Source organism: Pithys albifrons, chromosome 3 (genome assembly GCF_047495875.1).
Source record: "Pithys albifrons albifrons isolate INPA30051 chromosome 3, PitAlb_v1, whole genome shotgun sequence".
Classification (NCBI taxonomy): domain Eukaryota; kingdom Metazoa; phylum Chordata; class Aves; order Passeriformes; family Thamnophilidae; genus Pithys; species Pithys albifrons.
In genome coordinates, this window is record NC_092460.1 from 4,511,001 (window position 1) to 4,581,908 (window position 70,908).

Here is a 70,908-nt window from a genome sequence, read left to right on the forward strand (position 1 = left end):
CAATGCTCTGCTCTTGTCATCAGACCTTCTGTGCATTACAAAGGTGAGAGAGAATAATTAATCATTCTTTGGCTAAAGTACCGAGGTGTGGGGCAGTTAATGGCTTGTACCAAGTGAAAATGGATTTGGAGATGCTCAGCATCAGCAGCTCTAGGGAAAGTCAGAGTGCCACAGATGTCAAGTTGGAAAATCAACTCCTTGTCACCGGTTCTACAACTGACAGATGAGTAAGGATTTACCCCACACAAGGTCCTTCTTGAGTGACATGGCATCAGGGATCACCAGCATAAAGGGAGGTTTGGGGCAAGATATCCATTAGAACAGCCCTAGCACAGCATAACTCTGCATCAGCTTTTAGGAGACCATCTTCATTGATGGTCTTTCTCTGATGGTTCCTTGTCTTCAACACATCATATACTTTATAATATTCTGAAGCATAAGAACACCACAGCATAGGAGATGCTTCCTAGTTCCTGTCATAACAGTTAATTGTAGCCTGTGCAGTGTTTTGAGCAACTACAAAAGAAGCTGTGCTAAAAAATGAGGACTTGAAAGAACCTCTATTAGAAAAGAGCCCCCCTGCCATGTTTCTAATAATTTTTTGATTTGCAGCATAACTATCTAATAAGGTTTCTGGGGTATTCTGATACTGCACAGAATGATCCAATCTGCAGCCTAAGTTAATGAAGTGATATTTAATATCATATTCTGACAATATGTGTCTGTTATTCACTTTGGAGTCACTTCCCTTGGGGTGCTTTGGCAATTCTGAGCAAATGCAGGTGCCTCCAAGGAGCAAGGTGACTGCTTAACTGTGTGGGGTAAGTGGCAGAACCCAACTCTGTGCAAGCTTTTCTGGGAAAAGAGGGAAAATGCCAGCATTGTTCTCCTCTGAGCTCTACACAATGTGTCCCAGGGCATTCCCGCAGCATATGGCAGAGAAGCCTTATGGAGATGAAGTTGTATCAAATCCAGGTAGAGCCCCAGGAAAGAATTGTTGCTATCAGACTAAGCCAAATTCCTGCCCTTTTCCTCAAGGCTACTGGATTCACACCATTCTGGGAGGCAGCTTTGCTGTCTCCTCTGCTGCAGACCTGGTACTGGGAAAAAAAATGGTGACAGCTTATGGGCTATGTATCCCCTGCTCATCTTCCACCTCTAGCATGACTACTGATTGAGACCTTTACCCATCAAGATAATTTGGCTGAGGCCACACATTTCAGTTCCTTTCCTAGTAAACTCTTCCCAAATCTAACAGCAGAGCTAGAAGCACCCCAGAGTACTCCAGGCACTGTGTCATAAATCAGAGATCATTATAGCCAATAGTTGGGATTTCAGACCAGTGCCATTTTTCAAGCTGGCCTGACATTAAAGTTTATATGGAAAAACTTCCACTGACTTCAAGTTTTTGAATTGAAATGTTTGTAAGGAATGTGTTAAATACCTGGTGAGAGATGATGCCAGCAGCAATCACAATTTTTCCGGAGCAGCTCTCAGCACAACTGCAATTCCTCACCACAGACATGCAGAAGCAGCATGCTGTGACCTCTGAGCCAGACTGTGAGGAGTCTCTGGGGGAGAAGATGTTGGTATTTCCTGTGATACTCAGCACTCGTGGTGCCCAGAATATGGAAAACTATCATGCATCTGCCTGGAGGGGTATAGAGAAGACTCAGTCTACGTTCTGGTCAAGCACAGGTCACCAGTGGAAGAGCTGGGAGAGACCCACCAAGCCCACCAAGTACTTTGTGTTTTAGTCTGTGGGGATTGGGAGAAGGGTTCAGACCAACTGAGTTTTTGCAAGTGAGCCCAGGACTTGCACAAACTGCAATAGCTTCTTACATAGACATGAGAGGTAATTCTTAACACCCAGCTCTCACTGAGTCTGGGCCATTGGAACTTCTGAGTGAGACAAACAGCACTCTGGGTTTTGGGATAAGGAGGTTTACAGCCACACCTCACAGGTCCCAAAAGCAGCAGCAGCAATGGTTCCCTGTGCTAAACCCATTGTCCACAACATTATTTCTCTATTTTTTAATCCACAGCAGGTTTTCCTCCCCTCCAACACCCCTTCTTTGATCTTGGTCAAAGCATTTAATCTCTGTGACCCACTTTCCCCATATGCAGTCTAAAGGCTGCTCTGAGGGCATTTTAGTGGTGTGCTTTGGAAATGCTTCTTTCCCCCGCTGCAACTTTCTTGTATTTCCTCAGATTTCAGAAGGAATACTTATTCTCTAGTGTCTGTCCAGCCCTTTCTGGGTTTTCCCACTTTCTTGGTGCACTCTCAGCCAGCAAAGTGGTGTTTGTTGGTGTACTAGCACCCAGCAGTTGAATTTTCTGTCATGTGCATGTCTTTGATATTTCGTTTCACATCTTCTGGAATTAAGCCCTACTGTACAACACCCACCTAAACCCTGTATTAAAGCTACTGGAGTTCACTCTCTTTTGTACTACCATGGCCAGGACCATAATCTGACTGACACTACAAGCACCTAAAGTATAAAATTAACTTCAAACATTAACTTCAAACAGCACTGATTTTGCCCTCAGAGTAGATCAGAAGTCCTGAGACAGCCATGGAAGCTGCATGCAAGGAAAGGCAGAGTACACAGATACTCTTTTTAATCTTCTTTGTATTCTTTTGCTATAGCAAAGCTGGATCTGGCTGCCACTGATGAGTGATAGCAAAGCATCCATTATCTTCACCAGGTAAGAACCAGCTCACCCATCTAGTCTGGGCATTGCTGAGCTGGGGGATGCCTCTGCACAGAGACTGGCATTCAATAGAGCAGCAATTTTGTAAGCCAAGTCTAAATAAAACCATCAGGTCACCCAAAGGTGAGTTTTCATCCCCCACATATATGATTGACTCTACAACTTGTGCTTAATTTTTCTAGGAGTGAAAAATCTGGTCCTTGCAGCTTTCAAGGAGGTTTTAAAATAACTATTTTCCCATCTCTATGGTTTAAATAGAATCATAACCATACTACTTATAGCCTGGAAAAGAGAGAGTATGCCAAAATATCACATTTTTAATAGAGTAAGAAAATATTGGCTTGGTTGGCAGCAGGATTAGGAAAAAGATGGCAAGATTTGGGTTACAGATCACAGTTCTAGCCCCCTACACAGGAAGCTTCTTAAGGAAATATGATTCTGCAAAAGTTGAACTGTGTAGAAAAGACCTAACAGTAAACCAGGCATGTAAAGTATATACTTGAAACACAATTCAGAGCAACAGCATCCATGTCTTGCCCCCCAGTCTTTGTAAAACAACTCTACCCCATTACTCTCTAAGTTTCACTAAGGTACAAGCTGATATTCCAGGTTGAAAATATAATTAGAACTGATAACCAGCTGCTGCTGTGATCTGAAGTATGTGATGGCTTTCCTTCTGTACCCAGGTGCATTTTCAAACAGCTTTGGAAATGATCATTTAACTCTCTTTGTTTTCAAGACACCCAATCCATGGTCCTCTTTCTTAGTCCAGCTCTGGCAGGATTGGTACAGTTCCACCTTGCACTGCAAGAAACGTGGCCTCTCTGGTGTTCAAATCTGAGTGGGGGGTGGAAAGCAAGACTTAAAACCAAAACAGAAGCCCCACCTTTCATTCCCTGCCCAAATCTGATGCTACAACTTTTGCCCTCTTCTGATCTTCCACACATGTCCCTTCTGTGCTCACTTCACAGTCAGGACAACTATTTCTGAATTGATGTCTGCCAACTTAGGACTACTCTCTACAAAAATAATCATAGCATAAGCAGATTTATTCATGTAAACTGAGCTTATTCCTGTCATTTTGTGTACGACTTGCTCCAGCATATTTGTTAAATGTTACATGATCCATCAGAAAGGGAAGCAAATCAAGGACAGCTTCCTCTGAGACAGCTAAAAAGTTGTCAGGATCCTGCCAACAGGCTATTGGTTAAAATACTTCCAGAGAAGTTTTTGTAGAACAACAGAGCAGGTTAAAATGTCATGCTTAATTAATGTAAACTTCCCATTAAGAATACAGTTTATAAATGAGTATGGTATTAACCAAGCCACTGTGTTAAAAAACTGCTTTGCCAACAAAAATTATAGTGATCCACAATTACAGTCTTTCCTGTCATTAAGAGAATTTTGGTTTCAGTAGACACAAAGAATTATGCTATTTAAACCTGTTGCCCATCATGAACTTAAGTCTTTTTAAAAATAGCTTTAGTCACTTTTATTGGTATAAACACCTAAATTGAGATCTAACAGCAAATAAGGATTGTGCTTGTCCATAATAACCTCAGCTGTGAAAATCTACTCAGACACAAGACATACAACCTTCCACATACACAAGTTATTTGTCAGCAAAGCAGAATGCTGCCATTCTGAAACAATTACATACAGTAAAGGTTTTCAATATTTTATTAAAGAAAACAGTCAAAATGTACAAGTATTACCCAGGTTTGTAGATAACTTCCTATAAAGGCAGTAAAATATGAATTTCAATCTAGGTTTTAAAAACTGCTATAGTTGATTATTTTTAAAGTTGGTATTTTAAAATCACGTTTCACAAATAGTTCTGAAATATTACCAAATGAATAGTGCAACAAGAAAAATTGAAATTAGTTCTACACTGTTTGCATGTCAAGCAAAAGTTATAACTAACTGCTTCAAATATTCAAACCATTTGAGAATGAATGAACCCAACAGCTCCCACCAAAACTGACTTCTGACCACATTAGGAATGTCCTCTTCTTGTTCTTCACTTAAAATCAAATAATAATAAAACAACACCTCTTGAGGTCATCAAAAATAATTTTAGTATAAAATTGTCTTGGCCCTTATCAAATATTACATGAGTAAAATTGTTAAGCCTTTATCAAAACAGACAGGAATAGGGAAACAAAAAAAATGTCATGGCCTTAATCCATATCTGTTGGAATCATGTTTAGAAACATTAGAAGCAAGACCAGAAACTTGGAGCCCTGTTTTGTTTTTAAAAACCACACAATCACAAAGAAAAACAGCTTCTTACTGCCTAAGGTTTGGGGGTGTTCTGCTCAAGTACCTGTTCCCATAGACAGCAACTTGTTATGTTCTGAAGAGAGCATACGCAAAATATAGAAAAATAAATAAAATAGCTTCTTACAGCCTAAGGTTTGGGTGCTGGGTGGTGGTTTAGTAAGTCCCCCACAGGTCACACTCTCTTGAGATCATATGCAGAAACATGGAAAATTATATCCATCTTTCTTTTTTAGAAAGAGAAAATCCCCCTTACATCCCAAAGCTCTTGAGATCGCAAAGGATGGTGCCCTGGGTGCTCTGGATGCTTTGGCAGCATGGGAAGTGGGCTCGGAGACAGACCCTGAGCTCCTTGTTGAAGATGAAGCAGAGGATCGGGTTGACCCCTGCCTGGGCAAACGTCATCCAGACGGAGGTGGTCAGGTAGACCTGGGGGATGGAGCTGGCCTTAATGAAGACCCGCAGGTAGCAGGCCACAATGTAGGGGGACCAGAGCAGCAGGAACAGCAAGGTGATCATGTAGAACATCTTGCAGAGCCTTTTCTCCATCTTAAACTCCTCCAGCACCAGCAGCCTCTTGATCTGGCTGTGGGTGGCCTGCCTTATGCCCACGAGGGTGGGCGGCGTGGGCCCCCGGCCAAAGCCAGCCGTCCAGTTCGCAGCCGCTTGGCCGGTGGCTCCCGGCCCGTGGAAGGTCCAGTTCTGGCTGATGGCCGGCACCAGCTGGGCCGGCTTCATCTTGCGGTGGCCATGGATGAAGAAGAGCAGCTTGATGTAGACCAGGTGGGTGGCGGCAATGACGGCCGCCAGCATGAGCATGAAGCCCAGCGTGTCGTTGGCCTTGACGTAGCGGTGCTCGAAGATGCACTGTTCCTCCTCCCGGATGAACTTGTAGGTGCCCACGTCAAAGACGGGTGGAAAGGCCATGGCCATGGAGAGGGTCCACACCATGCACACCACAGCCAGGCAGGTCCAGCCCGTCATGCGCTTGGCATAGAAGCGGTGGTGGGCAATGGCCATGTAGCGCGTGACCCCCACGCAGAAGAGCAGGAAGGCGGCGTGGAAGCAGAAGAGCACTGCCAGAAAGGCCAGCACCTTGCAGCTGAGCGGCCCGTGGGGCCAGGCGGCCCCGCTGCGCACCGACAGCATGACGAAGGGGAAGCAGGCGAGCGAGCGGAGCCCGTCAGCCAGGCAGAGGTCCAGCAGCAGGTAGTAGGGCGCGCGGTGCAGGTGCCGGTCTTTGAGGATGAGCCAGGCGAAGAGCACGTTGCCGGCCAGGCTGACGCAGAGGATCAGCCCCAGCGTGGCGAGCTTCAGCCCGGAGGCGCTCAGCAGGCCGCCGGCGCTGGGCAGGTGCGGGCTGCTGCTGCTCCCCAGCTCGCTGCTGTTCGCCATCGGGTCCTCCCTCCTCCTCTCCTCCTCCTCCTCCTCTCCTCCTCCGGCTCCCCCGCGCGGGCAGGGCCGGGGGCTCAGCGCCGGGGGCTCAGCGCCGCGGCAGCCAAGGGGCCGGGGCCGAGGGCCGCGCCGCCCGGCGCCCCCATGCCCGCAGCGCTGCCGCCGCCGCCCCGGCCGGCCCGGCGAGGCGGGGCGCTGCCGCCGCGCTCCCCGCGGGCCATGCGGCTCCCGCACCCGCGCTAGCTCCGCGCCCGCCGCCGCCGCCGCCGCCCCGGGGGCATCGGGGGTGCGCCGGGGGAGCCTCCCCTGCCCGCCCGCAGCCGCCTCGCCGCGCCGGGAGAGGGGCCGGCCGAGCCTGCGCACAGCGGCGGCGGCTCTGCCCAGCTCCTGCCGAGGACAATGGGGTAAACCCCCCTTCCTCCCTCCCTCCTTCTTCGCTTTCCTCCTCCTCCTCCTCCTGCTGCTCCTCAGTCCCCCCGCCCACTCCCACGCCCCCCGCCCAGCCTGGCCCCTGCGGAGCTGAGCCCGGCGCGCAGCGGCGCGGAGCGGTGCGGAGGTCCCGCTGCCGCAGCGGGGATGGGAGCGCAGCGGGGCTGGGCTGGGTTGGGCTGGGCTGGGCTGGAATGCGCTGGGCTGGGATGTGTTGGGATGCGCTGGGCTGGGCTGGGCTGGCTTGCGATGCCCTGCGATGGGATGGGTTGGGATGTGATGCCCTGGGCTGGATTGGGATGGGCTGGGCTGGGATGCGCTGGGATGCGCTGGGATGGGATGCCCTGGACTGGGTTGGGATGGGATGGGATGCCCTGGGCTGGGCGTGGATGGGCTGGGCTGGGCTGGGCTGGGCGGAGCCGCCGCAGCCGGATCCCCGCACCTCGCACTCCTCCAGCCGGGGCAGGTGCCGAGATGCGATCCAGGGGCAGCCGGGGGGTGCGGTGGGGGGTGCGGTGGGATGTGTGGTCACTGCAGCCACCCCGCGGAGCCCCCATGTCCCTTTCTGGAGGTGCGAGGGGGATGATGCTGTTCACAGCTGATGGAGCCGATTTGTCTCCATATGGGCGTGACACAGGTGTGTATGTGCCCCTATAACACATGTTGATACCCAGGGCACTTGTATTGGTCCAGTGTGAACGTGCATTAATGATACACCCGTGTCACGGTCACCAGTGTGTTTTTGCTAATTTGCCCATACTAAATGGCCATTTAACTTTCTGCTCACAGGGAGGCAAGTACAGCAGCACCTGTTGCACCACATCATCCATGTGTGCAGTCCCTTGCAGAGCAGGGTGGTTTGCAAGGAAAAGATGTTCACTGTAAGCTCATGTGGCCAATGTTTCAGTGTGAACATTGAGGAAAAGGTGCTTCTGCAAGTCAGGAGCCTGACATTTGGTTTCCTAATGGAGGCTGGTATTTGGGGTGTGACTGAGAGGGTTGAACAGGATGCTCTTCGAGTTTCTGTGTTGCACAGGGCTTACCAGCTCCCAGGCTCAGTTACACAGGACCCACGGACGGCTGGGCAGGTTTTGTGAGCTGGATAAAACACCTTTGACCTGAGTAGCACAGAGCATCTGCTGATGCACCTGTGCTGTTGGTGCAGGTTTATAACACACAGTTTAATGTAGGCCAGTGAGACACAGATCCTTGTCCTCTCCCTCCCACTTTGCCATCCTTGTGTATGTAGGGCAAGGCCTCTCTGTGTGCCTTGTAAGGCACGCACCACCGCGCGGCCCTGGGCTCGCTGGAGATGCTAATGCAATTACTGTACTATTACTGAGTTTCCTTCATGGCCTCTTGTGAAGGACACGTCTGAAATCCTTTTTGAGCATTCTATTAAAAGTCATCAGTAAATTCAGCTTTATTCCAGAAACGATAGTGATTAAATCATCTGTATCAGACCCAAAAGCAAATGTTGGTGGAGCATCTTCTGAGTGGATTTTTCTGGCTGGTTTCAGAAAGTCTCTCTGTGCGTGGCAGGCACCAGCCACTGCCCCTGACTGTGCCACCAGAGCAGCTCTGCTGAAGTCCTGGCATTTAAACAGTGGTGAACCAGAACAAGAGTTTGGCCCAAAGACATGTCCAGGGTGATGTGTATCACAGACAGGACTTTATCTGCCCATGGATCTGGTTCGTGTCTGTTATTTATTGCGGTGCTAGGAGAGCAAAGAAATCCTGAGGAAAAAAAAAAAAGGTGGTGGATAGTTGAGGCTGCTTTTTCCTTCCAACCAGTGCATCTGAGCTGTTTTCAGTTGTTAGGTTTCTCATTTGCACCGAAGTTTTTGTGTGACAGAGAATTGCCCACGGGTTGTTCAGTACTTTGTGCAATTTTCCAGGCATTTCTCACATCCATGCAGTGACTGGAGCGCTGGGTGCGTGGCGTCCCCTCAGCAGCCCTGGCATCTCTGTCAGGAGTGATGTCTCTTTGGAAGAGCTGGGACACCACATATCTCACTGGCCCCTGGTGCAACTCGGAACTGCGTTAACAGGCTCTCCCATGGCAGGGTGCCAGCAGCCAAAGCGCTTTCCCAGCCATGAGTACGAGGAGGATCAGTTGTCCTTGGGGGCGTGTGGCTTTTTTTGAGGAGCAGAGGAGACCTTATGGCCCGTGTTAGCTCTGTGATCTCTGCCAACAAGTGAACAAAAGGGAATAACACACCTGCTTCCCTCCTCCGCGCCTGCGGGAAGGGTTTCTCCTCTTCCTGAATGCTCGCCAGCGCAGCTGAGCTGGCTCAGGAGCTGCTGTAATTCACTGCTATCTTGCCAGGCCAGCAGCAAATTGCCAGCTCATCTTTCTTCCACCTGTAGCAAGAGGAGAGCCAGTAGGGAGTGGTATTTTATCTATCTTCCCTGGCCTGCTCACCTGATGGGGCTGCTAGAATAGCACTCTGAGACGTGTGAGCCTGGAACTGGGGGCTTGCTGAGAGGTGTGACACTAAAGGGACAGCCAGAAGGAATGGAGAAAATAAGGGGCAGGTGGGGAGTTAATGGTCTTCTTATGAGCAGGATCCTCTCCTCCCAAAGGGGCTGACACGGTGTTAGACCCACCAGGGTAACTCTGCCTGTTAGTTACACCCAGCCCTGGTTCTGGTCTCACTACCCCACCTGAGAGACCCCACACAGGCAAGTGACCTCAGGTTTGCATCAGACCCATCAGATTCGAAGAAGTTCCTTGTCCAGACTCAGTCTCAGTTTGGACATTAGGACAGTACCAGATTTACAGTAGTTGACCAAAAAAATGAGAACTATGATATTTTGTAACTCCTCTGCTGTTACAGAGCTGCTCAAAGAGTTCTTCCAGCCTGTGGAGACTGCAGTGCCTGGGGAGGTGCCTACCATTAAGAGTCAAAAGGAGCAGCAGGGACTGTCCTGATACCCCCACGGCAAAACCTTCATCTTTGGTGCTGCTTGGCTCTGCAGCATGCTGCTGGATGTCCAGCCCCTGGCAGAGTAAGACACAGCACTTAAACACAGGCCCTCCTTCCTCCAGTGCTCCTGCAGGGGCTAGATACACTGAGTGTACATTGATTTGGACACAGCCTGACAAAAGCCAGACCCATCACAGCAGTCGTGAGGAACAGGTAATTCCCAGAGATTGTAATGAATGTGTTAAGCTACTTTCCTTTCTCCTTTCAATCACTTTCACAAAACGAGTTTAATGAAGAGCTATTCTCTGGTTACAAAATGGTGCTGCACAAGCTAGATGGATTCCTCTGACCTTTCAATGTGCTTTACTTGAATTGGCTGCCTCTTCATGTTCTCCTCTCACTGCCTTGAACGGGAAAGACAGCTGAAATAGGGACTCTTACAGCAAATAGTATGGCATATTGCCTTCTTTCTATCAGTCACTGGTGTGCTTCCCAAAGCCTTAGCTATTTATTATTGGGGTTGTTTTTTGTGTTCCTGTGTGTGGGAGCTCTGCATAATGTTTCTGGAAAGAGAGGTGTCCTGTACCCCTTTTACTGCTGTAGTAGAAACCAGATGTCCCTGGCGTAAAGTAAGAGAAGAAGTAGGAAGTGTCTGGACATGCCTGAAGGACAGTTCCGGAGCCCTACCATGACTGAGATGCCACAGGGAAGCAGGACAGGTAAGAGCAGTCAGCCAAAGCAATTTTGCTGTCACGGAAAATTCAGGCAAAGAAAAGTTTTCAGGCTTAGCAATCAAGGAATTGGAAAGGTCAGTCTGGAGCAAAAAGGGATAATGGAGGCTGGAGTTGAACCTAACATAAAAAGACTTAGGTCCTCCTTCCCAGCTTTCTGTAATTCCCAGACAGTTCTCCAGATGACATTCATTATTTGTGTTATCTTTGCACCTAACAGAGTGAGTCAGGGACCAGGGTGCTACATAAGCAAAACAAAAAGCTCTCCCTTTGCCAAGGGAACTTAAAATCCAATGGTGTGATAGGAGAGAGAGCCGATGTGAACCCTGAGGAAGGGGGAGGATGAGCAAACCACGGGGCTGCAGCCTAGGGAATGGCACTGGCATAATGCTGGCTATCAGTCATCCCTAGAGGGGGAGGAGAGAGTGCCAGGAGATAATGAGGCAGCTTTGTGGGTGTTTACAAGGATCATGATAATACTTTGTGGCAATGACAGAACAGAAGATGACACATTAAGGTAATATTTGGGCACTGGCTAAAACAGCGTGAGAAGTTTTCAGTCTGCAAAATTTACAGTATTACCCAAAATAATTGCTCTGCACAGGAGCCATGTTTGCCTTCTGTAATCAGGGCACAGCCATGGTTCATGCCAGTGAAAGGCAGACAGATTTAAACCAATGCTGGAAAATGTCCACCCTGCCTCTTGCTTGCAGAGGGTCCAGATGTCAGGTCAGGGATGGGGCACTGGGCACTGCCATCAGGCTGGAAAGGGCATGGGCCAGCAGAGCCTGGATCTGTGCTCAACGATGCACTCAGGAAGCATTTTGGATGTGGTTTTGTTTACAGAATTATTAGCAGAGTCATGCAAAATGTACAGGTGACACCAAAGTGGATGGGAGTATTAATGCCACTGTTCACTCCCAGTTTCCAGGATGGCAGCGGAGGATTTGCAGATGAACAGTCACAGAGCTGCATCTCTGTGACAGAGAGGTATCTGACAGCTAGCGATCACATTTTTCAAGGGCTTATTCCTGGCTGTTTAATACTTCATATGCTCTCTTGGGGAGGGAGGAGAGAACGGAGGAGTATATTTGGCACAGCAGGGAAGTGGACTCGGGTCTTTTCCATCCCTTATTGCTGTGCTGTTGCAGAGGGAGAGAAAGCCTCCTTCCACAGCGGTACTAATCCTCCTCCACAGCAAGCTGAATGTTTTGAACTTGAACAACTCCTCTCATTTTTCCCCCATGTGATTGTGAGTCAGGCTGAGCTTCTCTATTCTTCTCCATAATTGAGTAGGAGATTATTTTGACTGGAAATAACCAGACACAGGTATCATGGCTATGAATGCCTCCATGCATGCCACTTGCTAGAAGTTCTATAGCCTTCTGCAAAGGGAGCTGGTCTTTCAAGATTTTGCTCAATGGAGAGGGAAGAAAAGCAGAGGGGAAGAATAGCTCCTTCCTGCTCACATCTATCACTGTCTCTGTTAAACTTAACCTGCTGAATTGTTGGTAACACACTGTTCTTCAGAAGCAGCTCCTTTGTGAAAGACCTCCCTTGTGACACGGGGAGTAGCCGCATTGAGACAGGAAATATCCCTGACATGATGGCTTTCTACAGGAGCTTGTGGCTGCTATCCAGTCCATGGCCATGCTGAGAAAGTTACAAAAAAGCCATGCCTCTAAAATCCCCAGGGGAACCTCCCCAGGCAGAGATTTTCCTGTCCTTCTCTTCCTGTCTCTGTAGTTGTCTCTCCTGGGATGCAGGCCAGCTGCTAGGGTTGCATTCCCACCCCTCTGCCCTGGAGGCAATGAGAGATGGAAGAGTGCAGGGCAAGGGAGATGCAGATGCAATGTGAGGCCATGTCAGGGCACGTGGCTTCTTCTGCTGCCATGGCAGGGGATGCTGCCAGATGCTGATTTTGGCTCTTGGTGTGTACCAGGGAGGCGGATGCAGCCGCGTGGCAGAGCTGAGTTTTAGCTACACACACTCCTTCCAGCAAAGCCAAATACTAAGGAGCATTTCACAAGATCAGGCTTTCTCCAGTTTATACATAAGTGGGATTGCTTCAGGCTGTTGAACCAGCCTGCTGCAGACTAGCCAAGCCCAGAAGTTTTATCTGTGCTGTAGCAAACTCAAGCCACTGCAGTTCTGCTTGCGGATCTAATGTCTCAGCTGCTTACCGAGGAACTAATGAGCTTTTGAGGATACATGGGTGCTATAAACTCCTTAGGCCAGAGATAAGCAGCTTATTGCCTTTAGGAGCACTGCCAGCCCTTGGCTCTGCTGCTGTGGTGCTTCTCAGGCCCCAGGTTCTTGGTTAGCAGGAAGAGCCACAAAGTTCTGTGATAAGTTCCTAATTACAAGTGTACACGTGTGTGCTGCAGCCGTCTCTACAGGTTGTGGTAAGACCTGGCAGCAGGACAAGTAGGCAACAACAGGTTTTACACGCTGTGTTGTCGCTGTGTTAGTGACTTCAACCCTCACAAACTGCCCTCCCTGCAGAGTGGCTGCACTGCCTTATCATTACAGGATGAACCCACCACCCTCATCACAGCGAAATGGCCTTTGGCACCCAACAGGAAATTCACCATGGACAGCGTGGGCAGCTTCAGAACAAAAGGTGACTGTGCTGATCATGAAACAACTTTTATTCATTGCTATACTTTCTCTGATTTTGGATAGATCTACTATGAATGTCTGTCTAGAAAATTCACTGGGTTAAAAAAAAGAGGTAATGCACAACTGAAAGTTCTTCAAAGACACTATGAAAGCATGTTTTTATTTTCTTAGTATGAATTCAGCCCTTGCTGTTCTCCACTTGCTGTCTGAAGTGTCTGCCATCAAAAGAAATCTTCCTACAACTGACCAACAAGCTGAGGTTTCTACTCCTACTAAATGCTAGAGAGTCTTCAAATCAAAGTTGCTTGACTAGTCAGTGCATTTCCATCTTTATTGTGTATTTTACTTCCCCCCCCCTTTTGCATTTTACCCAGGTATAAATTAGCCCAACAGATCTCTTTCAAGGTATAACTAGGAATGGAATTTGGTATGCAACTCTCAAATTTTTGTTTAGTTGATCTCCTTAGAGAACAACTTTGAGTTAATCTAATCACCATTGAAAATTATTTGAGGTCTTGGAAGTAGCTTCTGATACCATCTTTTAACTTGAGTAAAAATCTGAAAGCCCATTTCTTTGCTGCTCTATTGTCCTTATATATTTGTTACCTTTCCTGTTGGTTTACACCTGTGCACAGCTTAAATGAAGCCAGAACTACTCCCTTATTTTGGCACTCTGTACAAATGGATATTCCCTCCTTGCCTATGGCCCCTTTCCCTTTCACAGCTGGTGGAAATGAAAGGATGAGCAATGTAAAAACCTTCAGTGTGACTAAAACTGTGAGATTTAACAGTATCAGAGAGTCCATGCACAGTGCTTGAATGCTAAATTCTCAGTTAAACAGGTGTTGACTGTTGAGACAGAGCCCTTGCTGGAATGTTGGAGTAGGATGATAATGCAGCAGTGTGTTCCCATGACCAAGAGCAGCAGTTCAGAGGTCAGCTCAAGGCTGAACCGGTACCGACAGTTCAGTGCCGTGCCTGGAATTCAAATTCAACCATCACCAGATTCATGTTCAGGGGATGAAAGTCAATAACTCCCTTCTGTATTTAAATTACTTCTTCAACAAAGGTGTCCTCTTGTCATTGAACTATAGAAATAGCACATTAAAAAGTTTTGCAGTGTAAAAGTGTTGGTGGGTCTCAACCAACTCTGTGGGCTAAGTAAACTGTGAGAAATATTTTTCTCCCTACTATCCTATCAACTGAGCTTTTAAGGCAGACTGATGAAGAGGAATCTATTCTTTTAATAGTGCTTTTTCACTGGTAAGGGGTCTTGCTAACTTATTGAAGTAGATCTTGGAATAACAGATAAAAACTGTCAGAAATGCTATGATGTAGTTTGGAGCTGAGTGAAAATTGTGACCAAAGCCTGAGTCTGCCCAAATGGTGAGCTAAATGCCAAAATGCCCCAGGATTCCTTGGATCATCATGCAAGTTATTAAGGGTAAGAGCTAATTTGTTTGGGATGTGGTTTGGTTTATTGTTAGTTGCTCTTTTAGTGCAAATGATTTTCTTTGGAAAAATTGGATCATCGAATCTTTTATTTATTTGGCCCTTTGCCTTTGCATTTTATCTAATAAAGTTCATTTCAGTGATGCAGGATTGATAAGGAAAAACCTCCCAGAGCTGTGTGAAACCTGAAGTCTTCATACCTGAGAGGAGCAGGGCCTGAGCTTTTGGGAAGATCCAATGGGATTTCACATGTTTTGTGATCTTGAAAAAATCTGTCATGGTTAAATAAAAACAAGGCTTTGGGGGAAAAAAGTACACTGGTTATATGCATAGTACAAGAGATTTGTAGAAAGCCTCTGGATATCATTGGAATGCCAGTTGATTTACCTTTACAGTTAAGGACATGATGACTGGAAGGATTGTGGAGAGCTGTATGAGTTTGATCCCTACAATAAGTGAGCTCAGCCTGAGAAACAAACCTCATCTGCCAAATTCTGTAAGGCCCTTTCCAGCTTTTTTTCTCAAAGGAAGGACGTGCCTCTGCTACTGAATAAATGAATAAAGTGGGAATTTTGATGATGATTTCAAAGGAAGCTAAATTGAGCTCCACGAAAAGGGAGCACTAGCACGCAATGCTGCTCTTCTTTTTTTCTTATTAATGTGACTAATTAAATGTTTGTATTTTTTAAGCACTAACTGGTTTTTTGATGGTCGTTTAGAGACTTTGAGAAAGTCAATAATTTTGATGAAATAGGACTGTAGACTCCAGAACAAAGTCCACATGGGATCCGTGATGTTGCTAGGATACAGCTATTAGTATTTTCAGTGGCTGGGGTATTTTTTGGTGTGGTTTTTTTTAATAGAGTTGGCCTAACCTGTCTTACAAACAGTAGAATATGTGACTGCCTGATCCCATTTACACAACGCTCCCTTAACTTACAGTAATGAAGCCAAACTTGACCCTTTAATTTCAGCCACTTTTAGTTGTGAAGAAGAAACACAAAGAACAATTTTGACCCAAATCTTGGGTCATTTAATGAATATGCAGGATTTTCTCCCTGTGGGTGTTCCATTGCTGAAGTCAGTCTCCCTCTAGTGGTTTATTTCCAGAGGGGCCCTTGGCTTTGCTGCCTTGGACAGGTCCCAGATTTTATGGTGTGATGCAGAAAGTGGAATAACCACTATGAGCTGAACTGCAGAGCCAGTGAGCTCATAATTTTTAATAGATGTGCATAAACCTTATAAAATATTATTTTCTGTGGAGTTTATATTTTAGATTTTTTTTTTTTACAATAGCAATACAAGTTGAGGGTTTCCATCCCAGGCTCACTTTGAGGTATAGGCTAACATGGTTTTCTCAATGTGTAGGATGTGACTCTTGCACATTGTTTTCTTCAGCTGTATATTGGGATGCCTGTAAAAAAAAGATCAGTGTTTAAGCTCATGTTCCACATCAAAGCCAATGCCAGATGTGATGCCAATAACATTATAACACAGAATAGCATTGAAGATGGTACTATTTTGGGATCCTCATGTTTGGGGAGGCAATATCTAAGTGAAACACTCTGCAGATATTTTACCTAAAAATCAGGAAAAGCAAGCTCTCTGGAGTTTGTTTCCAACATATAACTTAACTTAGAGGTCTGTCAGGTTTCTTGCATTTATACCCCTGACCTCACCTTTGCTGGGCATCTCTTTAGCACCTAAGATAGTCCCAGTGCCTTCAAAAGGTGGGGAACAGGGAGAGATGAAAGCAGAAGCCAAGTATCCAAAGGTAAGTAGGAAGTTCAAGTCTCCTAATACCCAATGCATGGATTAAGTGCTGGGTTAAGCCATTTCAACTCCCCCAGGATGGCTTGGTAAAGGAAAAAGCATAATGAAGTCAAACCATGCCTTTATTTAACTGTAAAGGGCTTTGGATGAGGCTCAGCCTCCCTTCACAAGTGGTGGTAACCAGAGAGAGCTGTGATTCTGGGCTGCATCACGGATCTTGGAAACACTGATGTCTTTCCAACTTGTACACTAACCTGAGGGAGGTAGAGGACTGGTACTGACTTTTTCATGTTCACATCTGGCAGAATTCCATCCTGTGATTTGCTTTTTCACATACCAGGGGAGCAATTTGGCCTTGTATTTTCTTTATAAACTGTAATAGAAATTGGAGAAATTTAGGATAACCAGCTCCAGAAGTTAGCAAGCTCCCATTGCATTTTCCCGGGCCTCTGACCTGGAGGTCCTGAGATGCCATCACCTTCCCATGATGCATTTTACAGAATGTTCAGTTATGTAACAACTTTAAGGGTAAGGTTTTACTTATGTTTGCCTTTTTCTTAATGCTCAGCTTCTATCGGGCAATCAGGAATCTTGATCCACTGGGAGACTGCTTAAATCACCTTCCTTTGGATGCTGCTCCATAAAAGCTGCACAACATTTCCCAGGAGAGTGATTTTGGAGCCAATTTTGTATTTCATTTTTGTTTTCACTCGTCAGGATAAAGTTTTCACACAGCATCCTGGCCAAAGCTGATTTGATTTTGGTTTATAACTTGAACAAGAATGATTTCATTTATTTTGTTTATATTAAGAAAAATATACATTTACTCCTGGGATGCGAAACAAAATTCTTGCACTTTTTAACAGCTCCACAGCTAAAAAAGCAGAGGTACAAATTTAGTATGCACATGTCCTCTCTGAGATTTGTTCTGGCATCAGTCACCACCAGTAAGTTAATAGGGATCCTGTTTTTATAAGGAAATCATAGACACGTATGAGATGCCCACAAACACATGAACTGGCTTTACTTTTATATAATTGTATATATAAATATATTTTTTTTAGACTTTCATAGTGCATATGTATGAACTTTTTCAGTAAGGGAGGAAAGAATCTAGTTGAACTGCCCTTCTTTCTGGACTAGTGAATGGTTATGTCAGTTGTAGAAGCTAAGGGAAGGTTCCTCTGCTTGTTTGACTTGGGCAGGTTCATGCATTTGAAGGAAGACTACTCTGAATAGGAGCTTGGAGGCACCAGCTCTGTGAGGAGCCTCTCCCATGGAGCTGTGCTTGGTACTGTGTGGAAAACCACCTGTCCTAGGCAGGACTGGACACAAGCCTGCGAGAAAATCAGGGGCAGTGAGCCAGTTTGTTTTTAACAAAACAAAGTTATGCAATATCATTTAGTTCTGACATGTTCCCAATATGCAGCAAATGAAGAACTCACTAAATACAGTATATCTCTGGCCATATCATTTGAATATAACTTGTTGCCATGACAACCTCTGCTTAACAGCTTGGCTGATATGAAATCATTCCTAGATGAGGGAGTTTTTGCCAAAAGCATTGGGATTCAACACTTTAATATCGTGTTTTAGGGTTTAAAAACATTTATTTAAGCCTCTGGAAGCAAATATCAACTAAAATCCCTTCATCCTCACCTCTGCTTCGGCTTTTGGTTGATCAGTTTATCTTCCTAGGAACCTCTCAGGAGCAGCTCCTGTGTTACTTAATATGCTTCTGAAGTCCCAGGCAGTGTTTCAAGAGCAAGTGATCATGACACCAGCATTTGGTAGAGAAATTACATTTCATGGCTGTTGGCTCAGGCTGTGAAGCAGCATCCGCAGCAGCAGCAGCTGGGCACAGCAGCCAAGGCTTTTGCTCCAGCCATCCCTCAAGTCCAGGAAGGTTTATGTTCCAAATAACTCATTCTCACAGTGAAAAAGAGGAGCTTTGGCTGGAGAGAAGTCCAGCCCAACCTTTCACACCCTTCATTTTCTATCAGGAGCACTGAACAAACCCAGGTTATCTCAGATGTTTTCCAAGGTGTGGTACCTGTTGCCTTGGACATAGCCATGGAGCACTTCCAGAGTGGAAATGCAATATGACTGCTCATATGGTGCTTGTTCCCTTCCTCCTCCTCCCTTCCTGGTGCTGCATTGCATTGGAATATAGCTAAAATAAGCCTAATGCTTTCCTAATATTTCTCACGTGTGCAGGCATTGCAGTTGCCACAGTGATGGTGCACAACTGCCAGCAGGGGAAAGGAGGGTCCTGATGGTTTTAAAAGGCAGTATGTCCCCTCAAAACACCACTGTATCACAGCAGGGGGATTTCCTGCATTAGCTGGGGCAGAGACTATGGGAAAATCTCCCAGAACAGGCAAATAATGTTTCAAGCACATGTAATGCACCCATTACTGTCAAGATTTTGGGATCAGCAAGGATTATAAGAATAGGGATTTAAATCTCGAGTAAAACCACAGAAAGAGGTATGAAGTATTCATTGTTTCTTCTGGCTGCAATGTACCTTCTTCAGCTCTAATTAGCACAGCATGGATTGACTTAGGCCTTTGTGTAGCAAAAAGGCTCAGGTGCCTGAAACTGGGTCCAGACAAGCAGTGCTGGGAGCACACAGAATGGGGAAGAAAAGTACTCCCCACTCCAGTTTGGTTTTTTTTCCTCCCCAGTTGCTACCTGGGAAAATTTCAGCTGTTATCCATCAGAAATCAGCTGAGCTAATCTACTGGCTGACTCATCCTCTCTGCCCCACAGTCCTGCTTTATAAGGCCTTAGCAGAAAATTGCCTGTTTACCTGGAGAACTCTGTAAGAACAAAGAGGATGGAGCTGGGAGAAGCTGTAAAGGCATGGAGCCACTAGCCCCTTCTATGGTGGTGAGCTTTAAGCAATTCATCTCTGCACCATCTTGTAGCACAGGGCTGAACTCTAACACAGTTTGTTTCTGGTAAAGCTGCTTGAGAAGGTACAAAAGCACGGGAGGTATCCCTAAGGTCTCCTTAAAAAGGAACCTTCCAAAATAGATGGCAAATATCGATAAAATACATTTTTAATTAAAGCCTTACAAATACCTCTCTGAAAGTGGTAATAACTTCCTGGGATTTTTAATCTCTGAACTGATTTCACTCAAGGTGTGCTGGCAGTGCAAAGTAGCTGAGCAGAATCAGGATGCTGCGCTCGTGATCATTTTTTCTTGTGAGACTCATCTCGGGAGACTTGTTCTTGCCTCTGTGTCACGACTTCTTAGAAATCTCTGTAGGCAAAGGATGCACTAATTCGATGCATCCTGTGATTGCCCTTCCTCCACAGCCAAATTAATTTACTGTTAGTTGAGATTCCCACAACGTTCCTTGTGCCACTGTGAAGCCTGGTATTTACTGATGTAAATAAGGAATAAATAGAGGCTTTACATGTCTCATTTGGAATAATGATACAGGCTGTGCTGCCTGGCTCTTGCTCCATGTCTCAGAGGTGTGGGGGTTGTATTTCTATATTGTTCCTTGCAGCTCAGGTTGTTTATAACAGAATGATTTGTTTTCAGCTGGAGTTATAATGTTTTAACTGATGAGCAGCTCTCTTATAATGGAATCTGGAGGTTTTCACTGAAACGTGTGGTTCCTGTCAGAGGCAGGTAATGGATTCAAACTTAGTTTTTGTAATACAGTCTAGTGGGTTTGGCCTTATTTCCATAGTGATGCTGCTGCATATCCAGAATTTAATACTTTGTTGGCAACCTCGGCAGAGGACACCAGGAATGTGTTAGGTGTGGAGACTGTCATTGGCAGTCATGGAGGAAAGATGTGGTGGCCCTTTGAGGTCAGAAGAAATTAGCACTCTACTCTCTGTCTTCTCCAGCTTTTCTGAGAAAATCTGTACCTAGATACAGCCATTTATTGTAGGGTTTTTTTCAGGATTAACATTTTTGGTGGGCTAACCATTGAAATAGAGAGAAAATACTTGGAGTGGGCATAGCAATGAATTTTTAGATTCTAAGCTCTCCCAAATGGTCATTATCTTGCCTTCTATTTAAAGAGGATTAAATTAGATTGCAAGAGATGGTGCAACTGCTTTTCCAGATCTTATTTAATTTGGATTAGCAGTTTGCATTTTCCATCTGCACAACATAATCATTAACTTTTTGTGTTTCTTTTTTGTCACTATACAGACTGCTTTTCATGGGTGATCTCTGCCCTTTCTTACTGTTAGATTTTTAGTTCTTTAGAGGAGTGTGTCTTTATTGATTTTTCCTTTAGGATGAAGTATATATAAAATTATTCATCCTGCTAAATGTGCTTGCAAGGCAATCTGTGATTCATGGTCTTTGATCCTGCTATCACTTATGTGGGTGTTTAACTTTACTACTGTGCACAGTTGCAATGGGGAGAATCTTAATTTAAAAATTACTATTATAAAAATAATGTGAGGTTTTTTGCACATGTCCATGCTGGATTTGGGAGGAACATCTCCCTTTAAAACCAAACATGTAAATTAAATGGGCTGTAGAGGAAATTATTCCCCCAAAGTCTGGAAAGGTTCACCATTGCACGATCTCCATCCGTGGCCAGTTTGCACAGTAGCCACCCCTCCATTATGTGAGCGTGCAGAGGTTTTGTGTCCTAAAACTTGTTTTTTTAGAGAGCTTTAGTGTTTTGGTTAGTATTGCCAAGCCAAACGGAGCATGAAGGTCATTTTGCTCAAAAAGGCAGGCCCAGAGACTCTCTAGGTCTGTGGTGTGACCTGTGGATGTGCACAGAAGGGGCTGCCAGTGGTGTGTCTGAACATGCAAGAGTTTCGTGTCCTAAACCTTGGGGGTTTGGAGAGATTTAGTGTTTTGGTCAGTATTGTGAAGCCAAACTGAGCACGAAGGCTAATTTGCTCAAAAAGGCAGCTCCACATTGGGCCTGTGGTGTGAGCTGTGTATGTGCAGAGAAGGGGCTGCCAGCGGGGTGCAAGGCAGGATGGTGGTACTGGGCACCCTTTCTGCCCCAACACCTCACGGCCATGGGTCATAGAATAATAGAATCGTTTGGGTTGGAAAAGACCTCCAAGATTATCAGGTCCAACCCTTGGTCCAACTCCAGTCCATTTACCAGATCATGGCACTCAGTGCCACGTCCAATCTCAGTTTAAAAACCTCCAGGGATGGGGAATCCACCACCTCTCTGGGCAGGCCATTCCAATGCCTTATTAGTCGTAAAGGTCTAAGGAAGCAGATCAGCGATTCCCCCCAGCCGTGTCCCGCAGGAGAGGCAGGGATGGGGCGAGTGCATGTGCTGAGTCAGGGCCCCTCTGGGGAGCCACCCATGCTCTCCAATGGGCATGTCCATCGCTGTCACCATCGGCGTGGCGCCCCCTTCCCTTTACTCGTCCGTCTATCCTTCCCGTCGCGGTCTTATCTCCGCTTCTCTGTTCCCCCCCTGCCCCTTATCCAAGCCCGAGTCCCGCTCGCCCCCTCCCCGTCCCTTGTCCCCTCCCCGCGCCCCGCCCGCCTGGGTTGATGGCGCTCAGCCCCCCCGAGCGGGAGGCGCCGTGGCTATCGGGGCTGCCCCTCCACTCGCCATGGACCTTCTGGCTGGACAAGTGAGTGGGGCCGGCGGGGGTACGAGCGGCGGGGGAGTGGGGAAATCCCCCAAATCCGTCTGGCGGGAGCATCTCCTCGAGTTAGCGGTTCGCACGTCCAGCGGATCGGACACCGGGAAATTCATCCTGGGAGAAGCGCTGGTGCGAGGGTCTGTCCCGGTGCCTGCCCCGGGGAGCCGTGTAAGGAAACCGGTTTGGAAGCGCTTTCGGTTTTGTAGTCCAGCGGGCACACATCACCAGGAAACGTCCGTGGAGGTTTGGGCTCTAATTTCAGAGGTGACGCTCGACAGCTCCGGGAACAGAGGGATAAAGATTGCGCTTTGCTGCTATGGTTTGTGCATTCCTGGTGCTGCCCCAGACGGACCCGTCCCATCGACAGTGACATTCCCAGTCTTAAAACTAGGCTGGGCTCCTGTAGGTGATCAGGTCTTAAAATCCAAAGCGATATGTTTTGAAGGATTAACTAAAACTTATTAATCGACGTCTGTGTCCGTGTTACATTGCGTGTGCTTCAAGTTTGAGCCTCTAATGCCGTGGAAGCTGCTGCCTGGGGAGTTCACCCCTCGGGGTGCACACAGAGAGGCATAGGGAAGAAGCACCAAAGTCAAAACTGAAACAGAAAGTTTGTAACCAGAATTTGGGGTTGTTTTTTCAAGTGTGTGTTTCCTAGTGTTTGTTTTGTCATCTTCTCTGTCTCTTTTACTCAGTTTTCTGGTGTATTTCTTCTCTCCCACCCCTATTCCAGAAGGAAAGTTCTCTCCTTTAACAGCCCTTCTGCTGCTGAACTGCCTAATGCTATTGGTAAAATTCTTCTCTTTAGTTATTTTTTTGGGTCACTTTTCAACTCATGACAGGGAAATAACAAGAAACTCTTGAAAGCACGCAAATATTCTCAGGTCCTGCAAATCAAATGTAATAAATAAATCCACCAATATTTTCTGATTAAGCATTTTGTATTCATGACATAGTTGTGGTCAGGTTCAGGATCCGAGTTGTATTTTTTGCTTCTTTCTTTGTAAAAAGCATCATTTGAACTGGTGTTTAAGCCACCAAGCAGATCTGTTTGTTTACACAAGCCATGTGGAGATAAGCATGACTATCTTTTATATCAGTATCAGAAGTTAAAATCCATTTCAAGTTCCTGTGTTGTATCATGATTTCTTTTTTCTTAAGTGTTGGTTCCACTATACTTTAGACTCTTGAAATTCAGTTATTCTCCTGATTTTTTTTTGTCTTCTTTTTGATCATATATAAGTGCATTTAATTAGTATTGTTGCTTCTTAACTTGGAAATCCGAGAGTGTATATATAAGGGGGAAAAAAGTGGGACCATATATATACAAAACTGTGTGCTTTGTTTACCAGCAACAGTGATAGAATAATGGCAGGGAACAAGAATGATGACAAATGAAACATGTTTTATACATGTTAAAAAACATTCAAGGTGTTAAAAAGCACACAAGAGATGGAACCATTAAGTTCATTTGCTGCTGTGTGTGGAGGTTCATGTCTCTGCAGAGCCCCAAAGAAGTGGCTGGGATGTTTATTGGTACATCCGTGGAGATTTGATGGAGTAATCCCTTCTTAGACTTGTATCAGATGGACTTTCTGTAGCATATAACTGTGGGTGCTTTTTTTGTCTTAAGAGTAGTACCTAATGTGGAGCAGTGCTGTTTCCTCAGGAGATGGTATTGATTTTTGGCTGCTGCTACATTTTGCCCTGCACTTGGTCTGAAAAGCAGGAAGAAGTGATGTGTAAGGATAAATAGATATTGAGATGAATATGTAGTTATCTTTTTCTATTAAATTAGTGTGAGAGAGATCCATGACATACAATTTTAAGATCTGTAAAATGTATCTTTTCATTAAGTCACGCTGTTAAAATAAATATCCATCAGCTAAGTGGTACTTTGTGTAGCAACTAGTGATGTGCTACCCTTGGGGTTCACGGCCTTGCTTTTATCACAGCATCACCACATCCATCTCCTACTTTAGAAGTAAATGCTTTTGTTTTATCTACATCAGCGCTTGTTTCTCTGAATGCCTTGGCACACACTGAACATCTGAAGGTTGGTATCCTGTGGCCAGGCCCTGGTTCATTGCCATCATCTCACACATGTCACAGGGCATCTGCATTTCCCATAAGTGCTAAGCCTTTCTGGGTCTGTGTGTCTGAAATAGCAACCCCCTGATATCGCTGTCTGATGTCTTACCCTGTCAATGCCTTAGGAAAGTGAACACGATGAAAGCTTTGGGAGAATATTATTCACCAGTCTGACAAATAAAATCCCATCTATGATCTTCAAATGCTTGCAGGTCAGCAGTTTCATAGAAGGCAGCAGAAAAGCTGGCAGATGTTTTCTCTTAAGAGAAAGGTTTCCTTTTTAACTGTTCTAAGGTCATGTAGTAAAAGTTTGGAAACCAGGGGTTTGGATCTGCAGTTTTGTTTGTCCATTCTGCAGGTTTCCAAGTTCATACCACATGTCTCATGAACAGGACTTTTGCATGCAGAGATGTTAGGAAGCATGGGGAATTTCAGCAAGTCTTCCAGAGGCTTTTGGGGCCAGCTTGGGAAGCTGATTCATGCTGGTGGCTCTTTACACTTGTGTTTATCTCAGTGAGGCTCTGGTCCTGCTTACAGTGGCCTCTGGCTCTGAAATCAAAAGTTGCCTTTTTAGTTTTTGCTACACTATGTAGCCTTTCAATTTTATTTTTTTTCCTACTCCAAGGTGTCAATGTGCATCACTGAATGTAACTAATTTAAAATGAGGATTACAAATCTGGTCACTATCTTGGGGAACACGTTCACAATGAGGGATTGCACAACAGGAGAAGTCAAGTGACATGACCATCAAAGGCTGTGATGCCATGGACAACAAGTCATGTTAGGCACTTGAAACCATCTCTTAGTGGGATTTGGGGTTGTGGATCTGGGTGCAATATTTATGTAAATACAAAACTGTGGAGCTGATTTTGCTTTTTTTGATGTACATGTGGACATGTAAATATCCTACTTTGTAAACTCCAACTGTTAGTTAGCCTGACTATCACATGCCACCTTGTCATGGTTCAACCCCAGCCAAAAACCAAGCCCCACGCAGCCACTCTCTCCCTCCCCCACCAGTGGGTTTGGGGCGAGAATTGGAAGGGTAAAAGCGGGAAAACTCGTGGGTTGAGATAAAGACAGTTTAATGGGGAAAGCAAAAGCTGTGCATGCAAGCAAATCAAAACAAGGAATTAATTCCCTGCTTCCCACGAGCAGGCAGGTGTACAGTCATCTCCAGGTGAGCAGGGCCCCACTGCACATAATGGTGACTTGGGAAGACAAATGCCATCATTGCAAACACCCCCCTTCTTCCCCCCACTTCATATAGTGAGCTTGATGTCCTATGGTCTGGCATATCCTGGGTTAATTGGGGTCAGCTGTCCTGGCTGTCTCCTCCAGTTTCCCATGCACCCCCAGCCAGCGCTGGCACACTGGCAAGTGCCTATGTACGTGCCAGCTTGGCAGTATGAAAATCAGAAGAGGCCTTGGCTGTGCGAGCGCTGCTCAGCAATAACAAAAACATGTCTATATTATCAACCCTGTGTTCAGCACAAATGTAAAATGTAGCCTCACACTCGACCAACTGGGGAAAACCAGCTCCACCACAGCCAAAACCAGCACACATCTCATGTTTAATGCTACACTAAGCCTTTCCCTAATGAAATAACAGAGTCCTAGCAGCTGTCTGATTTTTCAGCATCATGACAAAAAGCCAGAGGTTTTGTCAGTGGTGTTTTCAGTCCAGTGTGTGTGTATATGTGCACATGTGATAATGAAGATGTTGCACGTTCTTGCAAAAAACTGTCCTTTGAAGATCTTGCTGTGTCTGAGCTGCCAGTGTTGCTGCCAAACCACTTTCAGTCAACGGCAAAGAAAATGCTACAACCCTTCTACACAAATTGGTGTTATCAGGAATTGGGCACACATCACACAACAGCCTGGGACAGGGGCCTCATTTCTAGATAAACCTCACTCCCATGGAACGCCAAGAGAGCAGCAGGGCAGGGCAGGTCACTTTACAGGATCATGGCCTGCATGCCCTGTCTTCTCACCTGACTTTGAGCAATTATTTCTGTTGCAAGGATAGTTTAACTCATCAGTATCTTTGTGAGGGCAAGTGTATGCTTATAAATGTTATCAAATATGCAGTGTTATTAGTCTGCTCCAGAAAAGACAAAATGTTCTTATATAAACATGTTATCCATGCTATTTTTATTCTCTGTATGTTATAGATGAGTTCTGTATAGAGTTTAGTAGATAAATTTTGATAATTGAACTATTTTAATAATATGTTAATCTTCTTAACTGAACACATGAGATATTTGAAACTAAACTTAATAATTTCCCTTCTTCCCTATAGAAAAATCTTATTTATCAGGATCATCTGTTTCATCTATTACAGCTTATGAGTAGGTGGCTTACAATGAAAAATGATGGTTAATATCGTAAGAATGTTCAACCCAGTAAGTGCATTTTGACAGGCTTTGATGGCTTGAAATCAGTCTTTGTATTTAGAATGGATTACCAGATTTATTTTAGTTGCCACAGCATGTTTTTGAGTTTATGCTTTGTAAGTAAATATTTTGCTTATTTATACCAAAAGCAGTTGTGGTTAAGCACTTACAGGGGTGTTTTCAAAACCGCTTGGCAGCTTATAAAGCTCCTGCTAAAGCCGTGATGAGATTCCCACAGGGAAACAAAGGCCAGTGTGAGCACATATGAAACAACTTCTATACTTAATTCTTTGCAGAAAAACAGAAAAGCTACAGTTCAGCATCAGAAATTAACATAAGCACAACCACCTGGAGGTTTATTCATGGATAAAACAATGGAATTTATCTTTGTATCCTTTGTTCTTTATTCGTGCTGGAATAATGAAGGAGTAGTGAAGCAAGCTGGCATTAGGATTCAGTTTATGTAGATTATTCCTGTTTCCACATTCCCATGTGGTTCACTGTGAGATACTGTACAGTGGGTCTGGCTTGATTAGGCAACTCAGTCCTGATATTGCACTAAAATTTCTCCCAGACTGTTCTGAAGATGCAGAACGGTGGCACCACAGGGCATGGAACAGGCAGACCAGGAGAACCATTGAATATTTTATGTGCAGACTCTCCGCAGGGAACCCAGATGTGCATTTTTAGGTGGAATGGCGACAGACAGACTATTTCCATCCCCAGAAGAGCTGTCGGTGCCAGGCTGGTGCCGTGATCCGTGTTCCTTCCTGTTACTGTGCTCAGGGGGATTGGCACGGCCTGCCGAGTTCCTTGGAAATGAATTGTTCCATGGCAATAATTGACAGGTCAGTATGGCATATCAGATTAATTTTATTGTTGATGGCAGTAAAATTACCCTGTAATGGCTTCATTTCAAGGATTAGTGTTTGCAAAGCTGTGTTTTGTAGGACCATGTCTGTTGAGGTTTTTAGTAATATGCACAACTATGTTCCTGCTCCTGGTTCATAATGGAAGTGTCTGCTGGAAGAGTTAGAGAAGTAGAAATTTCTACAGATTCCTTCAATTGGAAATCTGCCATTTTTGCTAACTTAATGTAAACTTATGCTCTGTACTCAGTTAAAAAAATTAAATCACAACTTTGTGGGTTTCAAGGCACAACACCCCCCCCAGTGATCATCTGTGTGGATCTGCTGAGTTCATGGGTGACTGTCAGAGAAACACTGTGGTTCAGATTTGTCAGCAGTCTGGAATTTTGCAGGAAATTTCTGGCTTTTTCCTTCTTTCTGTCTGTAATTAAAATACTGTCTCTGCCTTATGTGCATCCATCAAACCAAATTTGTGCAGGTGTAATTTCTGCAACAAATGATCCAGAACTTTGAAATTGAAGCATCATCATTTTCTCAATTGCAGTTGTTTCAACAGGGTTTTGGTTTTGTTTGATTGGGGTATTTTATAATAAAAACATTTGGGGGTTCATGCTCATACCTATAAATAACTGACACTTTCCAGAGCTTGGTGAAAGGCTGAAATAACACCGTGTAGTCATGTGGGCATAGAGCATTTACCAGACAGGTTACTAGAAAGAAATGGTCACTCACCATAACTTTTAAAACAGATAATTTGCTGGTTGGTTGGTCCTTTCTGCCAGCTGATCACAGTTTCTTGGGAAAATATTATTTGCAGCTATCAAAATGAACCATTCTGTAACCCCAGAGTGGAATATTCTGTCTCCCTGTCTTAGCAGCTCTTTTAAATAGCTCTGAATTTGCTAAATGGCTACTATGATTATCTAGGTAACCTTTGAAGGCCGTGGTTGGAGAACACATTTTAATCTTTTATTTTAGTAAATGTTACTATTGAAGCCACTCAGTGGCAGTATCAGCATGAGGATGTAGAGTGATGATACTCTGTTGTACAACACATGTAACCCCCACATGCACTGGTGACTGCTGAGTTACTAAGAGTGCCTAAGGGAATTATTTTCTTGGGCAGTGGTGTGAGACAACAAGAGGCAAAGTAATCTCAGTTTTTGCCTTTTTGTGTTCTATTCTACATGGAACAGTGTTGGTAGGAAGGTGCTACTTCTATTAGCAACAAGGCAAAAACGAGGGGGTTTGCTGTGAATCCACTACTCCCTACTGACAAATAGTTAAAGCACCTGATAAGTTTTAAAGTCTGTTTTATTTACTACCTTTTCTTTTGCATTCAAAAGTGATCTGTGTCAGTTTCTGTTAAATACTGTGAATCACTTTTTGCTCTTTAATAATGAGTCTAAAGTGTGCATGAAATCTGCCAAAACACACACACACACAAAAAAAACCAAACCAAAAACCAAAAACAAAACCAAAAACCCCCAAACCTTACTATGATAATTCCTTTTGATTGCATTGATGTGAGTTTTGTTTGTTGCTGGTTTCAAGTTATCAGTTTTTTCATGGAAGTTTACATAGTTCATGAGCAACAGGACTAGAATCTCTGCCATGGCAATGTCTTGGTTTTTTGTTTGTTTGTTTGTTTTTTAATAACCTCTAGTTAAAGTGATTTTTGAGATTTGGACATGTGATACTATTTTCTTTCCAGTTCCACCATTGTAATGTGCTCTTATGTCTGTTAATTAACAGGCAAATAGTAAAGTAGGTGTTAGTTTGCCTGTTCTATACTGAAAAAGCTGGGAGGGATTTTTCTGCTGGTTTTGTATTTTTAAAGTAACTTATGTTGATAAGAGCCTTCAAAAAAACCTTAGAGCTATTATTAGACTTTTGAAGATGTGATGCTGTTTCAGTAGCTTTGCATATTAAATTTTTCCTGTACATGAATATCTAGGGTTTGCCCCAGAGCCGAAATTATAACTGTAACAACTGAGAGCAACTTCAGTGTTTCCCTGGACATATTTCATGCTGATCAGATGTATCAGGGAGGGTTGCTGAGATCTGGTTTGCTTTTATCCTTTCTTCAGCTGGTACCTGAGCAACAGCTGCGTTTTCTTCTGTTTCCTTAAAACCTGCTCTGTTGCTTCTGTTTCCAGATTTAGTCGTTTTACACATTTTTGTTTCCTCTTCTGAGACACAATGGGAGGTTGCTTTGTCTTTGATCTTCATTTTTCTTTAGAAAACCTACTTAAGCTTCTGAAAAGAAAAAAATGTTTCCAGTTCTAACAAACTGAATGTGCCTTAGCAATTTTGACCTCATTCCTCCAAAAATTGTCTGTGGGATTGTGTGCTGGGAATTGTAAGGTGGGTGTTACGCTGTGCTATTCGTGTGGTGACAGGAGCCAAGTGATGTCTGGGGGTGTGGATGCACCGTCCCATGCCTCAAGCATTGAAGAGTCATAATGAAGTTTAAAAATAGAATCATTCAGATTGGAAAAGGCCTTTCAGATGATGGGGTGCAGCTGGTGCTGTATGTACCTAAAGAGAGCAGCTCCAGGTGGGAGGTGGGAATGGGCAGTCTGAGGGTGAGCTGGAGGAGCTGAACCTTTCCTGGTGTACCAGGGTGTCTGGGAGTGAGACCAGCCCATGGATCTCACGGCTTTATGGGCTGTGCTGGTGGTAGATGTGGCTCGAAGACCCAAGTGCCAGTGGTGGCAGAGCTGTCATGCATGTTCCTTGCATGCAGTGGGTTACATGGCACTGGGCGAGAGAGCTGCCCTTTGGGATTTGTGCATCTCCTCAGCTTGAGTGCCTGTCCTGTCCATCGGGGACTGATAAGGGTGTGACTGGCCCTGGAGAGGGCGGTGCGGGGCTGAAGGAATGTCCCGCCATCATCCCACCACCATCCCGCCATCCCACTATTGGACCATCATCCTGCATCCTGCCATCCCACCATCATCCCATATCCCGCCATCAACCCGTATTCCGCCATCCCTCCATCATCCGATATCCCACCACCATCCTGCCATCCCACCACCGGATCATCCCGCATCCCGCCGGCTGTGCGCCTGCGCCACCTAGCGGCCTGCGCTGAGCGAGCAGCGAGAGTGGATGATGCAAACTACAGATTGTCTTCTTTTTTTTAAAGTGTGAAGCTGAAAAAGGGGGTTGAGGTGCATTAAACGCAGTTAAAAATAATTGCAGAATATGACCCTGCAGTCCCCCTCTGGTAGCCCATCACCTGAGAACAGCAGGGCTCTGAGGGCATGTGGTAGCTCTGAGAGCTGCACTGTGCTTCTTGGTTTAAAACTCTTAATTCTCCTGTTTAATCAACATATTTTACAAGTTACATGGTAAATATTAACCTATTCACAAGTATAAAAGCACTTCAATCATCACGAATCATTTAGAGATAGGAGTTGGACTTCCACTTTGACACGTGAATATTTCAGCCTCACACTCATGGAATTCACGTTCCCCCTCCATCTCCCTTCTTCCCCTCCATGATAAAATAAATATTTTAATTAATCTGTTCTTTGTTTTCAAGATCACTTCCTGGTATGACAGCGGCTGAATGTGCATCAAATTTGAAGAGGATTTACACAGTACAAACAGTGCAGGTAAAGTGTCTGGCTCTGCTCAGGGGCTGCCACACATCACTGATGCAACTTCACACCTGGAGTTTCGGTTTTCCTCCTCGCATGAGTCACAGTTGTGGCTTTGCTTACCTGAGGTGTGAAACGTGAGTTTTGTTGGAGTTGTGTGTGTCTTTTACTGAGTCATTGCTTGATTTTCACTTGGCTTTTCAGACCAGGAAAGGAGGAGGCATATTGGATTATTAAATTTTCCTCAGTTTCCACTTGTTATACTTGATTTATTTTAGGTATTTTTCTGCTTTTTTCCCATGTTTTATTTAACAAAGAAAATCATTACACAAAGACTAAAAATTGCGGCTTGTGGGGTGGGTTTTTTTGCCTTTCCTCCTTAAGCATGAATCAAATAAAAAAATTAGCAAACTGATTGAATTAAAGTACTCTTACATCATGGAAAACTCACAGTGAGGAGAAATTCTGCATGTCTGTATCATCTGCCAGTGCCCAGCAATGGGCATCTCTTGCAAGTAAAATTGCATTTCTGTTTTGATACCACAGTTAGCATGAAGTGTAGCAAATTGGTGTTTGTCTCACCTTAATGCTAAGCTGACTCTAGTTCACTAAATCTGAAATTCTAAAGCAGTATCAAACCCTACTCTTTGAGAAGCACAGCTATAGTGTTCTACTGGAGTTTTAAATACGGCTTTCATATAATATGGATTTCCTTGGGAAGGTAAAGCCAAAACTCCATCACTGTCCTTCATGGCCAGTACCTACTCAGTGAGGAATTTCAGCATTCACCACCTGAAGGATGTTTTCAAGCCAAAACCTGCCAAACAAAGTCTGTGGTTCAGGACATAAAGAGCTCTCAAATGTTTCCACAGCCATCTGCCAGCGTAGCTCTGCTGCTTCTTTTGTCAGTAGCTTTAGGGTTTGGGCAAACAACGAGGTAAGAATAAGATGAAAGTTAAAACTGGTGTTTCATACCAAGTTTTTATATTTTTAATATTTTTCCATCTCTTCTTGGAACTGGGAAATGGTAATGGCTGGTAGGCATAATCACCAAGGGCCGTAAGATTTATCACATAATGTTGCAATCTTTGTTTCTAAAGTTGTGCTAATGATTAAGTATTAGATAATACTTAATGTATTAGATAATATTTAAATATTATGTGTAGATAATACTTAATGAGTTGCACTACTGATTAATATTGCATCACCACATGTTGATGCAACTTAAGTCTTTAAAGATCTTATTCCCAGCTGTTGGATAAAGAAGAAAAGGAATTGGGATCTTTTCAGTCATCCCTCCCTGTTGCTCACTACTGCTTTTGAGTGCCTTTTATCCACCCCAAACATGCATGACAGCTTCTGCTTTTACCAGCAGGAACACTGGGAAGTAATCCAGTGGTTCCTGGTAACTTGGGTCTTCTGATTTCACCCCCGTTCCTGTATTAAAATGTGCATCTCACATTCTTTGCATCTGGCTGAAACCTTTCACTTAGACAAAGTAGTTGACTTGCTAGTTAGGCATTTAGTTCACCAGAATTATTGTTTGTGCTGTCTTTGTAACTCAAGATGGCCACAATGAAGTTTAGGCTAGGCTAAAATATTTGATATAAGTTTCTTCTAATGTGCTAAGAAATTATTATGTACTGCTTTGTTCTCACATACTTAGTGTAACTCTGTTTTTGATGATTTCCCCCCCTCTCTATTCAAAAGGCCTTTGACTCTAAAATAATCCGCAATTTGATGCTTCCCTTCTTTCCACCTTCACTTAGGCAGAATTGGCATCTAAAAAAAAGTAGAAATTCACTTGTAACAAGTTCTTTTCAGAGCATTTTATTATAACATAGAAGGTGCCAGTTCTCTAGGAGAAGGATATATAATTGTTTTAGAGAAAATTAGCAAGGCAGTAAATCTGCAGGAAACATACTCTCTTGTGTTAATGCAACTAGTGTTTTTTCTTTTCAAGGATTTCTGGAGTGTCTACAACAACATTCCCCCTGTGACAAATTTGCCTCTGAGATGTAGTTACCATCTAATGCGGGGAGAAAGACGCCCACTTTGGTACGTGTGTTGTCATCAGACATTTCTGGGAATGGGCAGTGGAAGAACCTGAAGTGGAGAAAGGAGACAGGTGTGGGACAGGAATGTCTTGTTTCTGTTGCCTGAAAACACTTGAACTTAAGAGACCTATGAAAGAAATACCCTGAGGTTCTTGTTCAGACTAAAAGTGACTTGTATTAAAAACACAGAGTGTAATTTAATTGTCTACCTCTGGATGTGTCAGAAATTAAATTATGAAATGGAAGCTAAAAAATCAGAATATGACTGAATATCAGTTCAAGAGTACACAGAATAGGTTACTTCTATTTGAATTTTTTTAACTTGCACATTTTTTTCTTTCCACTGAAGCTGGTGCAATAGTGGTGCAAACAACAGATGGTCCTTCACTGTTCTACACCTGTGCCTAGACATGCACATACACCTTGGATTTAAACTAATACAAGGCATTATGAAGTGATTTATTGCAGCAAATTCCTACTTGATTGTAGGATAGCAATAGAATAAAGTATAAACAATTGACTTCCTTTCAGAGCACAATTTTTGCATCCCTTCTTCCTCATGCAGTTCTGTCACATCTCAGTTAGAGAACCTCAGCACTTTCTGAAGAGTTTTGGTATTTTTGGCATTGTTTGCATAGATTGTGATTGGATTAGAGTTCTTTAACTTGATGGTAGTATGTCTAACTGGGTGGTGACTTAGTACAGGAGATTTCTGTCCTAATGTACTGGAGAAGTAAATAATTTTCTAAAGTGAAATGCATCTGAAAGTCTAAATTAATTTTCTGAAAATACTGTGACTGGTCAGAATAGCTAAACTGGGTTTGAAAAAAATGTTGGTGTCTGTATAAATCAACTGGGCCATCATGTGCAGGCCTTTGTATCTGTAAGGATGAATGAGAACATTTTGGAGTTCGGGTTTTTGTGTGTTTTTTTTTTCTGTTTTTAGTTTCGATTTGGTAAGTGACTATTAGAGGTGTAAAAATGCAAAGATCATTTCTGAAAATTAAACATCTCTTTTAAGCCTATCAAAGTAATTTTGTGTTTTAGGAAAGGGATTGCAAGAGATTGATCTCATTATCAGTAACCCACTAACTTTTCAGTAATTACTGCCAAAAGGGTACTGGACATTTTCAGCATGTTGTATGTATATATATACATATATAAATATATGCATATACACTGTTTTTTTTTGGGGGGGGGGAGGTGTTGGTGGGGTTTTTTTGTTTGGTTTGGTTTGGTTTTTTTGAGAGATTGAGAAACAAATTCTGAAGTAAGAATTGAGGACTGCAGCTTTCAAAGATGTCCACCCAGAATTTCCCTCCTCCTTTCCCCAGCATCGGTCAGGACTGGTGGAAGACCACTGGCCCTGGGGAATCTCCATAGGTTTCATACTGGGTTTAGGTATTCCAAAGATGAATTTTAGGTTATTCCTTTTACTTTACTTTTACAGAATTTTAATAGGAAAGTAAAAACCATAATTTAAAATCTTACTAAAAGAATTGTGACAGAATAAACTTGAGACGTTCACAGGTTTGTACGTTTTGCCTCTGTCGTGACAAGGCAGTTTAATGGTTATGTCTGCCCTGACCCTGGGCAACTTCAGGCTGTTTTTAATAAGAGCAATTCATTTCTAGCTGTCACAAAACCAAAATGAAGTGCACTCGTGTTCTTTTGTTACGTTGGATAAATGGGAGACTAATAAGTTGCGTCTGTGAAAATGTGCCAGAGGTTTTCCAAAATAGAAGGTTACCATAGTAAAATGTAAAATTGTTTTGTGGCTTGTTCCCATACAGTGTGCAGCCACTTCAAAGATGGTCTGTAGTCAAGGAAAATGTAAGTATTTTCCAATGCACAAAACTTAGGAAAGGGATTAGGTGTTGAGAGATACACTTCATATGAACAATGGAAGAATTATCTCTGATGTCAGAAGTCAGAGTCATGCTCCCTGGAGTTAGTAATTGCATTTCAGATGGGATTTTTCTGGGAAAATTAAACCACAAACATAAAGTTATCTAAATGTGGACTTGAGTATTTATTTTCACTGATCTATTTCCCATAACAGGGAAGAAGAAAGCAATGCCAAAGGAGGTATATGGAAAATGAAGGTCCCAAAAGAAAGTACGGTATGTTATATTGACTTTTTACTCAGACCTTGTTTAGTAAGGGAGTTTCTTTAAACTCTCTCTGATAAAGCTGTTGTAAAACTTTTTACTTCTGACATCATCCAACACAACAACCAGTGTTTCAACATCCATAACCTTTTAAATACAATGAGCAAAAGTTTCTTTTCTAGTAATTCCATATCTCTTGCTTTAGATAACATTTGGCAACTTATTATCAAGCAATTGAAAGCTGCAGTGTTTCCATTTTGAGACATGTGAATTTATAATCACCTTTGTTCTCAATACTGTTTGCTTACAGGCATAAAAAGAAAACAGGAAATCTTTTCCTGATAATCTATGGTGTATTATAGCCAGAACCACAGCAACACTCTTCACAAGTCCATGCAGCACAACATTCAGAGTTCCACTGAAATGCTCCTAAACTCTGTCCAACTCTGTAGGACCATTTCCTCTTGGCATGGCTTGTTTGTACCTGTGATGTCTCTGAGTAACCTGTGACTTTCTATAGCCAAACATGGGCCAAGACTTTCTTTCCACCAGTAACTGACGGCTGTGCTCCCACTGGAAGGGGCAAGATCTTGCTTCATTCTGTTCTGATCATTCCTGCACTGGCTCTGATGCTCTGATATTTAGTGAGCCAGTTTAGTGCACTCTGTTGTCACAAAAAATCTGCTGTTTATTTTATTTTTAATTAGTGTGTATGGCCAAGAGAGTTTATTGATGGGCATAAAGTAGAAAAGACAAGTAGGATCATCCCCCATGGCAACAGTGAGTTGTCAGAGCACCTTCTGTGCATTTTGGGGAATTGTAGTGCTGCTCAGGTTCCGCAGCCTCCCCTCCCTTCCCCCCCGCCCCTTTTTTTTTCTTTTTAATTTAAAACTGTTAAAGATCAAGTCTGTTTAGGCATGCCATTGTTTAAGCCCTGATGAAATTACTGGGTTTCTCTTTTCATCCCTAATCAAATGCATGTGAGTAACTTCTCCTGTAACCTTCCATGGTGAGGAGATTTGACCTCTTCACACGTAGTGTTTATGTGTGCAAGTGTGCTCTGGATCAGCCCTTTAAACACGAAAAGTGAAGTGTCAGAAAAATGTGACAGCCTCACAGAAGGCATTAAATGCTGAAAGATAGCACTCAATTTCAGCCAAAAGTTAATTGATTTTTGCCTGTGGGCTTTTTCCCTGTATGTGAGTTGCAGCTTTCCTCCCCTGCAGTCCCAGGTGATCACAAAAGACTCAAATTGTCTTTTTCCTCTTATAATCCAAGGTGTGAAGATTGTCAGACGTGACAAGTGGTTTGGGGAGCCATCATTACTGGGCAGTGAATTTAGGGACCCCAGAGGCCTTGTTTTTCAGAGGCTGAATGACAGTCCATTTTTGAAATGAAGGTACTTTTGATCTCTCAAACTGCACACCACATGACCCCAGTCACTTCAGAAAGATTTGCTTGAAGGTGAACTTCAGTCAGCTTTCAGTAAATAACATAAATAATACTTTTATGTCTGCTTCTCATTTTTTGGTTCATTCTTCATCACATGTGTGCACAGCATCTCCTTGACTAAGATGAACCATCTTGTACAGACCTACCAATTAATTGCATAACACAACATGTACTTTTTTTTTTCTAGACAGCCTCAGAAAGATAAATCACTCAAAACTGAGCTAGCAAACCTAACTTTTAAGTTCAAAAATAATAATGTGAATATAACTTTTTTCTGCCTCCTTAGGCTGCAGTTTGGAAAGAGCTACTGTTGGCAACTATTGGGGAGCAGTTTACAGATTGTTGTGCAGCAGGTAATGCTTCAGGCGAGCATGACAAATTGAGTTTGAATACAGAACATGGTAACACTGCTAAAAGTGGGGTGTAGGGCTGGAAATCCTGTTCATACCTGTAGCCATTAAGAAGAGGATAAGGTATGCTGCCTACCTTAGTAGAAGACTCAAGCTCAACAGCTTACATCTGTGGGAAGCCAGCAGGTTTTCTAGTTGTTAAACATCTATCTGTTAGCCAGTATTTAAGTGATTAATTTTCACTCCCCAGTATTGGGATTATGAAACCCCAAATGACACTTCCATACAGATTGTTTGTACTGTTACTGTTGGAAGCAACTAAATTCGATTAATCATAAAATCATAAGTGGTTTGGATTGGAAGTGACATTATAGATCATCTAGTTCTAACCTTCCTGCTCTGGGCAGGAACAATTTCCACTAGAACAGGTTTCTCAGCGCCCCGTCCAGCCTGGCCTTGAATAGATGCTTCATTTGCCTTTGTGGTCCCTCTGGTCAGAAGTTGTCATGGGAAGCTCCAGTGCAGATCTGAAGAGAGGGACACTGTGGTTTGCCTGTGGTGACATTAATGGCCCATAGCAGGGCCATAACACAGACCTGGCTCTCCTGAATCCCAGGTTAGCACTCTACCCAGAAGCAATATTTTCTTTATTACTTAAAAATACTGCTCAAGTCAAGGTAATGTTTCACGTAATTGAATTTACATAAATATTCTGAAAATACTTTGCTGGTTTCCTGGAAAATGGGCATTAATCATCCAGAAGCTCACATATTATTTTGGTCAGAGGTAATAATTTAATGAAGTCCCTTTCAGAATAAGTATCTTCTCTAGGCTTGCAAGGTTCTTTGTAAGCAAAAGAACTCGGAACAGACTGTGAATACTAGCTGCTTTAAAATAGATCATCAAAGGTAACTTCTTTGTCATGAAAAGCAAGTACCAGTCTGAACCTTTAATTCATTAAGGTTTCATTTCTTTTTTTCTGAGTGAAGGAAATGAATTTACTGACCCACTGGCCTAGAGGGAAGGTGTTCTGGGAGCTGTTACTAAACTAATTTTTCAGTTCAAATGGCACTTATTCCATCATTTCTTTTGACCATATTTACTTCTCTCCTAAGCATGAATATCTGACTAAACTGGCTGTTACAGTGGCAGTGAATATCCTGTTAGGAGTGTTCCTTCACTATTTTATGATTCCATGAAAAAGAATTGCATTACTCAGGTTCACAGAGCAGTTCAGCAAAAACCTTTCAAATGGTGTCTCTCACACCCTTTATATACTGGTGGGGTTGTCGTGGTGTCACTTTATCATATTCTGCTGCCTGAGAAGGTAGTTTTTCCTCTTGGCCATATGCTTTTGACATCACCTTTGTGTTATCATAATTGACCCTTTCCTTAGAATGCCAGGACAGCTGTGCCATGGAGCTCCCAGCTGGAGGTACCCAGTGCTCCCAGCGGAAAGTTGTGGCTTGATCTCTGAGCTCTTCATGAAGCTGCATCCTGAGAATTTCACACCAAAAAGGGCTTCTTGAGTGAAACAGTTACTAGCAGTGGCAACAGCAGCCTGACTGAGGCTTTATTAATTTCTTTTTTTTTCTACATTTTTTTTCGTTTCTGTCTTGACAAAATGTAAAGAGCAAAGTCTGGAAAAGCTGGTGCCTGATCTCCACCAGGTACTGTTTCTGGGGTTTTAGCTGTTTCACCTTCATCCTCACATTTCTGCTTGTAGGCATTAGTGTAGGTAAATTATCTGTATTAGTTCATATTGCTGACCTTACTGAAAGGAGTCTTGTGATTCCCTTCTAATCAAGTATAAGAATGCTAATAGCAAAGATGAATAATCCTATGGCACTTAATAAAAAAATACTATGAGGTAATGTTTCCAATAGCTTCTATAAACACAGTGGTTCTTTCTGGTAACTATTTTGTCTGGTTTGAACATTGGTATTTTCCTCACTGGAGATTGCTCTTTTTTCATGTCTTCATTTTTTCCCAGCTTTTGGGCACTGTTTCATAATACATAAGTAGCAAATTAGACATGTCTCACTTTTAAAGTATTCCTTAATGATTCTTCCCCTTCTGTGCAGATGATGAAGTAATAGGGGTTAGTGTCAGTGTTCGTGACCGTGAAGATGTTGTGCAAGTCTGGAACGTGAATGCATCTTCAGCAAATGAGGCAAAAGTTCTAGAAAAAATCCATGAACTTCTGCCACATACATCTTTTAAAGCAGTCTTCTATAAACGTAAGTGTTTGGTACTGTTTGTACTGTTAATTTCCACCTTCATTAGAAAACAAGATGCTGGTAGGGTATTTCCATGGGAATATCCTGCCTGATTCATCATTAATCACTTAAGAACGAAGCATCTGTCACTGCATTAAAATTATGTCCCTCCAATGTAAAAGTTAGCTATCATTCAAAAGATATTTTTAATTTAATCATAGAATATATTTGGTTTCATGTTTAATATGCCTGATTCATAAAACAAGTGAGACAAATCTCTTGATAACTCCAGGCTACATGCTGTTCAATTTAAGTATTCATTTAGAGGAACCGTTTGCAATCAGGATTTTAAGGGATCTCATATTTTAGGATCTCTATAAATGTAGTATCAGAACCGTGTATTTCCAAAGATCACTTATTGGCATGTTGTGTCTTGCTTGATTGATTTATGTCTTGCTATCTTCTCTCTTTTTTTTAAAATCTTTTCAACTCCTTGACAGAATTTACATGTTCTTTTACTCTTTTTTCCCTTCTCTCTTCCCTAGCCCACAGAGAGCATCATGCTTTTGAAGCCTGGCATGGAAAGCATTAAGTGCTGTGTGTGCCACCTCATTTGTTGTTCTTTGGTGTTTTGAGGTGGTGTGGACCAGGAGGAGGATGGTGGAAGCCCTGCAGAAGTGCTTCATGCAGCTGGTCCCTTTGAGTTTCTGGCATTTCAGACTGGGCTATTACTATTGAAAATTAAGAACAACAATTGCCTTGACCGCTAAATGTGCAATTCATTACTTCATGTTGAGTTGGTGTCTTTAATTCTCCATTGTTTCTTTAGAAAGATAATTTGGCCACTTGTTTTTTCAACCTATTTACATATTTCCACTTCATTAAGACAGCAGGCTTTCTTTCCTTCTTCACTGTACTCAGTGAAAAGCAAACATGCACAGAGATTCTGTGTTGCTTCTCTTAGATGTGCTGTACATAGAGGAATTCTGGTTTGGGGAAATGTGTTTTCAATTTTCACTTTGAGACATTCCTATCATGTTAAGATTTACTTACTGACTTCATCCCAAGAGAGAAAGAAATTGCACTGCATTTATTCTAATATTTGGTGTAATCTGGTTGTGCTCTGACAAGAGCACCCCTACTGCTAATGTAAATAGAAAAGTCATTCATTAAACGAGGGACTAAAGAGGACACATTTATATTGGGACTAACCCTGTGTGGGATGATGCTCATATTTTTTTATTGTATTGATTTCAGAAGAACCCTTTTCAGGCCAGAATGAGAAAATTTTCAGTAGGAAGCCCTGCGAGCTCCACCTCATCTTATTTAAGAAGCAATGGGATGTTTGTGTTTTTATATTGTATGCTTTCTTATAGTGCTTTTCGGTACATTCATGAAAAGGTATAATGAATAATTTCTAATGTGTTTTACAAACTGGATTCATCCCTCCCACTTCCAGGAGTTCTTCAGGCCCATGTCTGCATCCACTAGGTCAGTGTGAGAATTGTTGTTGACTTCACTGCTATGGAAGAGGCTCCATCATCTATAGTTTCAAGCCATCATGATTTCCCAAGTAACCTTTTTAAAACAAAATAAAAATACAGAAAAGATACAGATTTTCAGTTGCAGCATGAATAGGAATATAAACAGTGTTAACCTTTAAATGTTTGTCTATATTAACTATTTGAGGTGCTTTAATATACTACCAAAGACTGATGTAGTTCCCTTTACAAGAAGAGTCTGCAAAGTAGATATGAATGTTCCCTCCACTGAGCACTCCTTCCTCATTTAGAGGTTTTTATTTGGTGGCTGTTCAAGTTGCACTAATTTCCACATCTTTAGTATATTAAGAGACAGCCATAAAAAAATTTAAAATTTTGAGATTTTAAAAATAAATTTATTTTGTATTTACAACTTTAACTTGTATTTATGTATTAAAACTGTGCAGTTAATGAGCATTATTAAACACATTTTTTAAAGTCCAAATGTCTTGTTTCTGTAATTGCTTTCTGGGATGAAATGCTACAGGTCCTGCTTTTTCAAACCTGTATATTTTTCAGTAAAAATTACTCTCTTAGAAAACTATCTATTTTGTTCATAGATTGAGATTTTTTTTTTAATGAAAAAATATGGAGTGCCAGCTGATACTTGCAGGTGGAACGTGTGTGGGCAGCCTCCAGGCCTGTGTGATGGAGGGGGAAAGTGACTTCAGAGAAGAGAGGGATGGAACACATTGAGGAAAAATGTTTGCAACAGCTTGGTGAGCAAGATTTCTCACTAGGAATACTTCCCTGTCTTTGGAGGAAATGTGTGTGAAATACCAATGGAGAATTAATCACATACCTCTCCCTCTGCTTTGTTTTACTTGTGGAAACAAGCCAGACCCTCTTACCTCTTCCCCAGGTTTGTTTTCAGCACAGATGTTGATTTTGGTAGAGTTGGACCTGCTGGCAGAAATGGCTGAGCTGGTGATGTCACTGGAATGTGCTAATTTCAGGTATTAATTTATTTAGCCTATTGAAGGAAATTATTTTTATGTTGTTGCCTTGTCTGCCCCCTTAATATTGAAGACCTCTCTGCTTCAGAATAGGGTGGAGACTGAGAGAGATTTTATTCAGGGTAGCTGCATGTTGACTACGAAAGTCCACATTACAAACTGTTGTCAATTTGTCATTGGTCCAAATCCCTGGACTATAAAACTATGGATTTTTTTTCCATGTGGCGTATTTCTGATGGTAGTTATTGTTGTTACTTCTAATCAGGGTTGATAGACATCTTCTTGACTAAAATTCAATGTATTATATGCCACAATCCAAAACTGGGCTTGGATCAAACTGGGTACTACTGCAAGTTGGCAGGAATGTGACAAACTGCATATTGGTATTTTATAAGCATTGATTTAAAGACTTTGTGGAATTTCTGAACTGTGCTTTCATCTCTATATCTGTAGGGGTATATTTATTACAAATAATATTGAACAGCTAATATCTTTACTCTTTTGAATATTTATTATTTTCACTTGGAGATTTGCTTTATTGAACTTGATTAAATGAACACCCACTACTTCAAAATCTTCTTAATTGTTTAAATGGATCTCAAAGAAGTGCCTACAACTTCCTGTCAAAATTAATTTCTGCTGGCATTTCAATATAAAACTAAAACATTAACTTCCATGACGGCAGACAGTAAAGAAACTCCAGATTAGCTGAATGAAAGAAACCTTTCTTGGGGTGGGAACAAGCCCTGGCTGATCCCTCCCAGGCTGGGATGCTGCCCTTAGGCTCTATCCAGAAACACTGACTCTTCTCACATAGCAGGAGCACTTGTCTCTTTTACCCAGGCTGTTTTTGTGGATTTTATAGGAACTTCATATCCTTGATGCTCCTGTCCTGCCCACCATGTCTGCTGGGTGTGGAGTTACTGTCACACAGGGGTTGTCCTGTGTCCTGGGAAGCCAGGTGAGATGAGAGGTAAGAGGAGAGCTCTGGTTGGGTTCAGAAATGTTTGTAGCACCTTGTAAAAGCTGGGGACAGCTTTGATCCTACCTGATGGTGAGTGGAAGATGGTGGGGAACTGTCTGAAGGGGAGCTGGTGGACTCTTGCGCAGGCACAGGCATGGACTGTGTGGAGGGAGGTAGGGAGGGAGTGCGGGGATGCTGCCCAGGGATGCAGTGGGAGCACCAACCCCTGACAAAGAGGAGATGCTGACTGGGCTGTGGTTGAATGGGAAAAGGGAGGGAGAGCTGTGGCATGAATAGCTTTTTGCTTCTGGATGCTACACTTGTGCTGGTCTGCACCTTCCAAGTCTGAGGACAGTCGCTGACAGCAGGCAGGGCCCAGCTCTGATGCTCCCCCCACCTTTGGGGGCATCTCTAATAGCTCTCTGGGGCTCCCCAGGCTGCAACAGAATGACTGCTGGAGGGATTATTTGGAAATTTCACTTAACAGGGATGAAGGGCTGTCTTCTGGGGCTGGCTAATTAACAGGATTCTACCCTAGTAATTAAATAGTTTGTTGAACACAACTTAGTTGATGAAATCTTTGGAAAACATAACAATTAACAGGCAACGAATGGCAGCTTTGCCTCAAAAAAAGCCTCAAAAGGCTGTCGCCCATCAGTTGCTGGTGTGGTTTTAACCTTTCATTCCCCACCAGAGATGGTGTTAACTATTAATTTATTTGGGTTTCCTGCTGTCATTGGACAGCTTATTCACCCTTTGCTGTCACAGCAGCTGGTTCCTCCAGGGCTTCATCTCAGCTGCAGGGGCTTGAGATGTGCCACATGTTGCATTTTCAGAACACTCTCTGGTGCTGCCTTCTTAAAAGCCAGCACTGGAGAACGGGAGTGTTTTCCACCAATACAAAAGAATATTTTTATTTTTATATTCTTCATATGGCAGATTGACCAGAGGGGATATAGTTATGGAGTTGTCTTAAAACATAAACATGACAGAGGAAAATTACTGGTCCCACACAGCTTATATAAACCCTCTCATCTGCACACACATGGAAGGGAGGTGATTTCAGATGGAAACCCTTTCCGTTTTCAACTCTCCACTTCTACCTCTCCTGTAATGATTCTCTTAGGACAATGGGGATACAGAAATTAGATTAGACAAACAGTGTAAGAGTTGACGGTTTGCTATAAAAACCACCTCCAATCTTTGCTACACTTTGACAGCTCTCAATGTCTTAATTTGACAATTTAATGAAGGCTGGATTATTTCCGAAGCTGTACCTAGTACACTGCCAGGGAAGGGAGGCTGTGCTCTGCACCAGGACTACTCACCCCAGCACCTTCCTCCCTCCCAGACTGCAAATCTCATCCTTGGGAGGGAGGTGGTGTGTGCTGTAGCCCGGGGCAGGAGCTGGACTTTGGAGCTGCAGTGTTAGTGCAGGGTTCTGCAGGATGCTCCTGTGCTAGGACTCAAGTGGACCTGCCTGGGGTGTGTGTGTCATCTCCGAGAAGCTGTGCTGCAGCATGTGACCTTCTGGTGTTTGGCTTGGCTGGGCAGTAGGTTGTTTCCTTCCACTCTCCCTGAGGCTGTGCAGACAGTGGAATGGGGTGGCTGAGCCAGCCAAGCTAAATACAGCAGGAGACATCCCGCTTGCACCTCCCAGGCACAGCATTCCCAGAGCAGGCAAGCTTGGTGTCCATTCACCTGCATGGCTCTGAGTTCAGCCTGGTGCTCTCCTCCAAGTCACAGGATGGGAAAAAGGGCTTTAAATGTGGTGGGGAAACTACTGGCTGCTGGGAAGAGTACCAGGGGAAGTGTAGCAGCTCTGGAACAGTCCCAGAGCATCCCTGCACAGCAGTGAGGCCAGGAACAGAGTTTCAGATTTTACTGATCCCTCTCCAAACTGCCCATCCCAAGTCCAGTGCCTGTGATGTGCTCTGTCTCGTGGAGAAACTGAGAGAGAACTGTATCCATCAGTGCACTGAGGCTCCATAAATAAGCTTGTCAAAGCAGGCTGGAAGCAAAGAGCAAAGTTGGTATAATTCATCATACAAGGGGGCCTGAAGTATGTTCCAGCTCATAATAAGTAAGGGAAAGCAGTGTTATGAACAGGCATGGGATGAATCCCCCTCTTTTTGGATCATGATTCTGTGTAATAAACATGCAAGACAATTTGTATAAAATAGTGAGGATTCTTTCCTAGAGAAGTCATTTAAAGCTATATTTGCACATGAGGGAACTGTTTGGAGGAATGTTTTGTAGTTACATTTCCATACAAGTGTGCAAAGAAGAAACAACATGGTCAGCAAGTGATGGATGGTACATGTAGTCCTGTGCCATGCTGTGCCTTCTCGGGGCTGGTAATCATATTCCATGGCCTCCCATCACACCAGGGAAGCACCCATCCTGGCACCCCACACCCCTCCCTCCCCCCACAGCTGTGAGAACCATGAAGCAGAACTCATCGTAAATTTGATCAAAGGTAGAAGGGATTCTTCTTGTATGTATTTTGGTCACGAAATGGTGGGTTTGGAGTAGGAAAATCCTGACCCAAATGCATTAACACTGATGGCTCTTAGCAAGCTTTCAAAGTAATATTTGCCTGTAAAAGGAGAGCGTGGCCTGCCAGGTAAACTGGGAAGTGATCCTCCAGTGTGTGGCACAGGCACAATCTGCACAGAAAGTTTGATGCCTTTTTTTTTTCCACTTTCGGATGATTTCGGATGATTTTTCCACTTTCGGAAAACTCTTGTGTTTTGTTTGCTTTCAGTATTTTGCAGCTACCTTACTAGTCATTTTCTACATCTGCATCCTGCAGCAGCACCACTCTTCTGGCTTTGTCTCAGATCCCCCACCCTCTTGCTCTGGCTGTGTGGTGGGGGGGTCACCAGGTCTCCCAGAGTTCCTTCCTGCAGGACACCTGACTGTAAGAGCCCAGGGCAGCCACTCTCCATGTTTTCAAAGATAATCAGAGGGATGTTTCTCCCTCTGGAGCCAAACCCATGACAAAAGCATCCTTATTGCCTTCAACTCCATCCTTCCCACTCCTTTCCCACCTTTTCTGGCTGCTCACAGCCTGTATCCCCCTGAGCACCTCTCCCTTCTTCATGCATTTCTAGGGTCAGCCTGAGGTCTGCAAGAAACAGGTACCATCTTCACATAAAACAAACCCTGCCACACTCTGGATAAAACTTTCAGCTTTCTTGGAAATCCAAATCCTACTAGACCCACAGTCCTGAGATAGTCAAAGCCAAACCAGAGGAATGGATGCAGCAGAGGGAGCTGAGCCCTTCCTTTATGGTGTGGAAGTACCTGCCAGGGAGCTCCAAGGGGGAGGGCAGGTGTTGCACTTCCTTCTTTATAATATTTTCCCTAATTGTGGTTATTGGATATAGACCCCAGGTTTTCCCAAGGAGGGACCTGTTGACCTGCATACCCTCCATGTCCAGCCCATTTCCCCCCCCAGCACTGGACCTCTGCCAACAGGATTCTGAGCTGACTGGAAACAACATCTGATTTTCCTGTGTTTTCCCTGCTAGAGCAGAATACCCATCCACACTAGTGCTGTGTGTGCTGCTGCTCTGAGGAGCAGAAAGCTTCCCTCCACTGCTGGCATCCAGACCTTAATCTTTGGGATTAGGCCTTCCACTGTTCCTCCTGTGAGCACAGGATGAACTGCAGCCTTGAAGAAAAGGTCTGTTGAAAGCATGGCTTGCCCAGCACACCTTCCAGCTCGTTGAAATGCCACAAGACTGGGAACAGACTCGAATTTCAGTGTGTGCTCATTGTGCTGCTCCTCTGCTGCCTGGATGGAGGTGCTCCTGCTGTGCACCCACAGGTGCTGGATGAAGCAGGATGGCATTCTTGGTGTTTAGAACCCCCATAGGCATTTACTGCTGGAAGCTTCTAAGAGCTGTGAGGAGGTGGGAGTGGAAGTTCAAGAGCTACAAGAGTTTTGCTGTTCAAAGCCTGCAATGGATTCCAGACTTTAAAATGTTTTTTATGTTCTCTTTTCCTCTCTGTTGAAATGAAGGAGCCATTAGGGATGGTCTGGACTATGGCAGACACATGTAACATGTTTATACAGTGTTACAGTTTAAATGGCAGCAGGCTGGGCTAGAAATCTGATCCTTTAACAAAATAAGTTATCTCTGCTGCTTGAGCTCCATCCTGGAACTTTCTTTTAAGCCTCTGAAGTTTTGGACGTAGTTTTTAATTACAAAAATTCTTATTTGCTCTTTGAGTTTTTTTGGTTTTGCTTTTGAGAGAGAGTTTATAAATTTAAAACCTCAACAAGAAGGCACCTGCTAAAAGCTGAAACAAGTGGATCTGCTGTGAAGGGCTGGCACTGGAGTTGCCATGAGGTGGCACTGCGACATCAGGCATGGAGCTGAGCTGCTCCATCCTGCCAGGGTGTGAGGGGAAGCACCTTCCTGGAGGGAGAAAAAAAGCCAAGGAAGAGAAAAGTCTTATGTAAGGATAATTCTGCTGTTAGTCAGAGGGAGCTGTCATGGAGCTGTGTCTGAACTGGAGCTTTCCTGCTTACACAAAGCACATAATGCTGTAGGAATTCATGTATAAACAGTGCAAATAAGAGGGGAGGGTGGCTAAATTATGAACAGCAGTAAGGAAATAGATTTTCTTTAACTGTTGCTGGCAAATTCACAAGGTGTTTGATTTCTGGGGGATTTCTGAACATAACTTCACGTTAAAATAGTCATGGTATAACTTTCTTCTAGGCTTGTGTTTCCCCCTTTTCTATGAGCACACACAAAGTTTAAAGCAAACTGTAGGAACATGGAGAAGCTGTTATGGCTGGGCTGCCCCACTGTTGCTCCTTGGTGATGGCATGAGATCTCTTCCCAGGGCTCTGCATTCCTGGTAGGACATAGGAAAAGCGTTTTATGGCCACAGTGGGGCAAAGCAACACATCCCTCAGAAAGCAACAGCTAACACCGTTGAGTTGGTGACATCCCTGACAATGTAAATGAAATGCTTGAAAAACCTCTTGCCAACCATTTTGTGCAAAGACAGGCAAAAAGGGTGGGGTGAAGCACACTACAACTTCTATTTAATTGTAATTAGACATACTAAACCATGGAGGAAACTTCTATATGCTACCAGCAGCTTCTCCCCTCTCTTGAGCTAAATGGAATAGCCACCTTTCCCTCTCTTCTCCTCACCTAGAAATGAGCTGGGTTTGGAGTTAAGACAGGGCCTTGTATGGGTCTGACTTTTGGTAAGTAAAAAGCAGCACATCAAATGCATCTCTGCACTCAAAGTAAGAGTGGGATGCATCTCCTACAGCACTGACAAGGTCAGGAATAATTCTGGCAGAAAACAGCAAAACCCATACTGGTGAGTTCGGGGGGTGGTGATGCCCTTTTTCTGCCACACAGCACAAGGAGGGTTTGGTAACTGGGACCAGCAGCTGGATTTTTCCTTGCTCATGTGGTAAACCACCATTGTTAGCTGCTGGTGTTAATAATCCTCTGTGCTGCCCAGCACAGGTGTCCCTGCACCTCACAAAACATGGCAATGCCACCCTAAAACACCTTCCAGGGGATGCTCACACAAACCACACGCGTTTTCCTGGGCTCTGGAGAGGAAAAGGGGTTTGGTAAGAAGTATCCTGGTACTGGGCCCAGGTGCTTAGCAGAGAAACTATTTCATGGCTGTAACAGGTTGCAGAAATCCACCTGAGCTGAGACTTTGTGGCTGCCACTGCTGGTTGAGGTCTGCTCCTCCCAGGCACCGTGACCAGTGTTATCCCTGCCCATTACATAAAATACAGCGAACAACAGCAGCCTCTTGTACTTGACCCACATTTCTCTGAAGTCCCTTTTTCTTCCCTTTCTTTTACTCCTTGCCCCAATACCTGCATTTCACTCCACACAAGGAGGAGAGACAGGACATCTCTCTGTGCCACTCCAAGCCCAGCAGGCAGTCACCTCTCCCTATGCACTGCTCCCTATGCAATACGTTGGGTCGGGCGTTTTTTTTTTCTCCAAAGGCACAAAACATAGTTTTTAAGGGTGTTTTTCTAAATGGGACTTTGGGGAATAATTACTCTTTATGCTACTTCAAAGAAGTCGCCAGCACATTTAGCTGTACCCTCAGAGGACTGTGCCTGTTAGGAAAATATGCTGGCTTAAGCATCCTGCGAGTAATACAGACTTTGAGTGATGGTACTTAGTGCAAATGGGCCAACGATCACGTGCCTGAGTCTCCTAAAGCCATTCAGGAGATTTTTGCACCAATTGCAGCCTATTCATCAAAATAAGATGCCAATAAGTAAAGCATTACAACACTTTCAGAGGGGAGTGTGCAGAGGAAAGTAGGGGAATTCTGCCCCCAAATGGATATTCAATCTTATGACAAGGATTGTGTATTAAAAGAAGGGAAATGCCTTGGCTCCTGGCCATGCTGTGATCCCAGGGATAATGCTTTATCTCTGTTATCTTTCAGCTGCTTTCCTGCCTCCATCGGATGTGGACATCGGAACATCATAACTCATGGCTGGCTAGTCAGGATCTGTTTCACTAGGTTGTCCTCTAAAAGTGGTGCCCAGTGTTCCAGTACAAGCAGACCAGGATGCTGCAAGAACTGACCTGGGGCTCTGAGGTCTGAAGGAACACTCTGGGATGTCTGAATTTACCTTTGAGGTTGGTTGCCTTGGATGTTTGTATTTAGGGATTGTAAGGAGCAGAGAAAAGCCAAAGGTGCATCAGGAGTACCTCCTACTTGCATGGCTGTGAGCAGCATCTTCCAGCCCAGCCTTCTCCAGGATGTGCTGAAGCTGTGCCATATTTTGCACTTAGCTGTATCTCCCCTCCTTTCTATACAAGCATCCAGCCAGAGTCCTGGCCTGGCCTTGTACCCAGAGGTGTCTGCTGGGGCTGCCTGCTGTGTCACCTGAGGGTGAGGGGACCCACAGCTCAGACCGGTTACAGCCAACCAATTATAAATAATTTTTGAGAGAGTAGTTTTTTTGCTATCTACATCCTGTACTCCTGAGTTCAAGTCTTCCAGCTTTTTCTTCATGACTCCAAGGATGCAGCAGGTACTCCTCCTATTTTCTGCAGTTCCTCAAGTATTTTTAAGGTGAAGCCAAGAGCCTTGGCTGTCTGAGCTCAGGACTTGTGCTTTAAGGAGCCAGTTCCCTGCAGTGAAGCCTGTAGGAGCTGGAAGCACTGTGGTGGTAAGTCACAGAGTTGGGATTCACCTATGGGGAGCAATTGCTACAGGCAAGAGACCTCTGTCTTCACAGCCAAGCTGCCCACATATACCTGGCAGCAGAGCTCCAGAAGTTGGCATGGGGATTTTTGTCTGCTGTAGGCATTCTGTGGAGGAATTTATCCTGCTGTGCGAAGGACAGGTGTTGAAGGGCCACCAAGAGGACATGTCTGTCATGGTGGGGGGCCTGGGCCACTTTAATTGCCAAATGACAGGGAGAGATCATGCAGCCCATGATTGCAGGGTTTGTGAGGGACACCAAAAGCAAAGCCCATGAGGCTTTTGCATGGGAGGGCAGGAGTGCAGGGCTCCAGATGCTTCCATCCCAGTCAGCCCTTTCCCTGCTGCCACCCTGCATTGCACCCACACCGGTCTGGATGGGTTTGTGTTTAAAGCATTACAAATGCAAATCATCCTTCTCAATTACAAAAGCCTGTTCAAACTGGCATCTTTGAAGGAAACTCTGAAAGAACTCCTGGCAGGGCTCTTCTTCAAATATTTGGAAGCCTTGCTAAGTCTCCTGTAACAAATACAGGTGCAACCTCCTGCTCCTCACTGCCCTCCCTCCCATGAAGACAAATGCTCTGCCAGTGAGTGCACACCAAGAGACTGACACTGCTTGAACAGTGACTGGGTGACACGAGGAGTGGCAATTGGTGGAGATGCCATCTGGGACAACAGCAAGGCTGTGGCTGATCTGGTCACACAGCACTGCTGTGGAGCAGCATCTTGGCAAACATCTTCCTTGCTTCTGCACCTGAGTTTTTCTCCTGATTTTCTTTCTGCCCTGCTGCAGTGGTCCAAACTTTTTATCATTATTTTTCACCACAGCCACTCTCAGGCACCTAATTCTGCACTGAAGATGCACCAGGACAATGAGCTGTGGTCCTTCTGCTCCCATCCCAGCCAGGCACCTGTGCCAAAAGGATGTGTGTAAGCCATTTGGAGAGCACGTCATACGGCTGGATTGGAGCAGGTGGAAGTGAAATGAGTGGTTAAAAAAATGCAGTGGCCTCCTGCACACAATGAGACAGTACTTCCAAAACAATGGAACATCCTATTTCAGATTTGATATCTGCTATCAATTGAGATTGAAGGTATCGATCCAGGTTGATTGCTGGGGACAATCAGAAAGTAGAAGGGTAATTGACTGTCATGTCCCTCATTGATCAGGCACCACAGTTCACAGCAGCCAACATTATTTTCAAGCACTGTGCAGCATCTCCTTTAACAAAGAAATACAGACTTCAAGTAACGAAGTGACTTAGGTGCACTGCCATTTAGAGGATGTGAGGACATTCTTAGTCAACATGTCCTGGATTAACCAAACTGAAGGGTGCCACCAGGAGTGCTGGGGCAGGAAAGAATGGATTTCTGTTCGCACATATGTCACTGTGAGCCTGCACGATGCTGTGGGACCATCCCTCTCTTTGCTGCTCAGCTGCAGCAGATATTAACAGAGGGCCTCCAAGACAGCAAAGGCACTGCACATGGGCCACGGGCCAGGAGAGTGTGACCTCCTTTCTCTAGGTTGTTTGAAATGTTAAAGCAACAAATATTTTATCACATGTGTTCTACTAGGGTTCACTAGCAGCTGATCCAGAAAAACTGTCCTGAGAGAAGAGCAAACTGGGAAACATCCCAAGTTGCTGCAATCAAATCCACGAAAAGCTCAGATAAAATTTTTACATATAATCAGAAGGATGGAAAAATTACCTTATTCCCTGCTGTGCACTTCAGATTAATATAGCCAAACATTATTCAATCCTAATACTTATGGTGACCATGAAACCTCTTCCTGTACTTACTAGGAAGAGGCAGATAAAATGGCTTTTCTCCTGGAGGACGTGTCTGCTGTTGGTTTTTAACAATCTGTACTACCTTACATTGCTGCTCCTCACCTGCAAGCTCTTTTGGATAGGGACTGCTCCCTGTGAGTAGAGGTCCAGTTAAATGAATGGGATTTATTTGTTCAATGAGATTCTAGTGCCTAAATACCTCAGTGAACCTGACTGTGGAGTAGGTTCAGGGATGAAGGTCCCAGTGCTGACTCCACGAAACCCAGAAATGGCTGCACTCCAATCATGGCTAAAGCAAAGCAGGCTGCAGAGTGCCAATTTACCATACATGCCTATTTCCCCAGGCATTTCCCACCTGACCATTGTGTACAGGCAGATTTGGAGGCTTTTGTATGTTTGTCTCATATTTCCCAATGTCTGGCAGCCTGTTGGGAGCTGCCAGATGTCCAGAGACGCTGACCTCGCCTGCTAAGCATGCACAAGCTCTTCCACTGTGGGCTCAAAGCATGCCCAGTGCCTCCAGCACCACGGGGCTGGCCATGCATGTGGTGTCTGGTCCTTTGAAGAGTGTGTAGAAAGTCCAGGAGATGCCAGGGATTCTGCCTACACACCGTCCCAGCAGGACAGCCAGCTTCAGTCAGGATTATTTGTTCAAGTCATTTTAGTTTCAGGAGCAATATATTGGTGGGAAAATACATGCTGGAAGAAGCCAAGGGATTTGTGAATGTGCATGAAGCATGGAGGCAATTCCAATGGATCCATGTCAGTGTGTAGCCTCTGTTCCTTGAGCACTTGTTCTAAGCCCCAAAGTTGGCTTCCTGCTTACAAATGGGACTTCATGATCTGTGCTTGGCTTTACCCAGATTTTTCATTTATTTCCTTCCCAGTTTTCAGGTGGTCAAAACCCATATCAGTTAGTTTTGGGCACTTCTCACCCACTGCCATTACAAAGCTGAGCCGAGATGTTCCTTGCCTTGGGTTTTGATCTGTTAAACAGGTCAGCCCAACCTGCCTCCAGTTTGCTTTGTCTTCACTTTTTGGTGCTGTGGAGAATCGAAACGCCCGCCGCTCATGGCGCGGGCCGTGGGTAGGGCTGAGTGGGGAAGTCACTGAAGCCACTGAAATTTCACAGCGAGGGGCGACAGCCCCGGGGGCATCGCTCATGAGTCAGCCACGTTGCGGGGCCCCACGGGTGCCTGAGGAGGTTTCTCATCCCACCCAAGTTTCCTTTCCTGGGAAGCAAGGTGGCTGTGCTGGGCTGCGTGGGCTGCGTGAGCTTCCAGAGAGTCAAACCCAGACTGAGCTGACAGAATAGCTGTATTCTCAAGCATCCAGAGCAAAACCTCCTGTGCTGGAGACTTAAAGTGCTGATTACATAGAGCTGGCTGGGCCTGGGTTGCAGTCAAGGTGCTGGCTTAGACCACGGTTAAATGTGCAAGAGAAACAGAAAAAATGCTATGCTAGATGGGGTCAATCATCAGTAACTTCAGAGAGAGGTGAAACCTACAAAAAGCAGCCATGTGCTGCTTCCACCTCCTCAAATTTTGCTGCTAATCCCAACAATCCAGTGCTGGTGGGTTTATGGAACTGTAAGACTGGGATCCCCTCTAACCCCTCTTAAAATAATTTCTGTGAGGGCTCCACACATACTTCTAGTGAGTAACTTCTCTCTTTCCATTGCATCTGCTGAAGAGAGGATGACAAGAAGGAGGAAGAGGAAAGCTGGCTGAACAGACAGTTAGCACTTTAGGACAAAAAATAAAAAATTCAAGTGTCACAGCACTGATTTACACAAAATAAAAAGTGTTTCTCCTCAGCGAGTGGATATATTGCGGGGATATATGGCAGGACAACCAGGGCAAACTCGTCACAGTGAAACAAGAGTTAAACAACATCAAGTCATCCCTGTGATGGATCATTAAGGATGTGGAGTCTAAATGGTGGTGACATTACAGCAACATGCAGATGTTCCTATACCAGCAACTTATTTTACATATTGCAAAGTATATAGATAATTCCTGGTAGCAAACACATGCAAAGACTAACCCAATCCACAGAGAATGCACACTGGATTGTTGGACAAGGTGAGTTTTGTGGGGTGGGGAGGACTGAGCTGAACTGCTGCTTCCTGGGATTACAGCTGGCTTCAGCCTACAGTGGGACGTGTCTCCCTGCAACTTCCACACCTCTGCCCAGGCACAGTGTACAGCAGGGATACATCAACAGGGAGTGAGATGGGTTAAATAAACAACAGAGCAGGACTAAGTAAGTAAATGCTGAGGAATTCTCTTTTTTAACATGTATATATTGTAAAGAAATTTAAGGCAACATTCCTCCTGATAATTAGTGTTTCCACGGTGCTGTGAAAGCTACAGCTGTAGGAAGAATTCAGGAAAAGTAATCAACAGCACAATTAAGCAATCTGCCATAATGACAGAACACAACATTAGGGATAGAATAATCAGAAACATATATATTTTTCCTTCTTGATTTCCATTTCCCACCCAATGATTTGCCTTTGCAGGGTGTATATAAAGCGATGCCTGATGGAAAAGCCTGTATTTGTCTGCTACAGCTTGTAGACCTTGCTCCAGTGAGAATGCCTATGTTAATTCTTGCCAGTCGCTTCCAACTGATGTTATTTTTGCTGTATTCTTTTAAAACCTAATGTTTGACCTGATTTAATCCTAATTTTGCTACCCCATCTCACGTAAACTCCTTTAAATCCTGGGTCAAACTCCTTTAAGTCCAGGGTCTAACTCCTTTAAGTGGAAGGTATCCAGACAAGAAATCCTGGAGCTGAGGCCCCCATTTTCCTGCCAGCCATCCCACCCCAGGGAACAGAGCAGGAAGATGCTACACACTGTTTCTGCAACCTCCAGCTCCAGCTCAGGAGAGGAAAACGCCTACACCTGTGAGCAGACAGGGAGGGAATGGGCCTGACCTGTTCCATCTGCACAAGCTGTTTTCCCAGAGCTCCCTCAGGCTATCAGAGCCCACAAGGAAGGTAAGCTGTTCTTCAAGGAGGTGGTTTGGAATGGAGAAGGGAAATATGGCTCCTGAGAAGGGGCTCCCATGCATTTCAGCTCTCTGCCAATCATGGATCAAGGCTGGTTGGAACAAAGCCACGGTAAAGAGGGAAGCTCCTGTGTTGCTGTGGGGAGGTAGGTGTTCCTGGGCTCTGCTTGGGGGACTTGGGAGCTGCCAAGAGGGGGCTACAATGAAAAACTGAAAGAGAAACAGTTTTGGTGGAGTTGGGAGTGATCTGTGCACCCTGGGAGGCTGAAAGTATCAGTAATGGGACTTGGTGAGCTTTGTGGTGGTCCTTCCCAGGAGATGGCTGTAGTGCTACTGGAGAAGGCTACCAGCCTTTCCCTGGGAGGTGGGAACACTGTGATGGTGTTGCAGGAGTCTGGCTTTCCAAGATGGTAAAGCATGTGGCATTGCTGCTGAAGGTGTCTGGATGGAGTGCTCAACATGTGCTCTGTTCAGCTGGGACATGCTGTTATCCTTACACAGTCATGTTTCCTCCTGCTCAGTCACAGATGAAGCTTTTGCTTATTAGTGCTCCTTGTGAAAAGAGTTTTCTGGTTCTGGATGTTCTTGGGAGAAGTGGCTCAAGTTTGTAAGCTCTGGTGCAAGGGAGGGCCTCAGGTGTTTGAATTTACAGGTGGCTGCTCAAAACTTGGTTTCCATCAGAAATAACCCAGGAAATGTAAATGAATCTTATAAATGCAATTCTGGCTTGTATCCTACATATCCTAATGAAATAGATAACTATCAAGTTATATATTTTGAGAATTAAGATCTCATAATGAGATAAGCTCAGCTGGGAGCATAGCACCTTTACCTGAAAAATTTTTGGTTTTGCCTTATGGGATAGGTTTTAGATAAAAACTTGCATGATCACACAAGACTGAGGAGCCCAACATCTCATGTGCGGGAAGATGTGAGTTCCAGCTCTTTCAGACTCTAGTGAAAAATCTCAGTATCACTTGAAACAGTTTATCATACTTGTTTTTGTAAGACAAAAAATCGGGTACCTTGGTGGCCAGATTCTTCTATCACTAAAGCTGGTGAAAAGTCACATTACCACAACCCCTTCCAGAGCTCTCATATCAGAGCTGATATTCTGCATGTTCCTTTTTCATCTGGGAGACTGGCTTGCAAACAAACATACAGGCACTGAGCTGTTCCTCATTTTCCCATGTGCCCATGTAAGTGGAATTTGTTGGGAACATCAGGTCCAGGGAGCAGAGATGTGTCTGCAAAGCTCGTTCATGAAATCCCAAACGATGGAGGAATGCTGGGTTAATTTTTCATTTGAGTATCAGCTGAAAGTAATGTAAACCCCAAATTAATGCAGACAATGCCTAGTCTGGACTGCAGGCCCGCTGTATTTTTGAATTCTTTTCTACTAAAACTCAATAAAAACATGGGGGTGGGAAGGTGCTGCTGGGAATTTGCTTTTTGTTCTGCTTAAGTGCTGTATTTCTCAGCAGTCTTCAAGTTGCTCAGCATGAAGATATTGTTACATTAGAACTACTGTGGGTTTAACACAATTCAGAATTTGCAGGCAAATGGATGTATTGTGTTGGGGCTTATCCACAGAGGACTGTGAAACTACAAATTACAACCCAGCTGCATTCTCTTATCTGGATTTTTTTTCCATCCATATGCTTGTGAGTTCTCCCCTGTTCACAAGCAGAAGGTGCAAGGAGAAACTTGAGTGAGAAAAAGACACAGACACATAGGCTCAAAATCAAAAAATAGTCTGCCAGTGAAGGTCCTGTCTGTGGATGCTGTATTTGGATGGGATGGGGTGGCTGGTGCCTTTTCTGAGCTGGATGGAGTTAGTGTTTTCCATTAGCAGAGGATGTGATGCCTCTGGATATTTAGTGTTTTTGTGATTGCCTGGGGACTTTGTTTCTGTAATTCTCCCTAGAAAACTGTGGCAGATGTGGTAATAGTCAATACATCCACAAGCAGGAAGAAGGGGGCTACTTATTTTCTTGGATTCCTAAACATGGCAGTAGAACAGGAGACCCACACGTTTTATGTTCTCAGCTGTTCTTCATCCTCTTTCTTCTCTTAGAAGGGAATGATAAATCCTCAGTAGGTCCCTATGGGAGAGGTAGAAGGTGCTTGCGCTCTTCAGTAGTTTGAGACAAGGCTCTACCATCTTTTCCTAGCCCTGGGCAGGTTTTGCCTACCTTGTCCCAGCTACACAACCCAAGGGCAGGATATGGACCAGAGCCTGGTGCCACAAGCGTGGATACCTGGTTTGGGGATGGCACTGGAAGAAATGAAGCCTGTCTGGGCAGAAGTGTTGCACTACCTATAGCTGGGACAAGCTCTTGGCCTCTCTTCTTCAAAGCCAAGGGCCATATTACCTGATTTTAGTGATACTCTGAACACCTGCTAGCCAGTAACAGGCTGAAAACTCAATGATCCTACGATAATGTTGTTATGTTTATTTGCTTCCTTTCAAATGGCTGTGGATATGAAGGATGCTGACAAATGGGACCTGAACTCATGCATTTAGTTGACCAGGAAATAAATATATCAGAGTGACAGTACTTCTTTGAGAAGGACTCTTTTGAGACTTGGGAGTTGCTGGCCATTCTGTTTGCTGGCTAAGTTTAAGCAGCAGAAACGTCCATGTGTTCTGTCAAAGCACTTTACTTGTGACAGGCAAAGTGCTGCCCTGAACTTGAAAACCATTCAGAGCAAATAAATGCATTAGTTCAATGCAGAGTATCTTATATTTGATACACACCACTTCCTAATCACTTTACTGAACATCTGGATTGCCTTGAAATGAAACCAGTGTTGGCGTCATCTTCAATTTGGACATGGGATCCATTTCAGAGGGTTTGTTCCAAGAGAGTGCCTTGTGGATCTTGCTTACATTTAGTTTGGGTCCTACAGGTCTAATCTAGAGTAAATAAAATTTAGAGTTGCTTTGGTGCTGAAGGAGGACAGAAGGTAGCACATGGGAGTCAGCTGAGCCCTTTGGTACTTGTAGCCCAAATTGTAGAATCCTATTAAAAAGTGCAGATGTGACCAAGGAATGGGGATTTTTCATGTGTCTGAAACAGGGTGTGTGCCCCTTTCTCTTAGGGTAGTGCCCAATACAGGTGTGCTCTTGCAGGATAAATGAGAATAACTAATTATGACTGTTAATGTGGTGTACAAAAGACCGAAATGAAACTCATAGTGGTGGTAAAAGATGCAAAAGAACACCGAGGATGCAGAGCCACTGGCTGAGGAGCCGTTGGTGAGGAGTAAGAGCAAAGGGGATGACTTAATGAACGAGAGATGCACTCACATTGCAGCTAGTCGGGCTCGGCTGAACAACAACAAGAGCTATTTACATCATCTTTTTGTCAACATCTGTTTGTCTTTGAGTTCACAAAAGTAGAACAAATCTCATTGATCTTTTTTTTTTTTGGCCTTGTGTTGAAATTTTGCACAATTGTTTCTGTTATTTGGCAGCCAAAATGATGCTGGAATGTTTCACCTTCTTTTTCCAAGTTTTCGAGCTGAGTTGTTCAGTTGAGGTTTGTCACATAAACCATGAGGCTTTACTTCTGCTGCTAGCCAAATTATAATCATTATATCATGAGCCTTTTGTTTTTTATTTCTATTTCCTTAAAGCTTCAGCTTCTGGAATCATGAGAATGCATGAAAATCTCTACTCCTGCTTACTGTCATGTGTTTGTTTTCCCTGGAGTTTTTAGCACTGAGAACTGTGGAGAAACTTTTGGGTGTCATCTGAGAGATGAAAAATGGAGTTCATTACATTTTTTTTAAATACCAGTTAGATAATTTTCGGAAACTATGACTCATGATTTTCAGTGTTTAGATTTGGCAATGCTGTAGTTCTCCGTGCCACTTCCCCGTGACCAGGAGTGTTGGAAGAAGCCATGTCTCCACGGACAAGTTCCAGCACAGAGAGCCAGGGTGTGAATTCCCAGTGTCCTAGTTAGGTTTTGCAGATTACCCATGAGGATGCAGAGTGTGCAGTACCTGCCCTTTGAAAAGGTTCTCAGGGCATACCTCTGTGAGGAACATAGAGCATGTGGGTCAGAGGTCCTGGAGGTGACACCAACGTGCTCCAGCTCATGAAATGAAGGCAGCACAGTCACTTCATATTCCAAACTGCACTTATTGGCATGAACACAGCTGGGGTGATGCTGCAGTGAGGATATTGAGCACCTCCCAACTGTGCAGTGCTGTGTGGTTGTAGTGGGTGGGATGTCTTCTGGGTGCTCTGTGTGTTGCTGAGCTTCCTCAGGTGCCCAAGGTTGGCTTCTCCTCCTAGAACCTATCCTCTCTATCTGACAAGGGAGCTGGATGGCTGGTCCATTTTCTGAGTCTACTGGTGAGGACTTGTGGCTCTGGAGCTGATCTTTCTGCTCAGCAGAGCCAGGGGTGCTGCACAGCACTCAAGGGCCATGTAGGGAAAGAAATAATACCTGTTTGGCCTCTGAGGGACTTCATGAGGCTTGTGTGACTTGATTTAACATAAAGCTGCCCATGGGTTCCTCATCACTAGGTTGCTATGATCATGTTGTGGCTCCTTGAAGCCACATGGTAGGCATCAGTGGGATCAGAAACTCTTGGGTGCCCAGTGGCGAACATTTGGATGAGCTTGAGGAGCAGTTTCAAGTCCCTTCTGGCTGTCCCCGACAACTGTAGAAAGAAAAAGGAAAACAAATGATTGGGGTAGACCTGGACAAGGGGGAGAAAAAGGCATTTAGGAATAATTCAGTCCCTTATAAAGGAAGAGCAGTGGTAGCTGAAGGGTATCCACTGTACCCCAGGCCAAGTTTGAGCATCTGCTGGGACAAAACCCAGGAGACAGAGATGGTGTTGCTGGAGCAGCTCCTCTGGCCAGTCAGGAGGGAGGGAAGGAGCTGCTTTGGCTGGAGGCACTCATGGGGAAACCAGGATGCTGCAGGGTGTGCTGGGGTGGAGGGCAGTTTGGGAGCAGGCTGAGGTCTCTATCCCTCAGGAAGCTGTAAGGGATTTTTGTGTGTTTTCCAAGGCAGCAGAGACAGGATGCTGAGGGGTGGGAGAGAGACAGATTTCCTTCTGCTGTGAATAGGCCGGGGTGGGGGATGGCAGCTCCAGTTTAACCCTTGTCTGTTCCTTTCATCTCCAAAATGGAATGGTGTCTTAGGAAACCATTCCAAGAAACTGCAGAAATGAGAGGCACAGAAAGTACTGGGTTGTTGGCACCGGGTGATGATGTTTTATTATCCCACTTCTCTCACCCCCAGGCGTGTCTCCCTGGCTCTGGCATTCCTTTTTACTTTGAAGTTTGTTTGTTCAGTGGCACTGGCATTGCTATGACCCACATGAACACCAGGGATGCCAAGGGAGAGGCTTATGGGACATTACCTTGCATCAGGTAGAAGCAGCTCATAGGAGACAGCTGCAGGTTTGGGTACTGTAACAGATTCACACCAGAAGCCTGAAAAGATGAGGTGGGGGATTCTTAGGACTAAATCCTGAAATTGTTCCTGTTCAACAGTGAAGGCTCCTCTGACTCTCTTGTAAAATCATTAATAGGATGATGTAGAGGAAGTGGAGAAGTGGAAGAAAACCCAAATACCATCACCTCCCACTCCCACCACCCAATCCAAGCCCTTAGAAATGCTGCGGAAACAAGACCTGTGTGAAGACCTTTCGGGCATGAGTACATGAAATCATTTGGGAGAGGTACCTGGAATATGGGAAGCCAGGGAAAACTACTTTGTTTACGGCACTTGAGTCTCCCAGAGCATGGAGAGTCCACATGGCTGAAAGTTGGCAGCCAGGCTGCAGGTGTGGTGAAAGAGACATGTTTTCTAAACATACCAAATACTTATTGCTCGGGCCTTTTGTAGATAAAGATCAGCTTGACTTTAAAAGAAATTATAGCAGAAGTGGTTGTACCTGGGAGGATGAGTACCTGCTTCCAGGTTGGGCTTTGTAGAATTGAACATCATAAACAAATTATTTGATGTGATTAACCATGTTAGAGAGTTGATGGAAATGTGCCTCTGACTCTCACAGTATCGGGGTGGAAGCTGCAATGTATTAGCCAGAAAATTACCCTGGGTAGGAACAAACAGCCACAATGTTCTTGTGTGTGAGGTTTCCCATTTAAATGATTTCTTCTCTCTGAAAAAAACCCATCAGAGCAGAAAAAATAACCCTCCTGAAATTGTGCTGAGATTCAAAACACTGTCTTGACTCTGCAGACGTCTGATGTGCAAGGATGGCAGAGAGCAGTTGTGAAACAACGAGAGCCAAAGAATTTGTAGGAAAACATCTGGTCTCTAGGCCGACCAGATAAAGAGCTTTTTGGTAGCTCTTAAAGCATTTCTGCCCTATGGTTGTGCTAATTTCACTTGGACAAACAATCCCTCCACTGCCCTCATTCAGTTTTACAAAGTTTTAAGGTTGGAATACAGAGATATGGGTCTACTTGTCTCTATGGTAAAGGTGGTTTTAAAAACAACCCAAAAACCTCCTTTGAAATAAAACTAAAAATGAATGTGTTGATTATTGTGTAGGTAAAAAATACCAAAACCAAAATGCAAAACATTTAAAGTCTGAAATGGAGTGTAAGGCAAGCTAAACTGAACTTCTTGGGGCCTGCTCTGTGAAAAGAAATGGTTTCTTCATACCAAGAATGCTCTGCATGGACTGAGTTTGCTTGGTCTCAAGCTGATGACAGCAGCTTTCAACAAAATAAATAATGCAAAAGGGAAGATAATTCTCTGTTAGGATAAATTATTTTTCCTTGCTTTTTTTTTTCCTTCCAGCTGGGATATCAGGTCCCTGACTGTGGTGTAAGAGCTCATTCACACACTGGGCAAGGCTGGACAAACAATTTCACCCAGAATAAAAATCCCACCATAGCTGGGGTATGCAATGGTTCAAGGAAATACTGTTTTGTGCTGTTTGGAAATTGCTTGCTTGGGATAAAATTGTATGTTTAGGGGGAAATTTCCACCCCTTTCCAGATGGGATTAGCTATGCTTTGGTGCTCCCAGAAGTTGACAGGGAGGCAATGATGGGAGAACAAAAAATGTTGTGCTCTTGTCTAAAAGCTGAAGGGTAGGTGGGAACCTTGCAGGCAGGTTTCTGCCTGCTGTACTCTTGTTTTTGTCTGCCTGGTCTGTGGCAGGCAAACCTGGGCTTGTCCTGCGTGTCCTCCCAAAGCTGGGCAGCACACGGTGCTGAGGGCTCAGCAGCCACCACCGTCACTGCATGTCCCCCGTGAGCTGCCAGCAAGGGCAGAGGCAATGCTGTGTGCAGAAATGCTCTGGAGGGGGTGTGGGGGAGATGGAGGAAGGGAAGGTGTGCTGAGGACATGTTGGCCATACAGAGAGCACAATGGGTGTGTGGGAAGATCTGTCCAGGTGACATCCCTCCCTACAATGAGCACTGCCCATCCCATCCACTCCAGCCTCTGTTCCCAGGCTTGAGCCAAAGTTCCTACCCCATCCAATTGCTCCAATTAATGCTGTGGTTTGTTTTTCTTTATTAAGAAGGTGGCTCAAGACCTGTCTGTTTTTGAGTCCAGCTCCCTTTAATCTGTCCCTACCATGATTGAGGTTAACTGAGTTTCCTGCCCAGTAGCTCCTTTGGCAAATTAGAGAGAACCAGTGAGACACTGTCAATAAACTTCCCACTGTATAGATTTTTGTTCAGCAGAGCCTGAATAAATTGGGTCATGCTGCCATATGTAATCCATGCACTTGAGGTTTGACCTAGCTCTTCTGCAAACTAGTGGGCAGGGATGTGTCTGGGAGCTGGACTGGAGCTATGGCTGAGACAAATGAATTTTGAAAGAGCTGGGGTGGAGCTGTGCCCTTCATTTTTGTGGACCAGTTTCATTTCTACAGGAAGATGATTGATGTCTTCCCGCGGGAGCTTTTGTCTGTGCTGCAGTGTGTCTCGAACAAGGTTGCCAAGATACCTTGGGGCTGGGTTAGGTAATTATTTTGTGATTAGATGCTGAAATCAAATAAATAATCATTTTACAAGTTCAGAAGAAAATACATTGACTTAATCTGAAACTTCTTCACAATGGTTATGCATAACTCTGTCATCTTCTGCACAATGTTGGCCTCGAGTCTGATGATTTCCCACTAAATGACTTGCTAGCTTCTTGTGGCCCTGGTGATGCAAAGTCACCTGCTCAGGAGGAGGCAGGATCCTTTTTCTTCACTCTTTGGGGCAGTTGATTTCAGCCCTGCAAGTGGTGGTGATGGGCCAAAGTGGCTGCCATCAGTTATCACAGTTCATATTTGCAGGACAGGCAAGGTTAGTGCACTAACCAGGGAGACTCCTCTTTTGAAAAGAGGCTTTAAATGATGTCAAGAACCACCACAACGATATGGTTTTTACATAAATAATAATTAATTACATGTAAATCGGGTTTTCCCCACCCCTTCCATTAGCATCGTCTTTGCTAAGCTCTCTGTCTTGTTTCTGTCCGCTCACTCTGACTAGTTGAATGGCAGCAGACATCATTTGCAATGCTAACGTCAGATACGGGTCAAAATGGACAAGGAAAACACAACCCGGGGTTTTATCAATGCAATAACAACCAATTCTGTCTAGAGATGGCAGCATTCTGGGGTTTAACCTCTCCACTGCCACATAGCAAGAAACACCAGGAATTTACTTCTCTGGTCTCCTGTTCTGCTATTTCTTACTTATTTTCAGCCCTTTCCTCCTCCTGGCCACTCTCTTTTTTGCCCCCTCTCTCCCCTTTCTAGTGTTTACTAAAGCATCTGGTAGTGTTTATCTCCCAAAACACAGGAGACTGCTGTTTTCATAGATATGTAACTAGAGTAAAAGCTTTAATCTTTGTTGATGTTGGACTTCTGGATTAAAAAATAGTCATAATAGTGGAAAAAGTTAAGATGAAACAATATTTCAGCATAGTACACTTTTGAGACAGCATCAACAGAAAACCCCTCACAAGAAAAGTTACCATCTCCTTCACAGGGAAGGCTGAACTCGGGGGAAGAGCAGGACAGGGAGTGAGAGGACCCATCTCCGTGACATGGGACTGCTTGTCCTGCTGGAAGCTGAAAGTGTGGCATGTCCTCACAGGCATTTCTGCATGTGCTCCTGCAGCAGGAGTTTAAGCAGACCTAGAAATGCCAACAAGATGTTAGAAATCTCTTTACTTTGCTGGCTTCAGGGAGCAGGAAGGGAGCTGGTGTGGCCTTCAGCAGTCAGCCTACATGGATTTTGTAGCCCCTACAGAATGAAGGTTGTCCTGGGGGCAGAGGAGGACATGGTGTTTTGGATTTGGTCTCGCTCTAGAGAAGCACATTGGTTTTCTATGGAAACTTCAGAAATGCTTAGATTGGATTAATTAGAAGTTGTCAAGATACAGCAAGAAGTGTTGCTGTCATCAGAGAGATGTAGAAAGCGTTGCAGAAATTGGGTAGCAAAAGGCAGGTAGGTGTCTGCTATCTGTAGATCTTATCTGCTGCCTTCCTGGGGGACTAGGCACTGTCCCAAACTTGCAGCAAAGTCAGCTATGTTGGAAGCAGACCTGCAAAATCCGGGTGGCTGCTGCTTTCCTAGCAAGAATATATTCAGTTGCTAATATTGTAAATGTTTTGTGGTACATTTTTATAGCAATAGCATTTATGTAACTTCAGATTTATGTAATTTAATTTAAGATCTTTATGTAATTTAAGATTTTAAACTAAATGCCTTAATTCAGGTGCTATCTACTCTGACTTCCACCCTCGCCCTCCTGCCAGGTAAGGTGTAAACCTGACTGTAACATCTCTAAACGTCTTGGGATAAAACATTTTTGGAAAGCCCTCACTTTGGGAAGGCAGTGAGGTGATGAAAGGGAGCTTAGCTTGTAACTTTGTTAAGGCAGTAATGAACCGAGCTAATGAATTACCTAATGTCACCTTAGGATAGGTCTGTGGCTGCCTGTCACATAGCAGCACATCAAGCTGGAGATGCACAGTCGGTCTCTCCTAACCTTTGTACCTCCTCCCGCTAACCAGGGAGCTGGTTCTGTAAAAGACCAGGCCTGTGGAGTCCTGCAAACTGAAGTGTAAAATATTAATAAGCTAAAGAGGATCTGGAGGTGTCAGTGAGGCTCTGGCATAGCACAGCCATCAGGGAGAGCACTGCTGGTCTCTGCACAAAGGGAACAGCAAACGGCTTCTCCACAGAAAATTTCACCCAACCAATTTTTTTTTGCATGCAAAAATGCAGATTCAGCAGCACCAAAACGGTCTGTGCACACATGCCAAACTTGTCATTTATAAAAACTCAAAAAAGCACTGACAAATGCTGAAGCTGTTAGTTTTGACACTTCTGACATGAAACACTTTGATTTTTCATTTTGAAACTACTTTGTGTTCAAAATGTCCTTTAATTTTATTTTCAAGCAAGGGGGGTGTGTGTCTTTTCTTATTCCCCCAAAAAATCAAAATTGAAATGAAATCTTCAGATTGACTCAACATGAAATAGTTCTTGGATTTTTGATCTTACAAGTTTTTTTTTCCTTAGATGTGTTTGGCTTTGAGTCACTTTTTACACCCCAAAATGTGCCAGTTGGTTTTATCAAGAGCCATAGTGAACATCAGCCCCTTTGAAGGGGCATGGCTGGCACAATAGAATACTTTTTGTGGCTGTTACTTGTGGAAAAAAAAAAAAAAAGAAAAAAAAGAGGCTTGTTCTTGCTTTCCAGGAGATTGAGTTCATTTTCTATCTGACTGGGATAAATAATAAACAGTAATTTTTTTTCTGCCGTGAGGGATTGTGTTACGTTATCTGTTTAAACATTCCGTTACATTTTAGTAATGTGAATAATGATTATTCCTGTGTTTCTGAGCTCTCCCTCTTGGCTGAGGCGCCGGAGGTTCAGGAGACACCTGGCATTGTTGACAGAGCGCTGAACTTGAACGCCTCTCACTGTGACAGGGCAAGCCCAAATATTTTGGGAAGAGTCCTTGTTATGTTACGACAGGGGTTGGTAGCACTGATGCCGGGGATGGGTTTTGCTTCAATACGGAGCTGATTATGCTTTATTATTCAGGGAACAGCATGAACCTTTGACAGGCGGACTGCTGGGAGAAGAGGGATTGGACTTGGGCATTTCTTATTTGTAGGATGTGCTGAAGGTCTTCTAAGAGATGCCATGTCTTGAAAGAGGCCAGGAGTAAGAGGCTCTGAAAGATGTTTTTTGGTGGCCAAGAAAGTGTGAGAAATAAAGCTTTTGGGCAAAAATAATATAAATGTTTAGGTCCCTATCTATAAACAAGTACCTGGGGAAGAGCTTGTATTAAAATACCTTTTTAATCATATTTTCTGTCCCTAAAGGTGTTGTTTGCTTCCTGCAGTGTACATATTCCCTCTTTTATTGGCTCCCTCTTCTGAAGTCAGGCTGCATCTTGGTAGTGCTTTATGCATCTTCAGTACTGCACAAGTGTCCAGCTCCTAGTGTTTAATCGGTCACAGGCTCTCAACAAGATTGGATGTCTTGTGGTGTTTGCCAATTCACGTACGGCACATAATTATATTCAGGAAGCAATAGGAATTAAATGACATTAATTCCCATGAATATTCATTTAAGAATCTCAACCAAATTCAGGCAGATTAATAGTCCAATGCAAATACAATGGCTATTCATTGCCCCCAGAGGAAAAGGAAATAGGTATTGGCTGGCAGCTCCGGACAAATGGAAATGTGCTATAGAAAAGTTATCTCTGGGTGGCTTCTGGTACAGCAGTGGCTGGAGGGACACCTCCAGGAGTAAAGAGGGTTAGTGTGGGTATGGACATGGGGAGCCTTTCCCATCCACTGAGGAACCTGGAGGAAGTTGGGGTGAATCCAAAGTTCATGTCTCTGCAAAATCCAAAGCAACTCTGACTGCAGTGAAGCTGCTCTGGACCCACAACAGAACAAAACATCATTTATTTTGTGCCTGACTCCCATCACCCTGTGTGGAGGACAGCCTCCAGCCTTCTCTCCCTGGATCATGGTGCCGCAGGCGGCAGAGCCATTTCTCTCCCTTATGATCAGCAGTGACCAGACTGTGCTGCTCGCTGCCTCCTCAGCCCCAGCCAGACTGGCACTGGCCCTCGGAGTGGCTACAGGGCAGCCCCATCCTGCCAGGCACCTCCTGGCACACGGAGGCTCCGTTCTGCTCCAGCTTGTCCCCTCCACGCAGGCAAGGACATGGTTTCCGTGGCCAGGGAAATAAGGAAAGTGTAACAGCAAAAGCAGATGAGGGATGAAAGCATGTTTGCAAATGAAGGGTCAGAGTTTGGAATGCTGGGAAAAACACCCAAATAACAACAGTTAATTTTAAATAATATCTGGGTCTGGCTATAGCCCTCATTTGGGAGATTTCTTTTTGTCAGACAAGCCAGCTTGCCAACTTGAGACCTTAGCTGTGTCACATCATCCCTTTGTTGGGATTTTCCCAGTTGGAGAATGGATCCTGCTTCCACTGAAGTTGGTACAAGTGTTGCCAATAGTGTTGGGTTCAGCCTTTAATCTCATGTTTATACCTTCTACAGTTCCTCCTCATAGCTAAGTAAATGCTTCCTGTCCTTAAAGTTATCTGAGCAAAAGAAATGTCCGGTGTTATTTTTACCTTGCATGTATACCATGTGATGGGCAGAGCTACATTTTCTAGCTTCTTGAAGATTGTTGCCAGACTGATCTGACTTGCCCTGACTACACCCAAAACAAGGGAATGAAGAAAGCAGCAACCACTGGCTTCCCAAGAAAGGGTTTTGCCATGAGCTGCAGTATGAGTGTACTCACAGGACTACTTCTGCTTGGGCTTATTTGAAACAATGTCAGACAATCATAAAACCAGTACATTTCTGTTTATGCCTACCAGCTTTTTGGGGCAGTGCATAGTGTATCTTAACTTTTCATGCCTGATGTAAAATGTAGACTAACAGCTGAGTACCTGCATGGGCTTTGCACCTACGCGGGAGTGCCAAGTGGGCCAGGAACCCGCCGTGCAGCCTGGTGATGTACTCTGCAAAGCCTCATAAACCAGTGACTAAAGCGGAAAGGAGTCCAAAGCCTGGCTCCTGGGATATTGGAGGTGTGGCATTACAGTAGCTTCGAAAACATTCTGACTGTATAACAAGTAACACCTATAATTACAGAGGCGTCATCACCTTCATAATTTTTATTTTTTTAACCTAACAAGCTGTAGTTGTAGCCTGTGTACATCCCTGCCAAAATCTGCCAAGCATTTGCTCTTGGGATGGTTCTGCCGGTGGTGGGAATATCAAGCATCTTTCTCCAGGCACTTGTAAAACAATACAGCAGTAAACAATTCAAGTACAATTAGCAGCTACATCGGCGGAGGGGGAGGGAGAAGTCCCACCGCTAGTATTGTCTATGGAATTAATCATGTTTTACAGAGTTGATGTACTGGTTTAGATTTGTGAAGTTAAAAACAGGGCATGAACAAGTTTCCAATAAACGTTTATCTGAGGATGAAACGTAAAACAAATATTTTTTTAGGGGGGCACTAAGGGGGAGAGTGTTTAAAAAACGCTCTTTTACCGTATTTAGCTCCTTTTTCTTCCTACTGAAGAAAGAGATGAACTAAAAAAATTTAACAACAGACGCTGAAGGTGATGGTGTTTGCTTTTTAAAGCGGGTGATCCTGCGGTGTGTCGTGCGGTTCGTGGCTGGAGGAGCGGGACGAGGAGCGCTGCGCTCCCGGCACCGAGCGCTCCCCGCCGGCCCGCACGCACCGCTCCGGCGGCGGCGCGAGCATCACCTCCGCAAATATTTATTTGCAGCGATTTTCCGCTCTTAATTATTTAAAATATAATGAATTAGGCATAAGTACCTCGCTATTAGGGTAATTCCAGGTGTTAATTGCTGCCGGAGCGGCTCCCGCCGTTCCGTCGGGAGGTGGCGCCGCGGGCCCGGCGCTGCTGCCGGAGCCGCCGGGCCGGGGCACCGGGAACGGGGAAGAGGATGGGTCGGGCGCGGGGCGCCCGGGGGCACGGATCACCCCGCGGTATCGCTTCTCGGGATGTGTGAAACCTTCGTCCCCCGACCTCCGGCTCAGTCCTGCGGGCAGGTACACGCGATCGCCCAAAAAAACCAAGGGATGGAAGAATCCCGGGCTCTCGCGGGTCAAGAAAAGAGTTTTTTCCCCGAACGAGCCGGTCGCTCGGTAACTCCGCGGCCGCCCGGGAACTTCGCTGCCTCCCGCCCGCAGCGCCGGGCAGGACGCACTCCATCCCCGCCGGACGCCCCCGCCCCTCCGGCCCCGCGGGGCTGCCGGCGGCGGACCGGGGTCCCGGGCAGGGCAGGGGGATGCCCGGGGTGACCCGCTCCCCCCGCCTGGTCCGGCCGCCGCCAAGGAAGCCCCCGCGCCGCCGGAGGCTCCAGCTCCGCGTTAAGGCCGTCGGTGCTGTTAAAATTCCCGGTGCTCGGAGCCCCACGGCTAGGGCAGCCGGGGGGTCTCGGCTCTGCCCCCTCTCGCCCATTCCCCGCGGGTGCTGCCACCGGGTACTCTCCGCGGGAGCTCTGACGGCGCGTCCGGGACGGGGCACCCCCCCGGGATGCGGAGCCACGACCCGGGGCTGTGGCGGCACCGGGGCCGCCCCCGCGCTCAGCCCGGCCCCGGGGCAGCTCAGTCCCGCTCAGCGGCCGATGCGCGCCGCTGCGCACCCGCGCAGTGTATCTGAGCGGGGCTGGCGAGCGCTGCGGGGGAACGCGGGCGGCGCAGGTAAGGCAGCTCCGCGGGTACCCGCGGAAGGCAGTCGAGGGTGCCCCGCGGGGCTGGCCCTCCCTCCCTGTCCCCCATGGCTGCGGAAAAGTTGGTCGGTGTGCGCAGCGCTGTCCCCCGCGACGGGGCGGCCCCTCCCGCTGTGCGCGGGGCGCGCAGGGCCGCGCAGCGCCCACACTTTCGCTTCCCCGCGGGGCCGCCCCGCCTCCCCCACCGCGGCCGCGCTCCGCGGGGCTCCGCGCCGGCGGGGCTGCGGCCCCGCATCCCTCTCCGCGCTCCCCCCTCCTTCCATCCTCCCGCTCCCATTATTTTATTTTTTTTATTATTATTTTTCCCTTGCGCCGAGCCTTGTTTACCCAGCAGGTGGATGTGACGTCAGAGACTGACAACAGCAAAAAATAACAACATCTCCCTCCGCGGGGGTGTCGCGGCCGCCCCCGGCCCTCCCGCGCGGGGCTGCGCGGGGCGGGGAGGGGGCGCGGGGCGGCGCGGGGCGGGGGCGCGGCGGGGCGGCGTGCGGGGCCCGCGGGCGCGGCGCCGGGCGGAGGGGCTCTATTGTTATTTACCGAGCGGCGGAGCACGCCGCCGCGCCGCCCGGGCTCGGCGTGCCGGAGGGACGGGAGGGAGGGACGGGACGGAGGCAGCCCCGCTCCGCTCCGCGCCGCCCGCCCGCGCCGCGCTGGGCAGCGGCAGGGCCGAGTCCTGCGGGTGAGTCCGGCGCCCCCCGACACTTTCCCCGCTCCTCCGCCGCTGTTGCACTTTTCCCCCCGCCGGCCCCACGTGTCCGGCCCCCCCTGCCCCCTCCCCGGCCGCCGCCGCGGTACCGGCGGGTGCGGGGGGATGCGGGGCGGCGGTGCGCGGGTGCGGAGCCCCCTCCCCGGGCTGCGGGGACGCCCGCACGCCCTCCCCGCCCACTTTGGAAACTTCCCCCCCGCCCTGTTCCACGCGCACCCCCCGCCCGCTGGGATGCGGCGCCTCCCGCCCCCCTCCCATCCCATCCCCACTCGCGCTTTCCGCGTGTTTTCCGCCGGGTCGCCCCGCGCAAGGGACGCGCACTCCCCAACTTCGGCGCTCGGGGCAAGAAGTTGCGGTGGGGCCGCGCCCCCCCCCCCCCTCCCCCCGCCGGCCTCACTCCCCCCTTCCCGAGCACCTGTTGCGGGTTTCCGCCCGCGCAGCCCCTTCCGCAGGCGCGGACCCCGCGCCGCGCATCCTCCCCCAGCGCGGGTCCCCCTCTGCGCCCATCCCCTCCCCCCATTCCCTCATTCCTTTTTTTTTTTTTTTGAGACGAACTGTTTGAATAAACACCCGCGCCGCCTCCCCAGCGCGGCCAACTTCTCGCTGCGCGGGTGCGGACCGCGCATCCTTCACGCGTGTGTGTGTGTGTGTGTGTGTGCGCGCGCGTGTCCTACACCCCCTCCTTCCCTCCCCGGGGTGCGGATCCTCGGGACGGAGCCGCGGCTCGCTGCGCGCCGCGGAGCCGCCGCCGCTGCCCGGTAAGTAGGGGCCGCCCCGCGCACCTGCGGCCCCGCGCAGCGCTGGGTACGGGCTGCCGGGCGG

At 45.2% G+C, this 70,908-nt stretch overlaps 3 protein-coding genes across 14 annotated transcripts in view; 2 read left to right on the forward strand and 1 right to left on the reverse strand.

Moving 5' to 3' along the window:
• Nucleotides 1–4,031: 4,031 nt before the first annotated feature.
• GPR27 (G protein-coupled receptor 27) lies at nt 4,032–6,811 on the reverse strand. The gene has a single exon (XM_071550231.1). The coding sequence runs from the start codon at nt 6,388–6,390 to the stop codon at nt 5,248–5,250; it is 1,143 nt and encodes a 380-aa protein (XP_071406332.1). The 5' UTR covers nt 6,391–6,811; the 3' UTR covers nt 4,032–5,247.
• Nucleotides 6,671–41,065, forward strand: EIF4E3 (eukaryotic translation initiation factor 4E family member 3). 4 transcript variants are annotated; one of them, XM_071550234.1, is made up of 7 exons: nt 6,671–6,794; nt 30,842–30,914; nt 32,863–32,957; nt 35,019–35,079; nt 36,806–36,872; nt 38,954–39,109; nt 39,634–41,065. In XM_071550234.1, exons 1-7 carry the CDS (start codon nt 6,790–6,792, stop codon nt 39,678–39,680), a joined length of 504 nt encoding a protein of 167 aa, XP_071406335.1. In that variant the 5' UTR covers nt 6,671–6,789; the 3' UTR covers nt 39,681–41,065. The 4 variants fall into 4 exon arrangements, with proteins under 4 accessions (XP_071406335.1, XP_071406333.1, XP_071406334.1 ...); XM_071550232.1 differs by lacking the exon at nt 6,671–6,794 and adding an exon at nt 21,717–21,923; XM_071550233.1 differs by lacking the exon at nt 6,671–6,794 and adding an exon at nt 26,977–27,270.
• A 28,680-nt stretch (nt 41,066–69,745) lies between these two features.
• The window catches only part of FOXP1 (forkhead box P1), a 380,458-nt gene continuing 379,295 nt past the window's right edge, over nt 69,746–70,908 (forward strand). For 4 of the 9 annotated variants that reach the window (XM_071550237.1, XM_071550236.1, XM_071550248.1 and 1 more), the window contains exon 1: nt 69,747–70,059. The gene's annotated coding sequence lies outside the window, so the exon portion shown is untranslated. Of the gene's footprint in view, nt 70,060–70,908 lie in introns of all 9 variants that reach the window. The other 5 variants (XM_071550257.1, XM_071550252.1, XM_071550250.1 and 2 more) reach the window with 3 other exon arrangements.

Excerpts from the sequence above, each read along its gene's own strand:
- GPR27 (XM_071550231.1), bottom strand. The coding sequence starts at position 6,390 with ATGGCGAACAGCAGCGAGCTGGGGAGCAGCAGCAGCCCGCACCTGCCC.
- EIF4E3 (XM_071550232.1), top strand. The coding sequence starts at position 21,841 with ATGGCGCTCAGCCCCCCCGAGCGGGAGGCGCCGTGGCTATCGGGGCTG. Across the intron at positions 30,915-32,862 it reads ACACAGTACAAACAGTGCAG|GATTTCTGGAGTGTCTACAA; the intron begins GTAAAGTGTCTG and ends TTTCTTTTCAAG. Across the intron at positions 32,958-35,018 it reads GGAGAAAGACGCCCACTTTG|GGAAGAAGAAAGCAATGCCA; the intron begins GTACGTGTGTTG and ends TTCCCATAACAG.